Genomic DNA, 72,089 nt, shown 5'->3' with positions numbered 1-72,089 from the left:
TCAAATATCCATATCAAACAATGCTTACAAAAGTAATGTTAGCATAGATTAATTGTACTAGTGACTTTATCTACTTTTCTTCGTGATTTTAGAGACTTTGGTTTTGACGGAAAACATGATTTTTCTTTTCAACAGATTTGTGAGTTCAAAGATGGATTTCTAGTTTAATTTGTTAAGGAATAAAGCATTCAATACAAACTTTGTTGTTTGTCTTAATAAATAATAAGCATTTAATGTATATGAAACAGATTATATATTTCGTTTGATTTACATCGTCTTACACTTTATTTGCTAAGCATTTTCAAAGATATTTTTAAAGATGTTTTTAAAGATATTTTTCTCATAAAAATGATTCATTTATTAGCATTAAAACTCTAAAGCTTGAGGGATCTAAGATTGTCTTTTGATTTAACAATCTCTGCCTTTTATGGTGACAAGCACGTCTTTGTATTTTTGAAATGTCCATTTTTATTTATCTGAGAAAATATTTTTGCCTTGGTAAGATGAAAAGATTTTTGTCTTTTTGCATGTTACTTCCAATTGCATAGGGCATGCATTCAACCTTGTTACTGTTGGAAGCACCAAACTGATGGTACTTGGCATATCTCAAGTAACACACATCTTCCAAGTATGGCCTGATTTTCTTCTTACCCTTGTAGATGGAGTAGAGAGCAGCCTTGGGACGAGTATCAACAATGAAGAATTTGGTCCACAACTGAATCATCTACAACTCGTATACCTCACTAATCATTTGGGGTAGATTATGAGGGGTTCCCTCATAACTTAACTCTAAAGCAACTCGTGAGTGGATAAGATTCTAAACTTCATGGCACTAATGTTGGATAAGCTGAGTGGTTTAGGCATCCAAACATGATGGGTTATTAAGATCAATCAACCCTAGTCTAATTTGCAAGGTAGTCCTTGGTCTGATGGTAATCCTAGGGGCTTCACTATAGCATATGATGATGTACTCTTTCTCGTTAAAGTAAGGAGACCTCTTGGTGGCATCAAGGACTAGAGGTGCCCAATCTTCTTTATTGGTACACTTCACTTGTAGTTATTTTAGTCCTCTGTCCTTCTTAGAGTTTATGCTCTCAAACTCAAAGTCATCAATTGGGGGCAAGAAGGATATATATTTTTCTAGCTCTCAAGGGTTTGGCTCCATCAATGATGTGTCTACTCACAGGGGAATTTCCTTGATTATGACCTTAGTAGAAAAAATTGCAATTTCATCGATAGGACGAGACATTTCCACCACTATGGAGAACATAGTCACAACAGTTTCAATAGACCTTGTTAGTAGATTAAAGAGAGAAACAACAGATGCTTCAACTTGAATTGTTATTGGGGTAGCATATGTTTGAATTGATAGAGTAGGACTAGCTTCTAAAACATCAATATGAGTTAGTTTAAGACTTGTGTCAACATCAGATGATGTATGTGTAGATGAAGACCAGAGTCTTAGACCCACCCAATTAGATGAAATTGTTAGGGTTGATAGATAGACACAATGCTTCTTCAAGCATTCTTACTTCTTCAGCTTCCAACTCTTCATCTTTCTTTCTTTGATCTTTAGCCTCAAATTGAGATAGAGTCTTGCAACCCTTGAAGAGCTTTTACTCCTCCTTCGTGGTTTGAGGCTTAGCAAGACCACGAACCAACCTTCTTTTCTTGGATTTTGGGGAAGATATTTTATTGATGGTTGTGGTGAGATGATGGTGACTTAGGTTTGGGAGCTAGGCGAGAGAGATGAAAGGAGATAGGTTTGTCATCTGAGTCAGATAAAGACTCATTAACATGGATGCATAATGGTTTAGGTACAAGGGCTTTTGTTTTTACTTTTTGCGGTGGAGGAAAGTCTTGTATTTAGGTTAGAAGGAGAGTTGGTGGTTGGGAGAGGTTGTGGTTGAGGGTGGCTTCTAGTAGTTTTATGGCTAGTCATGGCCTTTTTCAAGGGAGGATCCTCAAAAGGCTCTATCTTCACTTCAACTACAAACCTCTTTACTTGAAGAAACAAATAGGATTTCATCATTCACTATAGGGTGGTTGTGGTGACTTTACCACCTTCCTTTCCCTTGCCCAGTGGTGTCCATGTTGACCCTCTAGATGATCTTCATGAAGAGAATCCCATAGGAAATGGGTTCCCTCTTGCTCCATTCCTAATCTCATTGCTCAAGACAAGACTCTTAGTGGTTGTAGGCTGGACAAGTTGATCATCACACCCAGGCATAGATGGTACAAGCAGAACTTGTCCATATTAGAGACATTATCCCTTAAATTAGACCGAGGGATGAATGTGTTGAAGAGGATGTTGGGGAATAACCTGCATAGAGGCTGCAAGTTGTATGCACAAAGGTACTTCTTCAACTCCGTCTTCTCCATGAGGCGAGGAGTGGAGTACAACATCATGTCCACAATTCCTACCATGATGGTCTCCTCCCAATCACCAGAATAGGAGATTCCTTCCTCCTTATAACTCGATATGGTTGCCATGATAAGAGGGTTAACCCTCATGAAAGTCTGGTCCATCTCTCAAACAATAGCATGAGTCTCTTGTGTCGCACTACTATGGTCTTCCCTAGCATAGGTAGAGTGAAACCAATCATACTTCATCTCAGCAAATGAAGTCCATCCAACATTGTCTAGGAATGTTTCACAAGATACCCTTCATCCTGAAGCTTTTTCATTACTATGGTCTTCCCTGTAGACACCCAACTTTGTCTGGGGTACCCAAACATGGATAAAGGTCTACTAGAGCGAGACAAACAACCCTCGAGGGGACCAACGCATTGGGCAGCAATTTTGTTATGATATCATCTCTCGTTACAAAACTAATTTTGACGATCCAACCATTGAGATTAAATATCAATGTATTGACAAGATATTATCAAAATTCCAGCATGATCCAACAGTTAACAAGTTCTCTAGAAGCCTCACACTGTAGCTGGAAAAAAGCAATACAAATGGCCCCTAAGAGCCCAATAAAGCAGCTAAATGTGCCAAGATGGCTCTGAAATGCCCAAAAAACTCAAAAAAATTGATCTAAGGTGCAGAACGACCATTCTCAAATTGGAATGGGCCATTCCCAATGTTGGAACTGTTGGATCGAGCGCTTACCACTAGGCCAAAAGCTATAGCTGATAGTCAGGGCGCAACTCTTTTTACTTAAGAGCGCAGTAGCCCAAGCGCCATGATTCGACAGTGACTTGGCCCACCTAGCCTCCGCCACGGGACAATTGATGCAACCTGCAACAATCTCCCCCTCAGCAATTGCCCCGCTAGGTATCGAACTCATGACCTTGGCTCTGATACCAATGTTGGAGAGTTTTTAACGTCGGGGAGCATTCCACACAATGGGTAGTGAGTAAGTCATACAAGTGAACTTGACACCACAACATAACCTAAAACCTTAAGGCATTAGGTAGGTGGGTCTTTCTCACTTATATATTACTCAACATGCCCAACTCTAACCAATGTGGGACTGGGACTTCACTTCACACTTGAACTCCAACACTCCCCCTCAAGTGTGAATCCCTTACACATGGTCACGCTCCTCCTCAAGCGGAAGCTTTTTCTTTCGTCCACGAGTATTCAATGGTGGCCTTACTTGCACTACCGTTGCACTTCAACAATACACGTCCTCCACACCTCTAGGGAGACTTTCAGTACAATGGATGATCCTACTCTTGGATCTCTTGCCAATTCCATTTAGGATCCCACTCTTGGATCCAACTAATACTCGTCTGAGCCGATCATCAGTCACTTGGTCGAACCCTTTAAAAAGAATGGCACAATCCAAGAGGGGGGGTGAATTGGATTCTATGACCCTTTAAAAATTATCAGAGTATTTAGGATCTTTATTTCACTTAAACTTTTCTAAGACTGAATTTTTCAAATGAAGCTCTCTCAAAGACTTGTTATGAAAGTATGAATGCAATATGCTTTCTTGATTACAAAATTGTGAGGTTCAAATATAATGTTCTAATTCAGATTTAAACCAACAATTTTCACATACACATGTTAATCAAGAATTATCTTCTTTAATGTTCAATCAAGGAATTACTCAAAGTAAAAGATAAGGTAGAAGAAGATTGCACAAGTCTTTTATACTGGTTCAGCCACTCCACATGTGACCTACATCCAGTCCTTAATCAACACCTGATTAAGATTTGTTCCACTATCTTAAGCAAGAAGGTTTACAAGCACACACACATGCATATACTTCAACACAAAAGATAACCACTTTCTTGACTCCAAGAAAGCACCCCTTGTAGAACCCACTACAAGAAACCTTACCACTTGAGAAACCCTTCTCAAGATTTTAACAAAGATTCACAAAGAATAAAGGAACGAATTCACCTGGAATTCTTGAACAAATCTTTATCTTCCCCTTTCAAGAATATGATGATGATTATCTTCTCACAAGCTTTTCACAAACGTTTTCACTCTTGGATTTCACAAAGAAAACTCTCCAAGATGTCACAAAGACTCCACAAAACGTTTTTCACAAATTGATTATCAGTTCTAACTCTTATCTGAAGTTTTTCAAAGTTCAAACTATTTATAAAAGTTTCAGACTCAGATAATCGATTATTTTAAAGAATAATCGATTATTTTGTTCTTCAGGTTTTCTGGAAACCAACCAAGAACAATATAATCGATTATTGCTGGATAATCGATTATTCCAGAGAGTTACTCTTGGGATAATCGATTATTTTGGCAAATAATCGATTATTACAGCAAGGCATTCTACTCAGCCTATTTGCTGAAATAATCGATTATATTTAACAATAATCGATTATTTTGAGTTAGTACTTAAAATTTCATTTTAAGTCTCAAAATAACTTTTCAATGTTTTAACTCATCATCATATACTCTCTACTTAGTTTAGATATAGATTTGATCATGCACAAAGCATACACAACATAAAAACTCAATCTAAACAATTTATAAACTCTATACTTTATTACATAGCACTATTACATAACATTCTCTTGACTCTTCTTTGACTTTGTCTTTGTGCTTCCAAGTTGTTGTTGTACACTTGTGTAAGTTGTTGTTGTACACTTGTGTTGTGATCATCAAAACTCACTAAGCTCAACAATCTCCTCCTTTTTGATGATGACAACCCATGATTCATATTATATCAATCCAATGCTAATGATATTGTGCTTCAAGGCTTCTTAGCCATTGTGCCTTTTAATTCCAACATACAAAACCTGTATAAAACCTGCACAATACACACACACAGGCACAATACCTGCAAAAACAACAACTATAACAACTATACACACAACCTTTTAACCTTTTCTCCCCCTTTGGCATTATCAAAAACAAAGTAAGCCAAGTTTGACAATTATAAGCCATGTACAGAGTATGTCCAGTAATAACCAAGTAAAAAAAACTTTGGCTCAGCAATCCAAATTGAATCATTTGTACACCAATTCAGAACAAGTCAAGCCAAGAAACACATTACCACAATATAAACAAACAGAGCATTCCAATCAGCAAAATCAAAACTAAAATATCACCACACATGCTCACAAAAACAGAGCATTTCAGCACCAGCATTCCAAATCACACTTTGAAATCACAATCAAGCCATCATAACAGCAAAATAAACTCCACATTCATCAGAATTTAATTGTTAAAAAAAACCATTAAAATTGTTCAGAAATTAAAAACCTTACAACCAAATTGAAATTAATTGTTCCAAACCAGAATTTAAAATCCTAATTAAAACTAATCAAAACAAAGATCAATCTTCATCCTCCGGTATCCCAAGTTGAGCCTTGATCAGCCTCACTTCATGGTCCAGATCATCAAATCTGTCAAGAATACCGGAAAACAAAGACTCATGTCTTCTCGACATTTCCATCACTGCATCCATCTTGTTGATCATTATTTGCTCAAACGATGAAAATGGTTTTGGTTCCGCTTCAGACTCCCTGCTTGGTTCAGCTTCCACCTGTGGTGGCTGATCCTCATCTTGTGACGGAACACCGTCTTCATCGGTTGCCTGCTCCGGAGTAGGGGGTACATCGCCTTTAAACACCCATTTGTCTTCTTGTTTAAGCATCCCCATGTGATGCAATGAAGACTTCGCTATTTTGTTTGAGGCATGCAAAATTATTTTTCTTTCCCCAAATAAATCTACACCGGCAACTTCAAAAATCTTAGACAACAAAAGAGCATAAGGAATTGGGCCGTCTTCCTTCCGTCTAACCTTCCACATACAATCGTTCACGACCGATACCCAATCGATCTTTATTTTCTTTTTAATCACATGCATCAACAGAATGTCATCTCTTGACATCTGAGCATGGTTGTGCAACCTGGGTTTCAACATCCAAGCAATAATAAAAGAAATTAAACGAGAGTTCTTTTTCATACCTCCCGCCAAGAATTTCTCGTAGTTGGTGTTCAACGGGTTCCTTTGACAGTCCCGGAATGTAATCATTTCTTCAAAATCCCCAAAATTGAAGGGTTGGGGTTTCTCTTGTCCAGTACCGATCAGACCCGCAGCCGCCTTCAAAGTTGGCCCGTCCAACCGAATCAGCTTTCCTTTCACCACCGATTGCATGATTCCTTCATTACTCGAGGCGAAACAGAGAAATAACCTAATTAACTCAGGATAATAGGGACCTTCCATTTCCAAAAACCCCTTCAGCTCCTGGTGCTCCAGAAGGGTTGGAAAACTGAAACCCTCATTTTTAAACCAATCAAGTTTAAGGGTCTTCGGAGGAATGATTCTCCGTCCGACATACCACTCAAAATAGTACTCTTGAGCCTTCTCATCAGCAAACCATTTCGTAATCAGCTGCCCAGAGGGTAGAGGACGCTTGCTCCCCCTCACTTCAAGCTTCTTTGGTCTTTTGGATGAAGATGCCATGAGTGGGTGTTGAAGAAGATGAAGAAAATGAGAGATTTGAGAGGGTTTGAGAGAGAATGAGAGAAAATGAGAGAAGTTGGGAGAAGTGTTTTATGCCCTAGCACATTCTGGGTATAAGAGTAATGGGTGGTTTTAAAAGTTGGGGCGGAGATAACCATTTAAAAATGCTTCGGGATTTTTTAAGAGCAGTCCAGATAATCGATTATTTATGCAAATAATCGATTATTTGCATTAGTAGAATCCCTTAAAAACACAATCTGATATGGATAATCGATTATTCTAAGGATAATCGATTATAACAGTGGGTATTTTCTCCTAACACAACCCAGATAATCAATTATTTATAGAATAATCGATTATTCCAGTGGCCTTTCAAATTCCACTACTCAGATAATCGATTATTTCCCAAGACAATCGATTATTACAGTGACTCTTGAGTTTCTTCTCACCAGATAATCGATTATTGCCCAAATAATCGATTATTTCAGAGACTCTTGGAACTCTTCATGTTCCAGATAATCGATTATTACCCAAATAATCGATTATTTCCATGAGTTTAATTAAGATAATCGATTATATCTTAAGATAATCGATTATTCCAGAGAAGTTTTACTTCTCAGAAATTTTAACTTCTCAAATTTCACCAAGTCTTATTAGTCACTTTTAAATACTCTCTTCCAAGCATCTCTAACTATCACTCTCAAAGCATAATCAATTCAAACATGATTCTTTGATTATTCCCAATTCAATTCTCAAATGGTTGAATCTTTCCCTTGGTAGAGGTTTTGTAAAAATATCAGCTAGTTGTTTGCTAGTTTCTACAAACTCTACAACACAATCATTCCTTTGCACATGATCTCTTAAAAAGTGGTGTCTTATCTCAATATGTTTTGTCCTAGAGTGCAAAATTGGATTCTTGGTCAGATTTATTGCACTAGTATTGTCACACCTCAAAGGAATTTTATTCAACTCAACTCCATAATCTCTTAATTATTGTTTCATCCAAAGAATTTGAGCACAACAACTTCCAGCAGCTATATACTCAGCCTCAGCTATACTCAAAGCAACACAAGCTTGCTTTTTGCTATGCCATGAAATAAGTGCACTCCCTAGTAAGTGACAAGTTCCACTTGTGCTCTTTCTATCTAGTCTACACCCAGCATAGTCTGAATCTGAGTAGCCTATCAGACTTAGTGAGACTCCCTTTGGATACCACAACCCCACATTGGTTGTACCTTTCAAATACTTAAGGATTCTCTTCACACTCTTCATATGAGATTCTTTAGGATTAGCTTGGAATCTTGCACATAGGCACACAACAAACATTATATCAGGCCTACTTGCTGTCAAGTACAAGAGTGATCCAATAATGCCTCTATACTTTGAACTATCAACAGCAATTCCTTTCTCATGTAAGTCAAGATTGCAATTGTTTGATATAGGTGTGGCAGCCTCCTTACACCCTTCCATACCAAACTTTTTCAGAAGTTCATTGCAATACTTGCTTTGACTTATGAATATTCCATCATGCATTTGTTTGATTTTCAATCCTAAAAAGAATGTAAGCTCACCCATCATTGACATTTCAAATTCTCCTTGCATGGTTTTAGCAAATTCTTTACAAAGAGAGGTATTTTTGGATCCAAACACAATATCATCCACATATATTTGTACATACATTGTATCATTTTTAAATTTCTTGACAAACAATGTATTATCCACCTTTCCTCTTTCATAGTCATTCTCAATCAAAAATTTGCTCAACCTGTCATACCATGATCTAGGAGCTTGCTTCAAGCCATAGAGTGCCTTTTTGAGCTTGAACACATGATTAGGATTCTTAAAGTCCACAAAGCCTAGTGGTTGTTCAACATACACTTCCTCTTGTATCAACCCATTGAGGAAAGCACTTTTCACATCCATTTGATAAAGCTTGAAATTCTTTATAGAGGAATAAGCAAGAAGTAATCTAATGGTTTCAATTCTTGCTACAGGGGCAAAAGTCTCATCATAGTCAATCCCCTCTTCTTAGTTATACCCCTTATCCACTAGTCTTGCCTTATTTCTTAGTATTATCCCAGATTCATCAAGCTTATTTCTGAAAATCCATTTGGTTCCAATAATTGGATAATCTTTTGGTAATGACACTAAATCCCACACTTCATTTTTTTCAAACTGATTTAGTTCCTCTTGCATTGCCATTAACCAATGTTCATCTTTTAGTGCTTCATCAATGCTTTTAGGTTCAACTTGTGACACAAATGCCATAGTGTTGCAAATATTTTTAATAGCACTCCTAGTTGAAACTCCCTTACCAATATTTCCAATTATGTTATCCATTGATAAGTCTCTAGAAGTTCTCCATTCCTTAGGCAGTTGTTCACTTGTTTCCCTAGCTTTTTCATGTGACTTACTCTCCTTAGGTTCTTCATTTGGTTCATTCTCCAATAGGGATTGATCAAGCAACTCAGTTAAATCTTCAATTTTAGTTTGCCTAGTCTCTTGCTTATTTGACTCATCAAATACTACATGGATAGATTCTTCTACAACTAGAGTTCTCTTATTATAGATTCTATAAGCCTTACTATTTGTAGAGTATCCTAGAAAGATTTCCTCATCAGCCTTTGCATCAAAATTTCCAAGTTGTTCTTTCCCATTATTCAGCACATAGCATTTACACCCAAACACTCTAAAATATGAAATGTTAGGCTTCTTTCCTTTGTAAATTTCATAGGGTGTTTTCTTTAATATAGGCCGAATCAGAACTTTGTTTAACACATGACAAGCAGTGTTGATAGCATCAGCCCAAAATATTTTGGCAAGTTTGTTTCGTTTAACATTGTTCTAGCAAGTTCTTCTAAGGACCTATTTTTCCTCTCAACAACCCCATTTTGTTGAGGTGTTCTAGGTGCTGAGATATTATGGTTTATACCATGTTCCTCACAGAATTTTTGAAACATTATGTTTTGAAACTCACCTCCATGATCACTTCTTATAGAGGTGATGTTTGAACACTTCTCATTTTGAACAAGTTTTGCAAATTTTCTAAAGACATTAAAAGCATCATTTTTGTTTGCAAGAAACATAACCCATGTATATCTTGAGTAGTCATCAACAATCACTAAACCATAGTAGTTTCCGCCTAGGCTCATGGTTCTTGAAGGACCAAACAAATCCATGTGAATTAATTGCAAAGGTCTAATTGTGGAAATCTGATTTTTGCTTTTAAAGCTAGCCTTCACTTGCTTTCCCTTTTGACAAGAATCACATAGTTTGTCCTTTCCAAACTTGAGTTTAGGTAGACCAACCACTAATTCTTTCCTACACAGCTTATTCAAATGATCCATATGAATATGTGCAACTCTCCTATGCCAAAGCCATATATTTTCTTCTTGAGTTATTAGACACTTAGTACTTGAAATTGCTATTGAGTGTTCTAAGTCAAGCATGTATATATTGTCAATTCTTTTTCCTATGAATCTGATTTCTTTGTCTTTTTATCACAAATCAAGCAACATGTATCATCAAATTCAATTTTAAAGCCTTTATCACTTAGTTGACTTATACTCAGCAAATTATGTTTCAAACCATCAACAAGCAAAACATTTTCAATCAATGTTTGAGAGGAGGGATTACCAACATTGCCATGGCCAAGAATTTTCCCCTTATTGTTGTCACCATAGGTAACATACCCTTCATTCTTCAATTTCAGACTTGAGAATTTTGAAGGATCCAGTCATATGCCTTGAGCAGCCACTATCAAGATACCAAAGTAGATTTTTGGCCCTCAAGCATTCCTACAACACAAATTCAGAGGAAAAATTTAGGTACCCATGTGAAAGGTCCTTGTTTGTTAGTTCTCAGCCTTTGACTCTTTTCAACCCAAACCATCTCTCCATTTGGAACATATTTTCTAGAATAGCAGTTCCTAATTGTATGGCCTCTTTTACAGCAATAAAAACAAGTTGTTTGTCTAGAAAAGTTGCTTTTAAATTTTCTAAAATTCTGGTTTTTCACAAAAGCTACTTTCTTTGACTTAAATGGCATGCTCATGCTTTGGTTAAAACCAAGTCCACTCCTATCAAAAGTGTTTCTTTGTTTTCCCAAAAGAATGTTTAAGTTTGAATTTCCATTTGTGAACTTTGCAAGAGTTGATCTCAAATCATCATTTTCTTTTTCAAAAACTTTGCAATGTTCACAACCATCTTTTGAGGAAGTGGAGTTTTCACAATGAGCTTCATTAAAGTTAAACATAGTTTGAAGATTTTCATGCTCATGCTTTAAATCCTCAAGCTCTTGTTCAACTTTAATTAAGGCATTTTCATACCATTTCAGCTTTTTTCTCAGCTTTGAATTTAAGGCTCCTAATTTGACAGCTTCTTCATGGATTTGTATAAAAGCTTCTTGGAGTTGATCATAATCCGGATTTGATTCAAGGTCAGAGTCACTTACAATTGTGTCTTGTTCAGTTCCAGCCATCAAGCAAGTTGTTCTCCTCACATTCGGATTCATCACTTGATGTGCTTGAGTCATTATCTTCCCAAGCAATGTAGGCTCTCTTCCCTTTTCCATTATTCTTAAATTTCTTCTCCTCTTGTTGCTTCTTCAATAGATTTGGACACTCAGCTTTCATGTGTCCCGGTTTTCCACATTCAAAGCAATTGAAGGAGGATGTGCTTGCTTCCTCTTTCTTGTTTGTCTTTTTATTGAATTTGTAGGGGGAATTCTTCTTTCTTCTCATGAACTTTCTGAACTTCTTCACCAGCAGATTGAAGTTCTCGGTTTCGGAATCATCGGAGCTTGTTTCTTCACACACCTCTTTACCATTGGCAGATTTCAAGGCTTTCAATGACACTCCTTTGCCTTTCTTATCTTGTTGCTCATGTTCATCAAATATGTGAAGCTTTTGCTCATGCTCTCTCAGCTTCCCAAAGAGAGTGGCTAATGTCAAGGAGGTCAAATCCTTTGATTCTTCAATGGCTGTCACCTTTGCTTGCCAAGATCTGTCCAAGCATTGCAGCACTTTTAAATTTAGCTCTTCCTTCTCAAATTTCCTACCAAGGTCAAGAAGGTGATTTATCAAGTGTGTAAATCTCTTTTGAAAGTCAGAAATAGATTCACCATTTTGCATTCTAAACAGATCATATTCTCTAATGAGAGTATGCTTTCTTGATCTCTTCACATCACTTATTCCTTCATGAGTGACTTGCAAAGTGTCCCACATTTCTTTAGCAGATATGCATTGTGAGATTCTAAAAAATTCATCAATAGACAATGCAGATGTTATGATGTTTTTAGCTCTCTTATCATGTTGGGCTCTTTTCCTTTCCTCATCACTCCATTCACTCCAATGTTTTTCCTTAAGCTCACCATCATCATCTTTTTTTTCATAGGGATATAGGGTCCATTTTCTATAGCATCCCATACAGCAATATCAATAGCTTTTATGAAAATTCTCATCCTAATTTTCCAATAGACATAGTTTTCACCATTGAAAACAGGAGGTCTATGAATAGACACACCCTCACCATAGGCTAGGTTGTTGTTGCCCATTTTTGAAATCTTGAATAACTCTGAAGAACCTTGCTCTAGATACCAATTGTTGGATCGAGCGCTTACCACTAGACCAAAAGCTATAGCTGATAGTCAGGGCGCAACTCTTTTTACTTAAGAGCGCAGTAGCCCAAGCGCCATGATTCGACAGTGACTTGACCCACCTAGCATCCGCCACGGGACAATTGATGCAACCTGCAACAGGAACAACCCGTTCTACTTTCCAGAAAATTTTGCGTTGGGCAACATTTTTGTTCTGATAATATCTCCCTCTAAAGACAGAATTTTCACGATCCGACCGTTGAAGTTAATGACCAATGTCTTAAAAATATATCATCCAATTTTTAGCATGATCGAACGGTTAATAATTTCTATCAAGCCTCGCATTGCAGCTGGAAAATATGAATCCTATACGAGACAACGTTTTTGTTATGATAGTATCTCTCACTACAAAAATAATTTCAACGATCCAACCGTTGTTGATTAAAGACCTAGTCGGCAAGCGCCGAGGAAGACGAAGTAATAACTTTAGATCCGTTCGCTCTTCAGTCGTCAGCATTTTCTTCGGCACTACGTCGTAAGGCCGAGGGGCACGAGTCCAGTACAGTGGAAATAAAGGCTTTTCGTCCTTATCAAAGAAAAAACGTCGTCCATTTGGCCTGATAGTTACTCGGAAAAATCCGGCCTTGAAGTTTTTGTATGAAGAAGTGAAGCTATCCAATAGTAGTCGATCGCTCACTCGGTTAAGGAGTGCCACTTCGCCAATATAGAAGGTCGGCACGAGTAGAAATATAAAAAGAGGAGTGGAGAGGGCTTAATGTGAAGACACTTACACAGGTGTTTGAAACCTTGCAACTGTGCCCAGCTATTCGGGTGCAGTTGGGTAGGGGCAACATTCAACACCCTCAACACCCCCATAGTAAACTCATCAAACGGCAGCTTTACCTTGAGATCCCGAAGGAGGCAATCGTACATGTAGAACGACTCCATCTTCGCACCACTTTGATCAAGACAGACCATGTCGGGATTAGGAAAAGCATTGTTTCGGCATGACCGAACTCCAACCAGATAAGGATTCTCAGTAGCGTCAAAGTTCAGGCAGTTGGTGTAGTCCAGTAGGTTAGTGATCATATCCGTATCTCGGTATCGAGAATAGTAGGAGGTTACCTCCCCATTCGCCCACTCGTATCCAGGCACCTCGGATGGACCGTATCGTTGACGATTCGATACACGCTTTGTCTTTTCCTGAACCTCTTCACTCCCACTAGTAGAAGTCTCTTCTGGAGAAGAAACACCATCATCTGGCCTTTCGGCATCAACAGGGGACCAAATCGTGCTGGGACGACTTGAGTCACTGGACGAGGACCCCTCAGACAACGACGACCGAGAGCCGCTGGCCGAAGAACTTAAAGAAGTATTAACCATAGCGATAAAAACTTACCAGTTTCTTCGCAGAACCACAATCGTTAGTCGGATCGGCTTCTAAGACCTTCGGCTACCACAATTCGGTTGAGAGCAGTTCGTGCGAATGGCCCACCACTCAACGTATTTATAAGCTCAAAAAGAGGCGGGAAAATTCAAGTTTTGAAAAAATGTAACCGTTTGATCCCCGAGATCCAACGGTTACAAGTGCGCACCCGTTCACCTTACCCTAACAACCGTCGCCATTTTACCTTTAAAGAAAGCTTCATCTTCCTTCAAGGCTGGGGGGCAGTGTACAGGTAGGGGCGTTCGGCCACCACTCTGTCGGCCGCCAAATGGCAGAACCAAGTGGTCGAACGCTAGTCGGCCACCAGGATCGGCCCATCATTACTCATTGCCATTAATCCATGATTAGGGGTTAATTAGCTGATTAAGGTGTATTACCTAATACGGTAAATACGTTGCAGGGCCCATGGGGTTCAGGGCCCATAAATGTCAGTATAAATGACTCAGGTCAAAAGGTAACGTCACTGTTCATTAATTATCCTAAATATTCGTGTTTGTCTTGACTTGAGCGTTGGAGTGCCTTTTGCAAGTACCAACCCTTTCACCAGCATATCGGATCGGAACTCTCATTCGACCCTCAGACTACGAGAAGATCACTGGTGTACCCCTTTTGACAGGTACACAATGTTAAAAGATTCTAGGGTTGAACAGTTACAACACAATACTAATATTTTAACAGAAAAAATTACTAGCGCAAACGTTTTTTCTCCGCAACAAAATGTGTAGATTCTATTTGTATACGACATAACGCACATAAAATTTCTTAAAATCAAACTTCAAGAATTTATGTTCAGTAGAAAGTGAACGACGCATGTTTGATTGAGTTGAGAGGTTACAACATCACTTCAAAAAGTACAATTAAAAAATGAAAATATTTTGATTCATTTTCTTTTATGAACAATTATAAGCATAGTTGTCTAAATTGACTTAAAAATATAGTTTAAGAAAGGAAAAAAAAGGTAGAGTTACTACTGGAGACTCAGCTAGCAAATAAAATTGATTCACGCTTAGTTTACAAGCTGTAATCCACACTTGCACTTCATAATACTAGCCACGGCAAAACCCAACTCCCAAGTTAATTTAATCGCTCAATATAGTACTCAAATAAATAACCAACCATATTCCATAGCAACATGATCCCTTCCCAAGAGAAGTTATTACGATATTTCTTTAGAGTGGACTTGCTTAAGTAATTTATCCGATTTAAACTACATCAAAACCAGGAATGGAAAGATTCCTTCATGAATATAGCCGCCACAATAAAAGTTCTATAGTGCATTTAAGAGACAAAATTCAACAGATAAAATCTCGAGAAAAATAAATTAGAAACAAAAACCATTGAACAAAAACTACCAAGCACTCAAGTCTATTCATATCCTAAAAAGGTTTAAGCAGCAGTTGCTTGTTGGGCAGCAATCCTTTTCCTAGCTTCCTCAATGATTGATAGCTTAATACCTTTACCCTTGGGAAGAGATATCCATGGTTTCGTGCCCTTGCCAATAGTGAACACATTGCCCATACGAGTTGTAAATTCATGCCCAGTGGCATCCTGAACATGGATAGTCTCAAAGCTACCCTTATGCTTCTCCCTGTTTTTTATCACTCCAACACGCCCTCTGTTCCTTCCACCGGTCACCATGACTACATTACCCACATCAAATTTGATGAAATCAACAATCTTGTTTTCCTCCAAATCTAGCTTAATGGTATCATTGGCCCTGATGAGAGGATCTGGGTAGCGGATAGTTCGACCATCATAGGTGTTCAGGTATGGGATACCTTTCTGCCCGAACTGCACTGAGCGAACCTTACAGAGCTTGAACTGTCATCATACAAGGAAAACCCATGAATCATAACAATCCAAAAACTGATGCTACAAAGGTTCCCTGGCATCAGCATTCAATACCAAGTTGATAGCATATACATGACCCCTTGAACACAATGAATCCAGTCTGCTATTCAATATATAATAATAGTGCAATTGCATCTAGGGGGAGGATGAAAAATATTCAGTGCAACCAAACAAAAGTACCTTAGCCTCCTCATCCCTGACTGAGTGGAGACGGAATCGACCTTTTGTGTCATACAGCAGGCGAAAGTTCTCATTTGTTTTAGGGATAGATACAACATCTGTAAAGAAATATAATTTTTTTCAGAAGAAAAATATGCCTCCAAGCAAATCAATAAAAATGTAGAAACATAAAGTATTGCAATGAACAAATTCTCTCTGGTACTCAGGTAGCTGGGTGTTGTACTTAATTAAATAAAGGGGAATACATCAGAATTCAGAACTCATGAAGCAAATAAAAACAATAGAAACAATAACAAAGAAATACCATAACATATTATGTACACTCCCACCCCCAACACGCAAAAAATTGCAAATTGGCATAACAACATGAATGCAGCAGTAATTCTTAAAATTGACAAGCTATATACCCATGAAACCAGAAGGATATGTCTTGTCTGTCCTGACTTTGCCATCAACAAGGACATGTCGCTGCATCAGAATAGCAATGACTTCACGGTATGTCAGAGCATACTTCAGACGGTTTCGCAATATGAGTATAAGTGGCAAACATTCCCTAGATTTGTGGGGACCAGATGAGGGCTTAGGAGCCTAAACAGGAGAAAAAATGTTCCACATCAGTCTATGAAATGCACAAAAATGTTCCACATCAGTCTATGAAATGCACCCTTGAAAAGTCGTCAAAAGATGATAAAACTTTCACTTACAAATGCACCACCCAGTTTGTCAAGCATCCAATGCTTTGGGGCATTGAGCCTCTTCAAATGCTTCTTCAATCCTCTTGCCTGTTACAATCACATGCAACGATGTTCAAAGCTTAAACACAATTAATAAAAAAATGGAGATTTCAATCCATGTCTAACATTAAACAAAATAAAACTTAGGGTTACATTATATAGACTCCTAAGCTGCAAAAATATTTTAATAGCATACACAGAAAACAGATCGTACTCAAAAACCCAACTTTCTTCCAGTTTCATGCGCAAAGCGAAATCTAAAGAACCCGTTACACTCTTCAAAGGCATGAATCCGTTATAAAATGGATAACAACGCCACGAATTGAAATACGGATCTAAATTCCAAACAAATAGCAAAACTATGATACCAAAGAACTAAACTGAGTTCAAAGATAACAGAAAGTGGATTAAAAACAAATCATTTCATCTAAATCAAAAATTTAATCTGAGTAAAATGCGAAAGCAAAAAGATCAAAGCTATTATGAACACGAGATTCAAAACACTTGAAAACTAAAAAGTAGAATGAAAAGGTAAGAATAGCATGCTCACCATCTTCGAGTCGGGAACTAAGCTCCGAGCTTCGCTGCTACGACACCACCGAAACTGAAAACAAATAGCGAGAGTGCGTCTCTTTAAACCCTAATCGTTAGTGATGAAACTCTCTTTCTCTTTTTTATGACCATGACACAATTCCACCAAACTAACTGAAGAAAGCCCAACAAGAGGCCCATACAATAATCAAGCAATGGCCAACCTTGGCCCATATTCCTTAATTTTATTGGCCCTCGTACTTTATTCCTTAAATAAATTGGGCTTATATATCCATTATATGTGAAGTACATTTTTTTTATAAAAAAAATCTTAAAATATATTTAATTTTTTATTTTTTATTTTTTATTTTTTATTTTTTTACATATATCTTTTTCTTTCTTTGTTTGACCTATGATATATATATTAAGTACATTTTTTTTTAATAAAAATAAATTTCAAGTAAATATCATGAACGTTAAAAAGAAATAAAAAGAAAATTATAAACTAAACAATAAAAGAGTAAAATTAAAAAAAAATACAGGATAAAAAATTAAAAATATTTTTAAATATAAATAAATAAATTTAAATAAAAAAAGCGTACTTATAATAAAAAAGTAGTGTATATATCATCAACCAATAAATTGTCTTTCACTGAAATACGACTATAATGAGTCTTAGAATTGTTTGGCCTGTATTATATTAAGACTAGGTCTATTTTTTAATTTTTAAAAAAAAAAAATTGGATAGTCCATTGAACCAATTTAAGGTTCAATCATTAAAATGTAATTAAATTTAAAATTAATATTAATAAAATAATAATAATTAATAATATATAAAATAATATTAATTAAATATAATATCATAATTTTATAACAGTAAAATTTAAAATAAAATATATTATTAAAATTTGATATAAATGTAAATGTTCAAACTAAATATAATATAATATTTAAGTCTAAGAATTAATAAATTATAATAATATCTAATTATAATCACAAATTTATATTTAGAATAAAAAATGTCAAATTAATATAATATAAATTATAAAATAAATTAAATATAAAAAATTACAAAACTAATATAAATTATATTTTTATAAAAAAAAGTATTATAAATAATTTATTTTAATTTGTAATTCTTTTAAATACGTTTTTTATAAATATATTTAAAATTAAATTTTAAAATTTTCAAAAATAAATATTTTTTTTGAGCGTGACTGGTTTTCTACGCCAATTGGTTCCGGTTTTGAACTGTCCAAATTTTGTTAACAAATTGGACAACTATGAGTCGACTTAATCAGTCTAGTTTGATTTTAAAATTGAACTATTTCTTGAGATATTCATAGAGAAAGAAGTACACTCCCTTGTTGCATACCAAGTAATTGTATTCATGTTATGGACGGATATGTGTGTAAATGATAATATAATTAAATTTTAAATATATTTTTAATGTTTACAAAATAAGTGAGTTTTAATTTTAATTTTTTAAATTTTTTATTTTTATTTTCTTTTAAAATTTGTAAATTTTATTTTTTTTATTTTTTGTAATATAATTAATTTTTAAACATATTTTTAGTCTCTATAAAATAAGTGAGTTTTAATTTTGTTTCCCAAAATTTTTTACTTTATTTTTATTTTTCTAAAATTAGTAAACATTATTTTTAGTCTTTCCGATATATTTTTGGTCCTATAATATGTTTTGAATCAATATACTTTTTGGTAAAAATTTTAAATTAGCTGTATTTTAAAATTCTCTATTATATGAACTTTTAAAAATTATTTTTATTAATTAAATTACTTGTTTTTTAAAATTATTCATAATATTGTTTTCAATAAAAGAAATTTCTGTCAAATATTAGTAATTAGTATAAATGTTTTCCATAAAGTTTAACACAATAATTGATTTTAGTTAAATTAGGTGGGTTTTTTTCATTTACAATTACTTTAAAACTGTAGTAATATGTTTTAAATTAATTTTTTTTTTTTTTGTAAAATTTTTAAGTTTTATTTTTAAATGAATATTATTTATTTTATTCACAAATTAAATTACTTATATTATAAAATTGTCCAGTGAATTTTTCAGTCAAATATTTACAATATAAATATTTTATATTAATTTTTAAAATATTTTTTAAAAATATACTGTAAAAGAATAATTTAATTTAAAATATATATTTTAAGAAACTAATTTGATTAATTTTATAAATTTTAATTATTTTAATTTAATTATTTCTGTGGGAAATTTTTTAAAAAATAGTTAAATTGTTTATTTGTTGGCATAAACCTATAATTTTTTGTATTCAATTTTATTTATTTATTTTTTCCAATTTATCATTTTCATTATAATTTTTTTATTAATTATTTTCATTATCAAATTACTTATATTTTAAAATTTTCCATAACATTATTTTCAATATAAAAAATCTATCACATATTAATAATAATTAGTATAAATATTTACATGAAGTTTAACACAAATACACAATAATTGATTTTAATCAAATTATATGATTTTTTTATATATAATTAATTTAAAACTATAATAATTGATGAAATTAGTCTTTTTATGATACCGTTATAATTTTCTATATTAATGCGTTATTATTATATAATAATAATTTTAATTTTAATTTTAATTCTACATAATATATTAAATCGTTTGGTGAGAGATTTTAGGAGAAAAAAATGCTCTAAAAGATTTACGTTTTATATACATAAAAGTATTTTTATTTTTTTAACCTAAATTTTGAAGGAAATATGTTTTAAATTAGTATTTTTTATTTTTATAAATTTTTTAAATTAAATTTATTTTTAAATTAATATTTTATATTTTATTCACAAATTAAATTATTTATATTATAAAATTGTCTATAATGTGAATTTTTCAGTCACATATTTACTATTAATACAATTTTTAACATTAATTTTTTTAAAATATTTTAAAAATATACTTTAAGAGAATAATTTGATTTAACAAATATATTTTAAGAAATTAATTTTTTTTGGTAAAGGTTTTTAAGAAATTAATTTAATTAATGTAATAGATTTTGATTAATTTATTTTAGTTGTTTTTGTGTAATTTAAAAAAAAAGCTAATTATTTTATTTATTAACTTAAAATCTATAGTTATTTTTATTTAATTTTTTCATTTATTTTGTCCAATTTATCATTTACATTATAAATTTGTTATTAATTATAGAGGTGAAACTTATAACGTTTTTATTAATTATTATGGTATTAATTATGTTGATATATTTATTTGACTTTAATTATTTTTAATGTCATTTTATTTATACTATAATTTATATATAACTATTGTACTGGGGAAGGCTCTACTATTAAGATTATCCTATTTTAATCAAGGTTAAATGATAAGAGTCCTAACTAGAACATAAAACTTGGATTATTAGGTTGTGGAGGCAAAAGGTCCATCAAGCCTAAGTATGTCACTATAAATATGGTATTGATGGAACAGGATAAAGGGGTATAATTATTTAATGTTACAGTGTTTATTGCTCTACGCTGAGTATTGACTTGAGCATTGAGTGTTTTTGCATGTACCTTCCCCTTTTCGGGACAAGGATTCAACAAGTTATCACCTTAATTTGGAAGAAGATCAAGTGTTGGAGGGCATTAACGTAAGAGTGTTTCCTAGCCGGAACAACTATTTATATAAAAAATGTAGAAGGAGATTTTGAGGGAAGGAAGATAGAGATTTAAGATACGTATAATACACACTTAGGCACAAGATAACAAGAGTTGCATAGGAAAAAAGCTTAAGTTATTAGACAATTTTTATTTTTTTATACAAAACAAATTTGTTTACCTTGTCTAGTGGATCATGATTTTTAATGAATCAAATGGACTCTTAAGAGCAACTCTAATGAGAGTTGCTTGTCCCATGAAACAACTAAAGCTCCGGTTTCTTGTCATTGGAGGACCTGACATGACAACATGAGTTGCTTGAAGAAGAGAGAAAGTTGCTTCCTCAAGCAATTGTTCCTTACTAGATTTCAAGCAGATCTTATTGAACATATTTGGGGACGTTTCAAAAATAATAATAATGAAAATTAATTTCATATAATATCTATGTATTTATTATTATTTTATTTTATTTTTAATACCTACTCATTATAGTGTAATTATCCTTTTTAATAAAAAATTTAAAATTAGTTCATAAATGATTAGAAAAAAATTCTAAAAGTTGAATTTCTTAAAGTTTCTTACCATTGGAGTAAATTTGTGTTTGTATTGCTTAATACTGATATGACACACTGGGGGACCACTTTTTTTATTTTTCAATGCATGAAACAACTCAAATGAGTTGTAGAAGCAAAATTTTTTCATACCTAGGAATTATAACTTTTTAAAATCATAAATCTTGAAAATTATGACTCCCAAGAATGATTAAATATGCTTGATTAATCATAAATATTATTTGAAATGTTTATAAATATTACTTGAAAATTGTAGGGTTTTACCACATTAACCAAACAAATTGGTGTAAAAAAAGTTAATTAAATTAAGGTAACATAATATTTTTACCACAATAAAACATTTTTTAACTCAATGTTAGATTCATGATAAAAAGCATGATAAAATTTAATTTTAAACTTTACCTGATGTTTGATGCATATCATCAATTTATGATAAATTAAGTTGATTAACTTAATCATTATAAATCAATAAGATAACATTATTATATTATAAATTTTGTATTTAATATAAGACCAATAAAATATGACATAAATTATGTTTAGATAAAAAAAATTATTTCATTAAAATTATTTTTTTAAAATAATTTTAATATAACTATTAAAAATTTTCTAATTTTAACTATATTGTATACAAAAACTATTTATGTAGCTACTTGTCTTAAAATGTCACAATAATTTTAAAATTATAATTATTATTCTTTTTATCTAAATATTTTAACTAATAATATATGTTAAATTTACTTATTAAAATTATTATAGTTATTGTAATACTCTCTTTTTCGCATACCATAATACATAAATAATATGAAATGGGAATACCTCATGTGAAATAAATGAACTTAAAATTTATATAAAATTTATATAAGTAGAGAGAATCACATTGTTAACATAAACTAAATTTAATGGAATTAACAAAATTACAGAGGAGTTAAAACCAAAGCTTTCAATTTTAATAACATGAAACAAACTCCTAATCTAGTCATAACTACATCCCGATATCATATGTCTTATCAAAGCAACCCCTCATGAAGCCTAAGGCTCATCCCTAACATCTTCAGCAAAATATTGATGATCTCCTACATAAACCACAAGAGCAACAGGAAACAAACAAGAGAGTGAGAAACATCTCACTCTGGTTCACGATGTAGGAACACCACCAGATAACCGAGTACAAACAAGCATAGAACAAGACATAGTACACATAGATAAATGTCATCATCACACTTGGTTCATTCATAGCATAATAAACAATACCAAATAACATTATAATGCATAATGCAATGAATACGAATTACATATTATCATTCATGTGATGCCAATAAAAATATCACACATCATATTTGTGCATTGTCACTAACAATACACGTAGAGTAGCCTAGGAGTACATGTTAGGTTACACTCTCAACACACTTTCACTAGGAGGACATACTACCAAGGTTTATTTAGGATAGTTGAGCCGCACAATATACATCTCATGCACACAAAGGGCGAGATTGGGACTTCCAAACCAAGTTATCCCCACAGATTGATCTCTCAAGCTTTTATACATAGGGGTTTTCTTAGCAGTGTATTCTATATCGTACCCTTAAAAACACTTTTATGCATATGATGCATGTCAAATAGACTCTATACATTACATTTCACATGATCTCATTAATTCACATATCACATGTCTTGTCATATTATATCATGGCTAAGCCTCACTTAGATTTCTCATCATATAATCTTCACAAGATCTATACACATCAATTGTGTCAATGTCAAAGCATATCAATCAATTCATAAATAGCTCACAATATATCATATCAATAACTTAATCACACACCACAATCAATTATCAACATAAGTAGTACAATGATTATACATGTTCATAGTTCAAACACAATAATTACATAACATCATCCAATACACCTTAAGATATAATCATTACGAGATCGTCTAACCATATGTTAACCAATACACCTTAAATACGACAGTTTGACTTTTGCTAACTAATTTAATCATAACTTGAGTTATGAACCTCCTTTTTAGGTGATTCCAATGACATTTGAAAGCTAACATCCAATGCTACAATTCTTATCAAGATCAAAAAACTTGATTATAACAATACCACGCCTAGTGCGACATTTATTGCACCCAACATGAAAAGGACAACACTCTTTCAGGAGTACCTACAGCCGATGTGATTGAGGCCATGCACAACACAAACATTTGTAGGAACAATGTCAAATGGGGCCCAACATGATCCATTTGATACCTGACACGATATAAGTTTCATGAAAGACTTGTATGATGTACAAAAATTGCACATTACAAACCCTAAACTCTAAAACTTCAATCCAATCGATAAAAAATATAATTAAAGCTTAATATTACTATATTATATCACCAATTACTCAAATTCAATAACAATTTCACATTCTAATTACATACACATATTAACTACTCACACAATAACCATTTAGGGTTCCCACAGCAACCTATAGGTAATCCAAATTTTAATATTACATATTCAATCACAAAATTGGAGACATAAAATTACATAGCATTAAATATAATAATAAGAAATTATATAGAATACCAAAAACACATAATGCAATCAATTTAAAAAACACTTTATGCACAAGACATATAACAGAGACAACAGAGAAAGATTGGATGTCAATCTCATTATCCAACATACATTATTACACTCAGAGTGAGATTTCTCACTCCTCACTTTAATTGGTAAGCCAAAGAAGATGGATGCATGATCTTGGGGTGGTTTCCTTCTTGCTCTTGTTCTCCAAGCTTTGAGCATAAAATGAAGTGTGTTTGTGCAAAATGAAAAATGAAGGAGCGTAAAATAAAATTGTTTCTTTTATAATATTAACTTATCTATAACCTTTTACCAAAACATATTAACCATATTTACAAATTCCTTCCCTCTTATTTAGTAAAATAAATAAATCATTTTAATTATAAAATCTTATAATATATTCATATACATATAAAATAATTAAATAATTATTAAAATCAACCTAAATATTTATAATAAAATACAATAATTAATAATTAGCAAGTATATAATATATAAAATAAATATATTTCTTCCAACATAATTATAGTTAAAATAAAATATATAAACAATTATAATATAAAAACATATTTTTCTCCAAATACTTATTATAACAAAATATCATAAAAATACATATTTCTCTAATAAATATTATACAAAACAATTTTTGCAAAGATTTATTATTTAATAAAAATACTCATAATTATTAAAAGCCTCTAAAATTTATAAAACTCTTTTAATTAATTGAAAACAATTATAAGAAAATAACCTCATTTAATATAAATATAAATAATAATTAAAAAATCATATTAGTAGAAAATTCAGAGCGTTACGATTATATATAAAATACAATGTTAAAAGAATTTTTTTTTACTTTTACAAGCATAATTCTAGAAAGATTAGGAAGATACTTAGCTTTGATTTTAATGGACTTGGGCCAATTTGTTCACCAAATGTGTAAGACTCATGATATACACACCTCCATTTTTTTTATAAACACACTCCCTTTTTTTTAAAAGAAATATTAAATTCCTAAATTACCTTTAATATTTTTTCTAACTTTTAATTTTTCAAATTTACACCTCCATTTTTCTTTCTTTTTTGTACACTCTCTTTCTTCTCCGTCACTTTCTTCTCCATATCTCCTTACCTCTCCTTCTATCCTTTTCAATTTTTGCATTATCCTCTTCCCTTTTTGGTTTTATTACAAGTTGTAAGCGGGTTCTGTAATATCCATTTTTATTATTATTGATTAATGGCATTTTTTGTAATTTTTTATAAAGGTATAGGGTGTTTTGGTAATTTGGAACGGACTGTTCCAAATGCGGAACGGGCCGTTCCAAGTACCAAAAATGAACTAGGTTTAACTTTGAGAACAGGCCGTTCTGGAAGGAGAACAGGCCGTTCCGGAAGGAAAATGGGTCGTTCTGGATGAGTCCCAGAACAAGCCGTTCTGGTTTTGGAACGGGTCGTTCCAGTTCTAAATCTCACGTAGATTTTTCAGGCCCAGAACGGGCGTTCCGCTTTCAGAGGAGATCTTAGAGAGAGAAAGAGGAGAGAGAAGAAAGAAAGAGAGAGGAGGGGAAAGAAAAGAGGAGAGAGAGGAAGAGAAATTCAGAGAAGGAGGTTCTGCCCTAGTTTCGATTCCTGTTTATCCAAGTAAGGGTAGTACTTATAAGACTTCATCTAGTATGTATGAGCATGATAGGGGTAGTATAACTTTTAATATACTATTTTGTTTATATGAAGATTGTCATTTGTTTAAGTTGATGGTTGTTTTAGGTGTTTAATTATTTATGTTATTATATTGAATGATTTGGCATGGTTATGGAAAAGTTTGTATGTAATTATGGAATATGCTATGTGTGTGTGGTTTGGAAAGCTAATATGACTTAGAGGAGTAAGGTTATGGTATGGATTAGATCTCTTGGTGAGATCAGGATATAATCTTTGGAAAATATGAAATTTGGGAATCCCATGGTGAGGATTCCAATATGGAACTTTTCCAAAGGTTATATAATAAACCACTTCAGATGTTAGGTGGATTCTGAAGTACTCCTCTAAGTATTCTATTTGCTACCGATATGGGGGCAAGGCCGAGTCATACCGATGGATGAAGTAGCCACGATCACTAGGGTTACGTGACGACGTAATCCAACTGTATATTTTCCATGAGAGGTTAGGTGTGTGACATGGGTTGATGACATGTTTCACCGAATCAACACTTGGTTTGGATGTGTTGAGGCCAACATTTGGTTTGGATGTGTGATGGAGGACCATCCTTGAAGCATCATATAGGACCTATCACAAGGCTAAATAAAAATACAAAATAAAATCCTAATATCTAATGTACCCCAAAATACAAGGGCAAAATGGGAAAAGGAAGCAACAAATTAAGGAGATGGCTAAAATTCCACACATAAAGATGAAATTTTATGTGATATAGTGCCATTGGATGCTAGTCACATTTTACTTGGAAGGCCTTGGCAATTTGACAAGAAAACTATTCATGAAGACCTTTCTAATAAAATAAGTTTCCACCACTTGGGCAAGAAAATTGTGTTATGTCCTCTATCACCTTCCCAAGTGAGTGAGGACCAACTCAAAATGAAAGCCAAAAGAGAAGAGGATGAAAAAAAAAAATAAGAAAACAAAAGAAAGAAAAATAAGGTCTCCCCTTAAAAGCTAAAGAAGAGGAAGAGAAGGTAAGCCTTAGCCCTTGTGCCGTTCCCGTTCTTTTGGTGCCTAAGAAAGATGGCAAGTGGAGGATGTGCACGGATTGTAGAGCCATCAATAACATCACCATAAAATATAGGCACCCAATCCCTAGGCTAGATGATATGTTGGATGAACTACATGGGGCAATCATATTCTCCAAAATTGATCTTAAGAGTGGTGGTACATTTACTTGTTGGTTGACCACAATACCTCCCTCCTCATTTATCCATTGTAACTTGTAAGGTTTAGGGTGAGGTAGAGTAGTCAAGGCTAACTTGTTAACCAATCTAGTACTACAACAATTACAACTAGACCCACTATCCATAATGAGAGAACAAGTATTTTCTAAAACCGGTATGGAAGTGGAGGATTTGGTGTTTGGGAAGGTGAAGGGTGACGCACAAAATGAAAGAGAGAAATGGATGGTGTTTGGTGGTGTAGCTCCTTTAGGCTAGCTCACTTCACTTAGGATGATGAAGGCCAACCGGGTGTTGACTACCCTCACTTTCACTTCTAGGGATGCTTACCCTTGGGTTGGATCCCCCAACTCCCCCTCCCATGACTAGTTTTGCTAACATCTCTTTTATTTTCTTATTGTTTTTCTCATTTTCTCTCTCTTTTCTCTTATATTCTTCCTCTCTTTTTGCATCCATTTCTCTCCTTCATTTTGTGCGTCACCCTTCACCTTCCCAAACACCAAATCCTCCACTTCCATACCCTTGAAGAGATCATCCTTCACATCATATCAACCTTGGAGAAGAGAAGGAATCAACCACTAACTCTCATGGAGAAGTTGGTTCCATCAATGTGTTGGTTACATCATGGGATTATACAGTGGTGTGACTTTGTTTTGGATGTGGAATATGTATACATATGGTATGGATTGTATACATTAATTATGGATTCTTTATTATCATAAAATATGTATGCATTGGCATGGATGTGTATACATTAGATTCTGGATTGGTTTATATTTGACATGGAAATAACTGTTTATAATGTTGTCATTTATTTGGTATGGATATATATTGTTAATGAAATATCTATTTTAATGATATTTTATTATACTATGGTTAGTTTTATACGTGCTAACCCTTATATTTCCATGATGTGGACTGTGATGATCTCACTATGTGGGGGAGCAGATCAGGTGTGATGCTTTGAGATAGCAAGGAGTCTTTTGATAGCTGCTTTGAGAAGTGGTTGGGCTTAGAGCTTGACCAGCACCTAGGGTGTCTATCTTATATTTTCATGATGTTAGCTTTTTGGGTTACTTTATAATCTTACTGAGGATAATGGCTCTGCTATAAAAATATGTTATATATTTTTTTGGAACAATTTATATGTTATTGTATATTTACACTCTAGTGTAGCTGTCCTTTGCTCTCTTTTCCAAATTATATATTATTTTATTTTAGTTGTCATATTAGTTGTTTCTGGATGTGACGGCCTAGGGTGGGTCGTTACATTTTTTGTATCAGAGCTGGTCGAGTCTCTTTAGGGTTTGTGGGAAATGGTCTTGTTATGTTTCTGTTGTGTGGAAATGGATTTTGGAAAGGAATTACTTATGTGTTTTAGTGTAAACTCATGGGTTCCTTGATCTTTTATCTTGATTAGGATGGTTGGTAGGGGAAACCATTCTAATCCTTCTTCAGGTGTGGATGAGCGGCAGATTTCTCAGGCTATGGAGCTAATTGCTGCTGCTATTGGACAACAGAATACTTTGTTGACTCAAATGGGGACCAACCGAGCTGCAGCTAAAGAAGCTAGGGCTGAGGTACCTGATGAGTATAAGGGCTTGTCAGAGTTCAGAAAAGGGAATCCCCCTCAATTTACAGGTGTTGATAGACTTGAAGTTGCTGACCAGTGGATTGAGGAGATGGAGAAAATCTTCATGGTGATGCAATGCCTCGAGGAGAGGAAGCTAGTTTATGCTATTTATATGTTGGTGGGCGAGGCTAGCTTGTGGTGGAAAGGTGCTCAGGCTATGATGGAAGCTAGAGGGGAAGTGGTGAATTTGGAGAACTTCAAAAAGGTATTCCTAGAGAAATATTTTCCAGATAGCACCAGAAATGCTAAGGAAGTTGAATTTTTGAGACTGCAACAAGGAAATATGTCAGTACAAGAGTATGTGGTCAAGTTTGAACACTTGGCTAGGTACTATTCTCAAGCTATCTCTGAAGCATGGAGATGCAGGAAGTTTAGTGAAAGTTTAAGGTATGAGCTAAAAAAGACTATTGTTCCTATGGGGATTGTGGAGTTTCTAGTTCTAGTTGAAAAGGCAAAAATAGTTGAGAGATTTGAAGGAGAAAATAAAGTGGCAAAGGGTTCAGAGGGATCATCTGGATTTGGGAGGGGGAAACATCCTCAAAAGAGACCATCTCAGTTTCAGAAGAGGAATGCTAATAAGAAACTAATGGGGACTACTACTACAGGAGCTGTTCAGAGTTTTAGATGTTACAGATGTGGAGGCCCACATATGATGAGGGATTGTCCTACAAAGGACTATGTGTGTTTTAAATGTGGCAAGGTGGGTCACATGGCTAAAGATTGTAATGTCAGAAATACTCCAACTAGAGAGAACCAGAAAGTGGATCGGCCTACTGCAGCAGGTCGTGTTTTTGCTTTAACAGGTGCTGAAGTTGAAACGTCATCTGAGCTGGTAAAGGGAAAAGGAAAAGCTGATGGTAATGATATTTCTATTCTATTTGATTCTAGTGCTTCACATTCTTTTATTTCTTATGAATGTGTGGCAAGGTTAAATTTGGTTGTGAGTTCCTGGTGTGTGGATCTAATTGTTTCTACTCCAGCTTTAGGTTCTGTTTTGACTTCTGAGGTTTGTTTAAGATGTCCAGTGGAGGTGGAAGGGCATTGTTATAAAGTGAACTTGTTTTGTTTACCTTTATCTAATTTGGATGTGATTTTAGGGATGGATTGGCTTTCTGCCAACAGGATTTTGATAGATTGTTCAAAGAAGAGATTAATCTTTCCTACTGTTGAACAGGAGTGATTTATTTCTAGTGGACAGGTGGATGGGTTGTTAAAGGGTGGAGCTCTTGGGTTTATGATCATATCTTTTATCAGTGTAGAGAATGAAAAGTTGTTAAATAGTATCGATGTTGTCAGAGATTTCCTAGAGGTTTTTTCGGATGATGTTCCGGGGTTACCACCAAAGCGAGAGTTGGAGTTTAGTATTGATCTTATACCAGGGGCGAGACCAATGTCTATTTCTCCTTATAGAATGGCACCAGCAGAGTTGTCTGAATTGAAGAAGCAGGTTGAAGAGCTTTTGGAGAAGCAAATGATCAGACCTAGTGTATCTCCGTGGGGAGTACCAGTGTTATTGGTAAAGAAGAAGGACGGTGGTGTGAGGTTATGTGTAGATTACAGGCAGTTAAATAAATTGACAATCAAGAATAAGTATCCATTGCCAAGAATAGATGATTTAATGGATCAGTTGAGGGGAGCTTCTATTTTTTCCAAGATTGATTTGAGGTATGGGTATCACCAGATTCGGGTAAAGGAGGAGGACATACCAAAGACTGCTTTCAGGACTCGATATGGCCATTATGAGTATGTTGTTATGCCTTTTGGAGTGACGAATGCTCCAGCTATTTTCATGGATTATATGAACAAGATTTTTAGACCCTTTCTGGATAAGTTTGTTGTGGTGTTCATTGATGACATTTTGGTTTATTCTGGATCTATGGAGGAACATAGAGAACATCTGAGGATAGTTTTGCAGGTATTGAAGGAGAAACAGTTATTTGCAAAGTTGTCAAAATGTGAGTTTTGGCTATCTGAAGTTAAGTTCTTGGGTCATGTGATTTCTGCACAAGGAATTGCAGTTGATCCTACTAAGGTGGAAGCGATTTTGAGGTGGGAGCGTCCAAAATCAGTTACTAAAGTTAAAGGTTTTATGGGATTGGCTGGCTATTATAGAAGATTCATAGAAAGATTTTCTAAAATTGTTATGCCTTTGACACAGCTGACCAGGAAGGATCATCCTTTTATATGGACGGAGGAGTGTGAAAGGAGTTTTCAAGAGTTAAAGGAAAAGCTGACTTCGTCTCCAGTTTTGATTCTGCCAGATCCAAATAAATCTTTTGACGCAAGATAGACAGGTTGTGGCCTATGCATCTAGGCAGTTAAAGACTCATGAACGGAATTATCCTACGCATGATCTAGAGTTAGTTGTGGTGGTTTTTGCTTTGAAGATTTGGAGGCATTATCTCTATGGAGCAAAGTTTTAGGTGTTCAGTGATCATAAGAGTCTGAAATACTTGTTTGATCAGAAAGAGTTAAATATGAGGCAAAGGAGGTGGATTGAGTTTTTGAAAGATTATGACTTTCAGTTAATGTACCATCCAGGTAAAGCGAATGTGGTGGCAGATGCTTTGAGTAGAAAATCTCTTCATATGTCTTACATGATGGTTAAAGAGATGGAGTTGGTAGAGAAATTTAGGGATATGAATCTTAATGTTGTGATTGCCCCAGATTTTATTAGTTGTGGTACGACTACCATTACTAGTGATTTCTTGGAGATGGTGAAAGAAAAACAAGTTCAGGATAAGGGATTGAATAAGGTTAGAGAATTGTTGGGTTCTGAGAAAGCTGAAGGATTTGAACAAGATATGGATGGAGTTTTGAGGTACAAGGGTAGAGTTTGTATTCCACAAGATAAAGAGTTGAAGAAATTGATACTTGAGGAAGGTCATAAGAGCAAGTTGAGTGTACATCGTATGACAAAAATGTATCAAGATTTGAAGAAAATGTTTTGGTGGAATGGTATGAAGAGGGAGATAGCCGAGTATGTTTCATCTTGCATTATGTGTCAGAAAGCTAAAGTAGAACATCAAAAACCAGGAGGTTTGTTACAAATGATGGAAGTGCCAGAATGGAAATGGGATAGTATAACCATGGATTTTTTTGTTGGATTACCAAGGTCTGCTAAGAATTGTGATTCTATTTGGGTGATTGTGGATAGATTAACTAAGTGTGCTCATTTTCTTCTAGTGAATATAAAATTGTCCTTAGAAAAGTTAACTCAGTTGTATGTTAAGGAGATAGTTAGATTACATGGCGTGCCCTCCAGTATCATTTCTGATAGGGATCCTCGTTTTACATCCCGATTTTGGCAGAGTTTGCACCAGGCGTTAGAGACTAAGTTGAGACTCAGTTCTGCTTATCACCCACAAACTGATGGGCAGTCTGAGAGGATTATCCAATCTTTGGAGGACTTGTTGAGGGCTTGTATTTTGGATCATCTAGGGAGTTAGGAAGAAATGTTACCTTTGGTCGAGTTCACTTATAATAACAGTTTTCATGCAAGTATAGGAATGGCACCATTTGAGGCTCTGTATGGGAGGAAGTGTCGAACACCTTTGTGTTGGTTTAAAGAGGGAGAATCACTGATGGTGGGGCCAGAGATCATCTTACAGACTACTGAAAAGGTTAAACAAATTCAGGAAAGAATGAGAGCTGCTCAGAGTCGGCAAAAGTCTTATGTAGACAAGAGAGGAAACCTTTGGAGTTTTCAGAGGAAGAACATGTGTTTTTGAAGGTAACTCCTACCACAGGTGTGGGAAGAGCTATCAAAGTTAAGAAGTTGAATCCTAAGTTTATTGGGCCGTATCAAATTCTCAAGAGGATTAGACCAGTGACATATTAGATTGCATTACCTCCATTCCTGTCTAATCTACATGATGTGTTCCATGTTTCACAACTGGGGAAGTATATTCACGATCCGAGTCATGTCTTGGAATCAGAGGCAGTGCAAATTAAAGAGAATCTAACTTTAGAGAAACAGCCAGTTTCAGTGGCAGATAAGAAAGTTAAACAGTTACGAGGTAAATCTATCAATTTGGTGAAGGTTATTTGGGATGAGGTTACTAATGAAGCCACTTGGGAGTTGGAAGATAGGATGAAGGATCAATACCCATATCTCTTTTTGAGTAAGTGAATTTTCGAGGACGAAAATTTTTGTTGTTAGGGAGAATTGTAATATCCATTTTTTTTATAATTGATTAATGGCATTTTTGTAATTTTTTATAAAGGTATAGGGTGTTTTGGTAATTTGGAACGGGCTATTCCAAATGCGGAACGGGTCGTTCCAAGCACCAAAAATGAACTAGGTTTAACTTTGAGAACAGGCCGAGAACGGGCCATTCCAAAAGGAGAACGGGCCTTTCTGGTTTTGGAACGGGCCGTTCTAGAAGGAGAACGGGCCGTTCCGGAAGGAAAATGGGCCGTTCTGGATGAGTCCCGGAACAGGCCGTTCTGGTTTTGGAACGGGCCGTTCCAGTTCTAAAACTCACGTGGATATTTCAGGCCCAGAACGGGCATTCCGCTTTCAGAACGGGTCGTTCCGGGTTAGGTAAGAAAAATTCTATAAATAGGGGGCTAGGGGTTGGAAAATGGAGAGTTGGAGAAGAGGAGATCTTAGAGAGAGAAAGAGGAGAGAGAGAGAAAGAAAGAGAGAGGAGGGGAAAGAAAAGAGGAGAGAGAGGAAGAGAAATTCAGAGAAGGAGGTTCTACCCTAGTTTCGGTTCCTGTTTAAGAAAGTGAGGAGGAGGTTCTGCCCTAGTTTCGATTCCTGTTTATCCAAGTAAGGGTAGTACTTATAAGACTTCATCTAGTATGTATGAGCATGATAGGGGTAGTATAACTTTTAATATACTATTTTGTTTATATGAAGATTGTCATTTGTTTAAGTTGATGGTTGTTTTAGGTGTTTAATTATTTATGTTATTATATTGAATGATTTGGCATGGTTATGGAAAAGTTTGTATGTAATTATGGAATATGCTATGTGTGTGTGGTTTGGAAAGCTAATAGAACTTAGAGGAGTAAGGTTATGGTATGGATTAGATCTCTTGGTGAGATCAGAATATAATCTTTGGAAAATATGAAATTTGGGAATCCCATGGTGAGGATTCCAATATGGAACTTTTTCAAAGGTTATATAATAAACCACTTCAGATGTTAGGTGGATTCTAAAGTACTCCTCTAAGTATTCTATTTGCTACCGGTATGGGGGCAAGGCCGAGTCATACCGATGGATGAAGTGGCCACGATCACCAGGGTTACGTGACGACGTAATCCAACTGTATATTTTCCATGAGAGGTTAGGTGTGTGACATGGGTTGATGACATGTTTCACCAAATCAACACTTGGTTTGGATGTGTTGAGGCCAACATTTGGTTTGGATGTGTTGGTTACATCATGGGATTATACAGTGGTGTGACTTTGTTTTGGATGTGGAATATGTATACATATGGTATGGATTGTATACATTGATTATGGATTCTTTATTATCATAAAATATGTATGCATTGGCATGGATGTGTATACATTAGATTCTGGATTGGTTTATATTTTGCATGGAAATAACTGTTTATAATGTTGTCATTTCTTTGGTATGGATACATACTGTTAATAAAATATCTATTTTAATGATATTTTATTATACTATGGTTGGTTTTATACGTGCTAACCCTTATATTTCCATGATGTGGACTGTGATGATCTCACTATATGGGGGAGCAGATCAGGTGTGATGCTTTGAGATAGCAAGGAGTCTTTTGATAGCTGCTTTGAGAAGTGGCTGGGCTTAGAGCTTGACCAGCACCTAGGGTGTCTATCTTATATTTTCATGATGTTAGCCTTTTGGGTTACTGTATAATCTTATTGAGGATAATGGCTCTGCTATAAAAATATGTTATATATTTTTTTGGAACAATTTATATGTTATTGTATGTTTACACTCTAGTGTAGCTGGCCTTTGCTCTCTTTTCTAAATTATATATTATTTTATTTTAGTTGTCATATTGGTTGTTTCTGGATGTGACAACCTAGGGTGGGTCGTTACATGTTTAGTGTCAAAGGGAAAGGTGTCGACCATATGCATTTTTTCCTCCAAGTAATTCTTCTCACTATCTCTACCTTCTTCTACATTCTTTTGTTCTTGTTGTTTCTAGCTTACTATCGTCTTCAGCTCACTCTTTCTTTATTTTGTTGACATCTCTCTCTCATCTCTACATTTCTTTTTAGGATTCTTGTTAGAGTTTGTGTGTTTGAAATTGATTGATCAACTATCTTTGTATTTTGAAATTCATTGATCATCTATCGTTATGTGAAGTTTTGGTACAGACAAGAGGTGGTAGCGTTGCATGAAAGTGTCAACGACTACAAAAGATATGCAACATGTGAATGCCCAAGTACCTATAGTCAATGATCACGAGGAGCCTTAATAGGTCATGGTAGATGGTGTTGTGAACCCTCAAGTAGTGAGGTCCTTTCCAAGAGGCCCTGAGGATTTGTCAGTCCTTAGGAATTTTCTAGACCATGTTGCAACCGCTTATGGAGTGGTGAGGTAATTAATATATTGGATTTTTTAAAATTTAATGTTTAATAAACTTTTATAATGACAAGATCATAAAACATCAGGATTGTGGTGAGCTTAAGATTGTCAATCATGGAAGAAAAGTAAAAAAATTTGTCATCAAGCAGCACCAAATACAAAAAATGATAGATAAGTCCAGCTTGGCATCATTTCTACTTTGCAACTACCAGATGGTGGATAAAGGTCTTATGTCTGCATTTGTTGAGCAATGACAACCAGAGACAAGCTCATTCCACTTGCCAACCGGAGAGATGACCATCACTCTCAATGATGTGTCATGCTTATTCCACCTACCAATTAGAGGTGCATTTTTCAGTAGTCGATCATGGACCATGACATTGCACGTGTATACTTAAAAGATTTGTTAGGAGTCTCACACAAGGATGCAATCCTTGAGATAAGGGCTATGAGAGGTGCTCATGTTCATATGAGTTGGTTGAAAGATGTCTATGATGTGAGGTGCCAAGAGAAGTGTTGGGAATTTGCTACAAGGGTTTTTCTTCTATTCTTGGTTGGTTGCATGATTTTTGCTAACAAGAGTGCAACATATGTGGATGTAGCATTCTTGGACCTATTTCTTGACCTTTTAGCTTGTAGTGATTATGCATGGGGTGTACCTGCCTTGACATTCTTGTATGAGCACTTGGGTGATGCTTGTGTCCATAACATTAAGCAAATATGTGGCTACATGACCCTTTTACAGGTGAAAACTTTTCATACTATTTTATGCTTAACAAAAACATTTTGTATTGCTTTAGACTTTATCTAATCTAATTTGGGTTATTAATTTTGAAATAGACATAGATATTTGAGCACTTTCCTTGGATTGGTTCCCGTCAGTTGTCCATGGAATACTTGGAGCAAAATCCTTATTCTTTTCGCTGGTCACATAACAAGAGTATAGGCCCAATGCTTCCGTATAGGAGGGAATTGGATGCAATCATCGTTAATGAAGTTTGTTGGATGCCTTATAGTCATCATAGAGATTATCAACCATTTGAAGATATAACATTGTATTCATGGTGGCTTAGGTGGGGTACCTACAAGCAAGCACACTTGGCTGAGCAGGTATTATGACAATATGGACATGTTAAACACATCCTAAGGTCACCTCAACATGTTACTAGTATGGTGATTTCTCTTGAGGAGATTGATGATAAATGGTTGCACTACGTAAATAATTATGTGGTGGATGTTGCCACTAGAGGCCATCAACTAAAGCATTCAACATATTATGGATATGGATATATGCAATGGTTCTCTCGAATTTCTCACCCATTGGTCATTCCACCACAGGAGAGAGAGACTTCTAAGGTGCCTCAAATGCAACTTACTACAATTTCTCACCATCCAAGTATTAGTGGCCCTCATTTTGTGGGGGTAAGATTATGTCATTCATTTAAATAGCTTTGTATATTTGCATTTCAAAATGCACTAGATAATTCTAACTTTATTGTTATGTGTACGAGACGCGCATGAGTTGTAGGAAGAGTTATGATATTTTGTAAATGATATTTGATAGAAGATTGGTAGTAGAAGGCACTCAAATTTGGGATATAACTAGACAAGCATTGATCATAGAATGTGTTGGGAGTAGGGAGAAATTCACACATCAAAAGGGGAGAAAGTGTTGAATTTACCTTATAGTGGTGATAGTTTGTTTTGGTCCCTTTTTTTATTTTTTTTAACATGTTTTGGTATTTTACTGTAAGAGACTTTTTTCCTTTATGAGATATCTAGTTTAGTTAATGCTAATAAAGAAACAACTCATATTATTCATATATTAGGAGAAGAATGGTTCATTGGAGGTTCATTGGCAAATCAATTGTTTGTCTAGCTGCTACTGTAATTAACATTTTTGTTAACTCCTTTTTCTAAATCCTAATTGGAGATAACTCAATGAATGGAATAACATGATTTCTATTTGGAATACTGATAAAATCTTATTGTTAAGTTTTGTTAATTGTAACTAGTTCTCCACTTAAAAAGCTCATTCTTTAGAGCATTGAATTGTTGCATTACATATATGCTTCTACTTTAGTTTGATTATCAAAAGGCCTTTAAGTATTACTCACTTATGACCTTTGCTCTTGTGACCAACATGAATATTACTCAAGTAATACTCTCTCTTGTAGTTAATCTATATTGGCCATTAAGGTTGTTTGATGTGAAGAATGTTTTTCTACATGACGATCCACCTCTCTTAATTGTGGTATACATTAGATATCTAGGTTGAAATAGGTAACTAAGCTTGCCAACATGTTGATACACTTGTTGAGAGGTGAATCATGGCACAAGTATTTTTCCAGATTACGTTCCAACAAGAGATATCATAGGTGGGTCAAAAGTTGATTTATCTAACTTACACTAGACCCAATATATCATATGTTATTGGTGTCGTGTGTCAAATTATGCACAATTATAGTAAGCAACACAATGTGTAGTGAATTGGCTTATCTTATGTTCTCATTGGGAAAAGGCATATTGTTCTCAAGACATGGACATAAACATTATTGGTTATTCAAATTTTTTTGGGAAGAAAATCTACATCAAGTTAATTGTCATTGGTTGGAGGCAATTCAGTAACTTGGAAAAGTAAGAAATAGAACGTAATGCAGAAGTTGAATATTGTGCTCTCATCATGTAACTACATATATGATACAACAAGATTAGAGATGTAACTACCAACTTGTATCATGAAACTCGCTCGATTAAGATCTGATATATGTATTTCTTAGGAGTTTCATAACCCTTTCAAATGTTATGATGCTTTGAACAGGGTTTAGGATACTAAGGTATATTTACTTTTTTTTGAGGGAATGATAATCTTTTATTAACATTTCTCTTTTGGGTTGAAAATTAAGTCAATAGAAAGCATAATCATATTTTAAGTTAATTTTGGCATTATAAAAACTATTTTTTAAGCTATTTTTTCTCTAAACTATTTGATTTAGTACTTGAATTCCATACTATAGACATCCATGTAGTGCTACAACAATGTAATTGAAATCGTAAAAAGCAATTCCCACTCTTGCATATTGATGCCACAGGATTTTGTGACAATATCTTGAGTATCTTGGTTTCCAATTTTCTTGTAATGCCTGTTTAATTTCATAAAAAATTCCACATGAACTTCTATCACAAAGCACATCTTTGACATGTTTGAAAGGAGCATTGACTTACCAGTGTTTCATCTCTAGCTTTGTAGTCTAAGATAGCCTCGTGACCTTCATAAATAGGATTTCACATGATTCATCATGAATTGCTGGTGTTGCATGATCATAAAAATATTCCATGACACAGACTACATGATACTTTTCACCATTAATGATATAGATTAAAGGACCAAAACAATTTTTTCATATTTAATAAATAGTAATCTTCAGTTATTTTTTGTTTTTCACAAACTTTCAGTGCTTTCCTTTAAGATAAAGAAGTAATGAAGTGATATTCTATCAAAAAGTTCACTTAATTGCCTTCTATAGAGTTGGCTAAGCCTTTAAGCTTTGATATGGTGTTGTTGTGAAGATCTTCACCTGACCAGTTTGGAAATACCAATAGGCTCATCACAAAACATGGGCCACAACCTATGGTAATGATGGCTCTAGGATCTCTTGCAATGTTCTAGACACTATCAATGTGGTAGCTTGATACAATTATCAAATTAAAAGTCTGGAGAAAGATCATAACACCATAGTCATAATTATTCTTGATATAAGGGATGAACTTAACATAAGTATTTATTGCTCCTGCCAACTAAAAGTGAAAAACAATGTAGACATGTGACTCTAAAAGCATGTACTTTTTATGATTTTTTGCATATCAATTTTCTCTTAAAATTTTAATAGAATGATACTTATTTGATAAGTGATTCTAAATGAGGCAACAGGACAAAGAGAAACAACAAAGAGGTTAGGTTTCTTTCATGACATAATAGTAAATGCTTACATAACATAAAAAATTGCAACACCAATAAAAATTGCTCTAAAAATCCGACCAGGTGCATCTATAATATACTCAATAAGAAAAACCAATGATCCTACTAATAGAGTCCCCAATCTTAGTCCTTTGCATAAAGTTACACTTACAATCAATGACAAAAGCAAAAGGGTCAAAACAAAAGAATTGATCCTTCAATACCTATTAATCTCAGAACATAACAATGCCACTTTAATAACCTTATTACCTACAATGAACTCCATGACCACAACAACAATCATGATAGCCCACACAACATTTTTTCCTATCCTATTGAACAATGGCTCCGTTAGATACAACAAAGAAACTAGTGTTAAAGCAATGCCAACTTTCAAAGCATGGACCACCCTTCTTGGATCCTCTTTGTCGACCTTCCATGTTGCCCTCCCTGTAAACCAGGAAATCTTTTTACCTTATCAGCAAAGCTATAAATGGTTTCAGCCATTGAAACCTTTAAAGCCTGAATCAACTTTAATTTATAAGCAAAATAATTTCAATGTTTTAGTTATGATATATCAATGAAGGTGGTGACCAAAAGCATATATATTATATATATATATATATAATAAAATTTGTTTTGTTTTTCACTATAGCAATGACATAGGGCTTCTTATAAGTGATAACTCACCCTGAATTTGTTGTTTCTCATTTTACCATGTGCTTTCTTGTTGAATGTTTGTGGTTATTTGTTAATTAGAATTGTCTAGTGCTAACATGCCACAATAGGTTTGGTAATATTTGTTGCAAATACACTTAAATATTTTTAGGAGAGTGGTCAAATTAGGGTAGAAAGAGTGTGATTCATTTTTGAGAGAAAACAATAGCAAAATACAAAGAGAAAAGAAGAGAGAAAGTTTCATTGTTCATGTTGCATATCCACTAGGCAACATTTGTTAAATTGCAACAGAAGATTCGTTTATCGTTGGATCAAACTGATTTTTGGACATCATGTTCATATGATGTGGAGTTTCATATTCAACGGTTGGATCGTTGAAAGGAAGTTCGGAGTGAGAAAAGGGCATATTGCGGTAACAACTTTGTTTTGGAGGTTTTCATCTTCTTATTTCTTAATTGTAAGTAATTGTGTCAGATTTTGTTTTGCCTGATTGTAAGCATTGTTTGGTGCGTTTTTTGGAGACTCTCCTATTAAACTATTTTCTTATTTAGTGAACTATAATTGTAATAGTTCAAACTATACTATAATTTAAATTAATTTAACTAAGCTACATTGTAAAAAAATATTTTTTTATTTCAAATTAACTTTTTTTCTCAAACTTATACTAATAAACTAAATTGTGTCCAATACAATTTAATTTGAAAAAACAAAAATCTTCTAAGTGGTAAGTCAACCAAAATTGTTTACCAAAAAACACTTACAAAAAATTAAGACAAAATAGTTCAAGCTCCCATAAGAACTACGGAACCACTAGTCGATATTTCATGTACTTGAATTACACTTTTTTTTATCGTATTAAACTAATTTCGTATTCGTAATCAAACTTTTTCTTGAATTAGCTTGAAATAATTTTGAATAGTCCTATATGGTAAAAGAATTTGTTTTAACTTAATCAATCTTCTCGAGTTTGAGTTATATATAAATATGTAATTATGTTTAATATTTAGAGGTGACTCATTTTTTTCCTTTACATTTAAATAAAAATAGTAAAGACGATAGTAAAAACAAATTATACATAAACAAAGTAAATTAAAACACAAAACATAATTTAATATTAGTGTAAGAATTTTATCAAGTGTTAAATAATTTGATTTATAGTTAGTGTATTTTAAAAGAAAGTTTAACATTACTTATATAATCAAATCAATTAAAAATCATTGTAAATATAATTTATCAAATAAATATTAAAGGATAATATTTTAATTATTCATATTATGTATAATTAGATAATAACATTTAAAAAACTTTAAAATATATAATTTTATTTATAATAAAAATCATTACTTGTATATATTATATACACCAATTATGTAAAAGTTATTATAAGGTTATATATATATATATATATATATATATATTTTTATTTATATATATAAAATTATAGTACACTAAATTATATTTTATAACAGTTTAGTTTTTCAAACTAAACTTAAAATATAATTTAGTTTAATTTTTATAAAATTGATTTTAACATTTTTAGTAGTGAGATCATCATAAATAAAATAATAATTAAATAATACATAGTATGTAAGAGTAAAAGCACAAAGTTAATAATGTTCCAAATCCTTAATAATGTCTACATAATATATATTCTTTTAGTAAATAGATCTAAACTCTTGCATACAACTAACATACGAAGTTTGTCAAAAACGAGATTCAACTTTGCAATATTTTGACCATATCATACCTGTACAAAATAACAATTACTTACAAACCCAATAATAATAAGTCGGTGACTTCACTTGGATAACTTATAATTAGATTAAATATTTAATTTAAATTAATATGCATCATATCATACCTGTACAAAATAACAATTATTTACAAACCCAATAATAATAAGTCGGTGACTTCACTTGGATAATGGAGGACATCCTCTAAGAGAAAAGAATGTCATACTTTATTGTAAGGATAAAGTGACGATGACCACTTTATATCTTGAGGCAATTACATAACCCATATTTGGTAAGGTTATCCACTTATCAACATATGCATGTGTATCAACATACAAAGATTGTCTCAATACATCCACTCGACTAATGCTACCAAAGAGTTCGATGTAATCATCCTTCCACTATTGAAGTTCTTTAATAAAATCTTGATGAACTAGAGACCATGATTCCTTACCCATACCAAGTTGTGTTACAACTACATTTTAACCATAATTTCCATCTGCTTCACATCAATAATGTCTTCAATAAATGGATGAAGCTCAACCAAAAAATAGTCCATAAATGATAAAACTCTCCTACGTTTAGAATCATGGGATGATTTATGAGATGAAGGGTGAGTTGATATGCTATCATTGATAGAAAGTAGTGCATCAACATGCTCTCAATAAGAAGGATCACGCTTAGTTAATCTATCTTTTTTTGACCCTGAACCCTTTCGCGCACCCTTTGTTTTTACCTTTTCAGGAGGTGGACACAACGAAGTTGTATCAAGAAATGCTAGCTCACACAATTTTTCAAGTATAATTACTTTTCCAACATTATCAAGTTCAATAAATCACTTTAGCAAAACATCTATATAAGTTTGCAACAATAACACATTACCTTCATGGTTTTTCCCTTGGTCACCAAAATTTAACCTCCTCCAATGAATATGAATTGTATGTAAAGGAATTGGCTGACACATTGTACTGTATCTATCTATCAAGCTCATATGCATAAGGTAAACCATGTGTAGTTCAAATTGTGCAACCACATATAGAACTATCAATACCAATGGTTTTAACCCAATCATATTGGTAAGCTATATGACTTAATGCGTTCCTCGATACAAATTCACGCAACTCAATGTAAAATGAATTATTATGTCTGTGCTCCACTTCATTTATACTTTTCTTGAATGATGCTTTAATATCTCTGTGTTGTAGTGTAATCATGTTATTCATAGCATCCCAACAATTACACATATCTCTTCTGTTATCTTAAAGAAACCTCTTCAACCTCCAATGTCCAGCCTCAACCATATTAAGTAACACATAATAACTAAGATAATAATTATAATTATTATTATATAAATAATTAGCATGATAATAATAATAATAATATTGACATAATATTTTTGACATAATTATTATAATAACAAAAAAATAGGATAATAATTATGATATATTTTCATGATAAATTATTTAAATAGAGTAATATTTATAATAATAAAGTAATAATAATAACAAAAGGAATTATTAGCGTAATAATAATTGTATTTAAATTATTAATTATCATACTAATAATTATAATATATTTTTATGATAAGTTATAGAAATATAAATTTAAGCTTAGCAATTGGTTGTTGTGTTATCCAAATGCATCACCTTATTTGTCCATATGGTGACAAAATTTTCCTTATGCAGAATTAACCATGAATCTCTCACATAATCATTGAAAATAGGAAAATTTGAGCAAACCTTCTCAAATAATGTCAAACGTTGCACATATTGATCCTCATTAGAAGAATTCATAACATCATTCCATGCATCCATTACTAAGTCTCATTTCTCCTTCAGATAAACTATCATCTTGCATTTAGCCTTCACATTCTTGTTGATGTGAAAATGACATAACAAATTAGTAGAGCAAGGAAATATCATTTGTAAGGCCTTCATCATACCAAGGTCTCTATCTATTACAATCACTTGGGGTGTGTCATTGTCATTAATAATCAATCCTTTTAACTTTTGTAGTGTCCAAGTGAAGTTATCAACTCGCTCCGACATCACATAAGCAAATGCCACAAAGAATGTTAACTTCGTTGAAGTGACACCAACAATCTCAAGTAATGGAAACCCATATCTGTTGGTTTTATAAGTACTATCTATGAGCAAAATAGTGTGAAAAGTACCAAAAAGTTTAATGGAGTCTGGATGTGACCAAAATATATCTTTGATAACATTATAATTGTCCGCCTTTCTATATCAATACACATACTTATCTCGTTCTAATAATTTTAACAGATGTTTCATTTTTGTTCTAGAACCTTTCAAAGAGGATCGATATGCTTGTCGATAATTGTAAACATGTCTAATAATACTGATATTATGCATATTATGATCTTTTAATGTAAGTAGTATGTTTCTTAACTTTACCATGTTCTTTGTCATTTCACCAACTAAAGACTTCTCTTTAACACTCAATTGACCAACATATGAATGACCCACTAATGTTTCCACTAAATCATGGTTGTGATAACCACACATTATCTTAAGGGTACATCCTCCAACCTTTTCTGAAGTTGTTCCCTTTAGTTTGAAAGGGCATTCACATTTTTTTGGGTACTAGTCACCCTATTAGATAATGCATTTTTGTTTGATCTTCTAAATTTTCTACTTCTTTTACAACTCAAAATTACAAATGTCTTCCTTTTATCACGTCCTGTATTTGTATCTGACCTAAAAATAATAAGGACAAATCCACTTTCTTTCACAACATGTTGTGCCCAATCCAACATAGCATTTCGAGATGAAAAAAGCTAAACATATAAATAGAAACAATTATTATTATTATTATTATTATTATTATTATTATTATATATTAATAACTTAACAAAATTAATTAATTGTTCAATTACCTTTTTAGTGATAAATACACCACAATAATCAATAGTCTTATTTTTTGTGCCATTGGTTGATATAGTCTTCACTTCAAACATTTTTCTAACATGTATTTCATGTGCACATATAAATAAAAATAAAGTTACAAAATAAATAAACCTATAACGAGAGATAAAAATATAATAATAGTATTGAAAAGAAAAATATAGTATTTTAGAAAATAATATATAAGTATGTTTGTGGATATGATCAAAAAAGGACAATAATAAGTTATAGAAAATGAAATAATTTTTTTTACTATTTCGGAAAGTACTTTCTGAAATAGTAAAGTTTTTGTTTTGGAAATTACTTTCCAGAATAATAAATTTTTGGTTAAAATATTAATTTGGTCCCTTATAATATTTGTTTGTTTCAATTTAGTCTCACTTTAATTTTTGGTTTCAATTTGGTCCCTAATAATTTAAATTATTGCAATATCGGACTTCCATCCAAATTATTTAAACGGAGTTAACGATTGGCCACGTGGGTGCCACGTAGATGCATAGGTGGATGCCAAATTTCTTGAATACACCTAGAACAAGAATGACCCGTTTTGAAACCAGAATGGCTCGTTCTGAAACCAGAACGACCTGTTCTGGTTGCACATGTTGTGTGTTAATTTTGCATCTGGAACGGGCTGTTCCAGATGCAAATTTAACACACCACGAGAACAAGTTGTTATTGTTGGGGTACATCGTCAATGACTTCAAGGGGAAGCACCATGTCGTTTCATCCTTGACTGTATAATGTCAATTTGGTAGTAAGTAGTTCACTCCAATTTGACTAACAATGAAATAAAACCTGCTACTATTGTCCTTAGTGATACACTGCATTGTCCTTAATGATACACTATATAGCCCAAATGTTTAGCAATTGAAGTTATCAATCCCCATTGACAATATTACCAAATCTAGTGTTTGAAATGCTTTGTACCTTGGGTCTTTTTCCTTACACGATTCACAACCGTGAACTATAATCATCGACTATTTGTGTTTGGCATTCTAGAACCAGAACGGCCCGTTCTGGTTCCAGGTTTATTCAAGAAATTTGGTATCCACCTATGCATCTACGTGGCCAACAATTAACTTCGTTTAAATAATTTGGACGGAAGTCCGACATTGCAATGTTTTAAATTATTAGGGACCAAATTAAAACAAAAAATTAAAGTGGGACTAAATTGAAACAAACAAATATTATAAGGGACCAAATTAGTAGCATCCACGTGACCAACAGTTAACTCCGTTTAAATATGCATCTCCATTTATATATATATGAGAGATGTTATAATAACACTGGTGTAACTTTTACTAAGTATTACACCGCTCAATAACTTTATATTAAATGTGAATTTTGTAAATCCAACCATTAGATTGAAAGTTCATATCACTTTATACGTGTATATCAAATTTTGTTAAAATTGAACAATAATTTGAAGGTAATAAAAGTGTTCATATTTTAGTGTATTTTAAAATGAATATATTACGTCAATTTTGTTTTATAAAAATGAAGTATCAAATCATCTTGGATTAATATAAAATTTTGTATATATGATTTAAGAAATATGAACTTTCAATCTAACGGTTAGATTTACAAAATTCACAATTAATATAAAATTATTGAGCGATGTAATACTTAGTAAAAGTTACACCGGTATAATTATAACATATATATATATATATATATATATATATATATATGATCAGCCAATGTCTAACGCGTAGTAACTAATGGGCCAAATGTTAAGGGCCATTGAGATCCGGAATCAAAAGTCCAATTGATAAAAGGCTCATGTTATATACACTTTTTTTTTTATAAGTACACCCCTCCTTTATTTTTTTTTAAAAAATTATAAAATATTGTAATTTTTTTTTTAATTTTTTAATTTTACATTTTTAACTTTCAATTTGGTATTTTTTCCTTTTTTTCACATATTTTTTTTTCTCTTTTAATTTTCACATGCTACCAAAATAGGTATGGGAAAAGAAAGGTAAGGAGATATATATAAAAATTAAAAAAAGGAAGAAAGATGTGTGAAAAAAAAGTATTAAATTAAATATTGCAAATGTAAAGTTAAAAATTAAATACAAAAAAATAAAAAAAATTAAAAATATTTTAAAAATTTAATTATTTTTTAAAAAGAAGGTGTAATTATAGAAAAAAAAATGATATATATATCATAAACCTTGATAAAAAATACGAAGATAACGCATAAAGGGTAATAAAGGAAATTAACCGTTAAATTAACAGTAAAAACTCTTCAAAGTTCAAACTCATCTTCCAATCTAGAGTATCCATAACCCTCTAACCCTAAAACTCATCGGCTGCCACTCCACCGCCTCCCATCCCTCTCAGAAGAAGACAGGTCTACAGGAGAACCGCCGGAAAATACAGGGCCGTGCCCGCTGGAGAAGAAGACAGGTCTGCGGAGATCCGCCGGAAGAAAAAGAAGTAAGAGAAAACCAACCGCCCAACCCGCGATCGCGCCGCTTCGCTTGTGGTGGCACTGAGCCGCTCCGCCGCTATCGCGGCCGCTATTGATAAAGCGTGGGTGTTGGTTTGTGGATTGTATACTTATCCTATTGATTGCGTTAGTGAAGTGGCAATAGCTATCATATCAATTAACATCTAGAGGTAAGAATTGGGTATCTCTTTTGTCTTTGGGGCAAAGCTCGACATGTGAAACCCTCTAACTGATAGATTCTACTGCGCCTTTGTCTTTGTTCCAATCTGTTGCGTATTTTGTTTTAGGGAGATACGAAATGCTTCAGCACCAAATAGTGCAGTCCCCAGCTAGGTTAGGACTTGCTAACCCTAATTCCCCTTCAATTCCAAACCCTACCCCTCCAAAGCTTCCTTCAACGCAGACCCATCAGCCTCAAGATCGCAACTCTTCAGCCCTCTTGTCTCTCCTCCCACCCCTCCCCAGAGCCCAAGCACTTCTTCTCCAAATGGCTTCTTTAGCTTCCAAACTCTTTGAAGTTTCCCCCAACCGGTCCCTTTGGGTCACTGCCTTCCGCGGAACCCTCCCAACTTTCCTCTCTTCCCATTCGTCTACCCCGCCAGACACTTCTCCAGCCACCGCAAAAGAAATCATTTCCCTCTTTACGATTCTCCAAACCCAAATCATTGAAGCTGTTGCTGAGCTCCAAGAGATTCTTGACCTCCAAGATGCCAAGCAGAAGATTGACCGTGAAATTCGCTCCCAGGACTCCACACTTCTTGCATTTGCCAACAAACTCAAAGATGCTGAGTGCTGCCTTGACATCCTTGTCGATGATTACTCTGACTATCGCCGCTCCAAGCGGTTGAAATCTGGGGATGATGATTCAATGACTTCATCAACTGTCTCCTCTCAGCTGAAGCTGTCGGATATACTATCTTATGCCCACCGGATAAGTTACACCACCTTTGCTCCGCCGGATTTCGGAGCCGGTCAAGCTCCTCTCCGTGGCGCACTGCCACCTGCACCACAAGAAGAGCAAATGAGAGCTTCACAGTTGTATAATTTTGCAGACCTTGATGTTGGGTTGCCTAAAGAAGTCGAAACCAAGGAGAAAATTGTTGAAGCTATTGTTGAGCCTCCACCACCGATGGATGCTAATGCAGTTGCGAATTTGTCTGCATTTCAAGGGATGTTACCTCCTATGCCACCAGGTTGGAAGCCGGGAATGCCTGTGCAATTACCGGATTCGGCAATTAAGCCCCCGCCTGGGTGGAAACCAGGGGATCCCGTGTCGTTGCCTCCCATGGACACGATTCAAATACCGAGATTTGCTGAGCAGCAAATGCAACATCACATTCCTCAGCCTAAGCAACCAGAAGTTATTCAAGTGCAGCCTGTTAATTTGGACCTTGGAGGAAGTGATACTAGTGATTATAGTAGTGATGATGCCAGCTCTGATGATGAAGATTGACAGGTTTGTGAAACTGATCAATCGCAAATTGATTACTGTATAGCTGAGGGGGATTTTTTTATAGTTATTTTTATGTCAGTGCTATGTTATATATGTGTCCTGTGAATTTGTTTCCTAAGCATTAAGTTTTAATATCATGTTTTCAGCATTGATAAGTTGAGTTGATTGGAGTAATAACATAACTTTTCATCACCTTGTTGCCTTTTTTGGTATCGTGTAATGGGACATAATCCTCTGCCTCTCGGGGCTCTTAGTGTTCTGTTGTAGGCTCTAAAAAGTTCAAAGCATATCTGTGCTTTATAAGCATGAAAATTTCTACCGAGGCACCTTCTGTATAAACATATATTTTTTTTTTGTTAAGTCATGAAAGTGCAATTTAAAAAGAAAACTTCACTTTTTAAATACTCACCCTTCTTGCACGGCTAATGTTCTTCATCTTGCTTTATTTCAAACATCTTTTCACTGCAAAATTTCCTTCTTTTTTTATTTTTATTATTTTTATTTTTTTTGCTTTTTAAAGTTTTTGCCTTTCTGTTTGGGACACAAAATGTCAATTGAATGGTGGGAAAAGCCAGCGTATCATTTGTTGTAAATCTCTTTTTGCAGGAAGAAACTACTAAGAAAAAGTATGGAGTGATGTTGCCAACTCACGCAGCGGTGTGTGGCGGAGGAGGTGATTGGAGAGGACGTGGGTTTGCACTCTTCCATTGCTATGGGTTATATCATGAACATAAGAAAGTTCTCTCTTTTGATGAAGTTGATGACAGAATTTATGGGCGCATATTATGAAAGAGAACTGTGATCCGAGAAGACATATTATGTTTTTCTAATGTGTTCTCAAACAAACCAAGAGTTTAATTTGTATATCAGTTAATATAATAAATGACTCTGATTCAAAACTTGTCCAACTTTGAACGAACTCTCACCCTAAGGTAAATAGTGTGATTCATGTTTAAATGGCTCTGCCCTGTCAAATGATGCATAATTCTTTAGGTATGATTCCCCGCGTGACAATGTTGTGTACTTCTGTTGCTGCATGCAACATGCCCGAACGGGACTAGACTACATGTGTTAAAAGGATATAAATGTACTTTTATTTAGTTATATTTCTTTATTCTTGTTTATCTTTTCAAACACATAAAGAAAAAGAAAATTCATAATTGTTTTCTCTTTAGTTCTGTCTTCTCTTTGTTTTCATTTTCCTTATTTTCCTTTTCTCATTTTCCTCTCTATCAAACAAAGGCTTTTATCAAACAAAGGCTTAAACAGCTACAATTGTAATTATACTATTAATATTATTAATGTATTCTAACTTGGATATAGCAAACTTTTAGGCAAGTAGATCTCCCTTTTACGTGCCACTTCTTAAGGCTTAAGGTGGTATAATTAGTAATTTTTTTTAAAAAGATAAACAATAAAATTTGTAATTTAATGTTTTAATTTTTCACAGCATTCTAAAATTCTGTGTTCAATTTTTATTGCTGGTTCATAACAGTATACCACCAAGACCTCTACTCAACAGTTTGACAAATGCGAACTATCACGCTCAAATTCGTTTATGCGCGCAAGGCGCGAGTCCACTAATAAGCTTTTCCAACACGTGCTCCGTAATCGATATTTACATTTTACATCAAATTACGGAGTAGAAACTTCACTTAGTATTACCATGAGATCCACTATTAACATGTACTATTCATTATTATTATATTATTGTGTGATGCCTTATAATGCAGCATATGCATTACTGTATTTACATTTTACATCAAATTAAGGAGTAGAAACTTCGTTTAGTATTACCATGAGATCCAATACTAACATATGCACTATTCATTATTATTATATTATTGTGAGCCTATAAAAGTTAGCATATGAATTACTGTACCATGTATCAAATTCAACTGAATTTCAAAGTAAAACAAAGTGTGTCAAATTTCTCTTCTATCTATTTTCATACCACTGATAACATGAAGTTACAGATAAAATAGAAAGTATGCAATCAGTTCATTTTCATTTTTCCAACTACATAATTATCAAAAAAAATACCTACATTTAATGAGCAATTTAGTACTTTTTTGTTCACAAGGTTCTAAAGCTTGATATTAACATTGGCATATGGGGTGTGGACCCGACAAATTTGTCCAAATTTTTTTTCTCGTGCAAGGATTTCATTCCTATGACAGAAGAAGCAGCATTAGCGAGTATTCTCTTTTTCCTGCTGTTGATTTTTCACTCTGGTAAGTGCTTAAATTTCAAGTGCCTGAATGCTTGACATCTAATATAGAATATTAACTAAAGCATATATTAACATACAATTCACTTATAAATATGTCTAGATCAAACTCTTCAATCTGACATTAATTACAACTTGCATCAAATCTAGAAAGAACTACCATAAAGCATTGGAATGGGAATCAAAGCAGTCTATCTAGGCTAAACTAAGCTACTGTTTAAAAATTAGAACATTACATATAGCTCCTATTCATGGAAGTACAATAGTTTCAAATATAAGAATTCATTAGATATACATCATATTGGGATGGGGGTTTTGAGCAGACATCATCTTTCACTTGCAGCATGGTCAAATCAATATCTTTTTAAATTGCTTCAATTGTTCACTCTTAACTTGATTTCCAGATATGTTAGTCACATAGAAAACATTCATGGCTTGGGAATCCCTGGTTGTAACTTCAGCTTGGTTGACTGATAAACCATTTTCTCTAAAGATGCGAGTTACATCAGACAAAAGATCAACCCTGTCTTCCCCACATAGTTCTAGCTTTATGCTCTACAATATCAAATGCAAAATGTTAGTATGACTAATAAATATTGGGCAACAACTTGTGAATTGGCATCCAAATAATGTGTTGTAGTAGTACCTCAGAAGTTCGTCTCCAAATAGTAGCCTCCAATCAATGAATCACTCTTTGCCTTTCTGCTTTAGAACTGATAGGACTTCCATCCACATGCCTACATATTTATATTAGTATTGTTTAATAGTATAGATAGTACCTCAAGTGAGGAATTTTAATAGCAATTAGCAATCACAAACAAGCTGATAGAAAGGGTTTGTACACAAATATGCTTTTGATTTTCTACTTTAGTAACCTGATATACCTCTGGTTCTGCAGCAATGACAACAGTTCCATGGACCATGGTACATAACATATTGCCTGCATGTGAGTTTGCACACGGTATCAAAAAGTAACTTTGGTTTGTCTGGACACCTCAAGTTCACCACAGTGTATCCCTTATGTATGCAATCATCAACTGTTACAACTTACAAGGAGTTTGTTCTTGTCACTTGTTGACCCAGAATTTCCATCTTGTATGTCATAATCACAGTCATTTTCTTCAACTAATGCAGCCTCCTTTCCTGCTCAGTGAACCAACAGAAACAGCAGTGTTGGCACTCTTTTTATCAATGTCTCCTTTGAGCATATACAATAGAAACTGCTTAATCTTGGCAAGGCGATCCAGATTGTTGATGGAAAATCATGTTGCTTCATTCATGATGTGAAAAACAGAAGCCATTCTTGAATTGTGGGTCTGGACTTCTGCTACTACCACATTGCATTTGAGGTCTGTAAGAACAGCAAACACTTATGAGACTGCAACAAGAAAGAAGAATTATCACTGAGTTGAGTAATTCAGATGGATCGATAAAGAATAATGACATGCAAGAGTAAAATTCTTGATTCATGTTTGAAAATGAAAGACAAACTAGTCCTTGTTTTTCAGGTTTTTCAATTTAGTGGTTAATTTAATTTGTTGAAAAGAAATATCATAAACAGTATCATGTCATTATTTCCTTTGTTGGAGTAAAATGCTGATTAAACAATCACTGGTTTTTGCCTTGCATAAAGATTTTCCCATTTTGATCCGGGACATGAAAAACTGGTCAGTGAGCAAAAGCCACGGAAAACAAGATTATAAGAATTGGAAACACAATTCACCAAAGCCATGGCATATAGAAAATTGAGAGATGTATGGTAGATTGAGAAATTCCACATACTTAGTCAATTTCTATGATAACTGTTTAGATTTTAATGCATGCAAGCAATATGGTTAAAGGTGTCAAGGATGGAGAAATATGATAAATTTCTGATAGAATCTACGACATAAAAAAGAGTACCAGCTTCTGTTCCAGGTAGCAATTCTTCTCTGTTTGCATTTTCTTGAAATTTGTTTGACCTCTTGTGCCAACTATAAATACATTAAAAGTTGCTTGCTAACAAAAGTAACATAACTCATTTAAAGTTTTCCATCAAACATTTTGAACCACTTGAGCTATGTTGTATTGATTCTCAAATGGAGGATTAGTACTTTCTTATCTAAACCACTCAACGCTTCCATTTCACCTTTTTCTGTGTTGTTCACATCAGGAGAATCATTGATATTGTTTGCCAAAGAGAGATCTTGACTTTCACAGTTAAGAGTTAGTTCTTTTAGTTTCATAAATATGTTGTCATTCTCGTCCTCTTTTACTTACTCAACTTCATTTGTATCTAATGACCAGATGTGTTTGTCTAGAGAAAAATCAGTTTTTGTCAAATATGATATAGTACTTGGAGTAGAATGCTCTGTCTCTAATTCAAGCATTTTAGAAGTTTCACCTTCCTTCAGAGTTTCATGTCATGCAAGGGATCAAGATACAGTTTTCCACCTCTATGTATTCTGTGGGACATAAACACCAGAGGCAATTGTTCTAGATGATAGGAAACAAGCTTACTTGTTTGCACATGGTCTAGCTAGAACTAGAAATGGTTATGAGTGTAGTAGTTGTCTGCAATTACTAGTTTAAATCTGTCTTCAGACAATGGCTGGATTGAAGTCGGACACACATTTGCCCCTTAAATATTAACAAAAGGTACGAGCATAAAGGTCTTTTCATGAATCATGACCACAATTGTCTTGAATATAACCATATCAATTATAGTCTGCATGTAAGAGATATACCTGAGTTGGATATTGTGTTCTCTTTGAGCCATCAATAGTCCATTCATATGGGTCTATGTACATTCTCCCCTTTTCTAGCTACCTAAAAAATTCCATGAAGTTTCCTGTCAATATGATTAAACAGAAACAGAGGCAACCCCTAGATTAATATTCCTCACGTAAGAGAATTGTTGAGCTAGTAAACTTGTTCAAAACAAATAAAAGTTCCCATGAGCTAAAGATTACAATCCCCATCTTCATTGGCAGTACTGCTTATCATACATAAAATAAAATGATAAGCAATACAACTAGTGAAGATCAGGATCGTAATCTCTAGCTCATGGGAACTTTTATTTGTTTTGAATAGGCTTACTTACTGGCTCAACAATTCTCTTATGTGAAGCATATTAATCTAGGGTTGTCTTTGTTTTTGTTTAATTATACTGACAATAAACTTCATTTTTGAGGTAGTTAGAAACGGGAGAATTTATATAGACCCTTATGAATGGACTACTATGGTTCTAAGAGAACACAATATCTAGCTTAGGTATATCACTCACTCGTAGACTATAATTGATATGGTTCTATTCAAGACAATTGCAGTCATGATTCATGAAAAGGCCTTTATGCTCATTCCTTTTATTAATATTTAAGGTGCAAATTTGTATCTGACTTCAGTGCCAACCACTATCTAAAGATAAATTTAAACCAGTAATTGTAGACAACTATTATACTTAACCATTTTTGGCTTGAACTTGACCATGCGTAAACAAGCCAACTTGTTTCCTTACTATCATCTGGAGCAATTGCCTTTGGCGTTTCTGTCCCATAGAACTGAGGTGAACAACTGTATCTTGATCCCTTGCATCACATAAAACTTTGAAGGAAGATTAAACTTCTAAAATGTTTGAATTAGAGACACAGAATTCTACTCACTCGAGTACAATATCAAATTTGACAAAAAATGATTTTTCTCTAAACGAACACATGTGGCTATTAGATACTAATGAGGTTGAGGGAGAAGTAAAAGAGGAGGAGAAGTAAAAACGAACGACAATAACAACATATTATGAAACTAAAAGAATTAACTGTTAAAGTCAAGATCTCTCTTTGGCAAACAATATCAATGATACTCCTGATGTGAATAACACAAAATGGTGAAATGGAGGCGTTGAGTGATTTAGATAAGAAAGTACTAATCCTTGATTTGAGAATCAATACAACATAGCTCGGGTGATTCAGGATGTTTGATGGAAAACATTAAATGAGATATGTTAATTTTGTTTGCAAGCAACTAACTTTTAATGCATTTATGGTTGGTACAAGAGGTCAAACAATTGACAAATTTCAAGAAAATACAAACAAAGAATTGCTACCTGGAACAAAAGTTGGTACTCTTTTTTATGTTGTAGATTGTATCAAAAATTTATCGTATTCCTCAACTGTTTCTCTATCCTTAATATCTTTGAGCATATTGCTTGCATGCATTAAAATGTAAACAGTTATTGTAGATATTGCTTAAGAACATGATTGAAATTTTCGGTTTGGCCATCTGTTTCATGGTGGTATGATGTGCTCATTTTGAGTTTAGTGCTACATAATTTGAATAATTCACCCCAAAATTTGCTAATGAAGATAAGGTCACAACCAGAGACTAAGCAGCGTGGCATACCATGGTACATATAGACAATGTCCATAAAGAGTAGAGCCAATTTGTAAGCAACAGAAGCAGGGGGTAGAGCACCCAAATGAGCTCCCTTAGAGAATCGATTAACCATAACTAGGGTGACATTGTAACCTTTAGAGTAGGTTAGCCCCATAATGAAATCAAGCGATAAATCTTCCCAAATGGCAAAATGAATAGGAAAGGGCTTTAAAAGGCTTGTAGTGTGCTTTGTCTCATGCTTTATTTGTTGACAAGTGGAAATTGAGTGACAAAGGTTTTAACATCACTATGCATTCCTTCAAAATTAGCTTAGAGTCGAGCTAGGGTCTTGTTAACCCCATGTGACCACTAGGAGGGAAAAATTGAATTATGCTAGGAGGGACATGCAAAAAGGGTTAGCAAAATCAAGCCAATTTCAGCCTTTGTATTGAATATCCCTGGTGGAGCTTATAATCAAGATAAGTTGATGGTTGTTGTTGTATTTGGTGAAACATGGTAGTGAAAATAGTGCTTGAAGGGATTGTCGCAATTGATCCATAATGATGAAATGAAGCATAATTAGAGTAAAGAATGCACCAGGTAAGCCATCAAAGGTACGAGACATGGCATCAACAACGACACTACTCTTCCCGAATTTGTATTGAATGGTGTAATCGTATCCCATAAGCTTAGTAAGGTATATTTGTTGCTTAGGAGTTTGAATCACTTGGAAAGAAAGCTTAAAAAATCATAAACTTGTGGAATAAGACATATCGGCGTCACTTTTTATATATATATATAGAGAGAGAGAAGAGAAACATTGAAAGTAAGTTAAATAATTTTAATAAAAAAAATTTAACATTTTTTAAATATAGTGAAATAGTATAAAAATCTTAAGAGTGAAGATAAATAGTCAAGAGCAAAGTTTACATAGTACTTTTATATTGGTTCGACTTAATTATTGACCATGTCTAATTCTTAATTAATTTAATCAAGTTTCACTATCATTTTTTTATAAAGATACAAATATTTTTTTACAAATCACTTATAGTTTAACTTAAGTATTATTTGCTTTTTCAAGCAACTATCTAAGTATTTTATGAACAACAAAGTCTCTCGAAGCTTCAATAACCTAATATTCTTTCAAAACAAAGTCTCTCTAGACTTCAATTATCAAGTATTTTTTACAACAAAACCTTTTCAGACTTCAAGTGATAATTCAAAGTTAAAGCTGATAAATCATTTGTTGTTACATCTTACTATCAAGACGTGATATAATCCAATTAAGTATAAAACTTTTTACAAAAAGAATAATTTTTTTTATAAGATAAATATTTTTTCTTTCTTTTTGTATCTTCAAGCTTATTTATATAGGTGTTTCCTCAAAATAATCGTTACAAATCCTTGAGCATTTCTCACAAACTTACTTCTTCTATCTTCTTCATCTTCCCTCCTTGTAGAGAGAAATATCCATTTATGCATTAAATGTGTTTAACCAAATTGATATTAAAGAAGTTATATATCACCTTCATGATACAAAATGGAGGGAATTATTGCATGTGTATTTTAGGAATGACTTTTTGTTTAGACTTATCATACTTCGAGGGATTTTTTTTTATTTTTTTTATGCAAGGCACATCTTTGTTTTTTTTTTTTAAGTATATGTACCAAAGAAATTTTTTATTCCTTTCAATCTATTAAGGAATAATATATAAAAAATATGATTTGGTTATTAGACATCAAAATGATATATATTAAATGCATTCGTCTTACAGATAAAGTGGTTCATTTGAAAGACTATTGTCTTAATCTAATTTGTCTTATAGTATAATTTGAAAAGCTTTTCTTTGAAAAACATTTAAGTTTGTTATCATTAAAACTGATGCCTTGAAGGAAGTAAAACCGTCTTTTGATCTAACATCTTTTCTCACGGAGGGTATTGGTGTGGATTTTGTTGATGCAACTTGAAGAGCATAATATCCTTGGGAAAATGGCTTGTTAAAGAAAGCAATAGAGTTATCATTTTGCATTAAAATGACACTCATCACCAACCTAGAAGCGTCTATTTCCAACCTAAAAAGAATGGAGAAATTAGGTAGGACTAAAGTTGGAGCTTTTGTCGTCTTTAGAAAGTTTATGTTATGTCTTAACAATTTAGGTCTAGTTCATATAATTTGCTACAACAGGTTTAACATATTACATTTATGATGAGAACCTAATATTTTCTTTCTTTCTTTAAAGACTTTTAACCTTTTGAAATACATAGGGGAATATTGTGTTTTTTAAGAGAATTTCAAAAGGTTTTAGTCTCACATTTTTTGTTATGTGTAATTTGAAATGTTTATATACTAACACGTTTTAAGAGCTTTCAAACAAGTAGTAGTATGGACTCGTGTGCTATAGATTTGGTCAAGTAGGTCATGTAATGCAAATCCTCTAATCATGTATTCAATAATTGTAGAATCTAAGGATTTGCACTTTTTAGTTTCACCTTGTTTAACCTCAATTAATTATTTATTGAAATTAAATTGAATTTTAGTTTGAGCTTATATGAAAACTTGTTTTTGTGTGATCTTTATTTACTTGGTTAGATATATGAAATAAAAGTTTGTGTTTTTATTATTCTTTAGTGTTTTTAATTCCAACATTCATGTTTTTATTATCTATTTAATGTTTTTAAATTTTGAATTCACTTAAACATATGACAAATCATTCTATTGTTAACCTTAATTTTCTATTGTTGTCCTTATTTTTTCTTCTATTGAATTTTTGAGTTCTTGAGTGTTAGTTTTCTCTTGCTACTTTTGTTAGCTTGATTTGCATCAAGAAAAACCTGTTACATCATAGGATATGTGCATTACATGGAGTCATTGAGAACAACATGATAATTCATGTTAGGTTTTGATTGTCATTTGTGATCTTCAATTATAAAAGTTACATTATTAAGGGTTGGTGGATAAAAAAGATATGAATGTCAAATCCTACATTCTCTAACTTATTTAGCTCATGAGTCAAGTTGAGCTAAATTACCTTGCAAGCTTGCGCTCACTTTAACATCTATAAGGTTGAGAATTTTATACATAACCTACTCTGATTACAATAACATAAAAAATGATATTTAATTACTCTCAATATTAGATTTATTTATTTATGTTTTGACCTTAAGTTGACTAATATTATTAGGGTCATCGTATCCGAAATATTATTTGTTTTGATGTTTGTTAGATCATAATGATTTTGTCCTTGCAAAAGAGCCTTAGTAAGTTATGAAGAAAAAATATTTATAAAGGACTTTTAAATTTTATTTCTAAGCGATGTGAAACTTTTAAACATACTAAAATAATTTGTATATTATCTTTTAGATTAATTTCTTTAACAAAATATCTATTTTCACTGTTTACAATTTTTATTTTCTCTCTTTTTCCCTTTTAAATTTTATTTGTTCATTTAAAATGTTTATCTTAATGATTATAATTAATTATTATTTAATTAGATTGAGATAAGTTAACGTTTTTAAAAGAAAAACATTAAACTCATTCAACTCAATTAATATAATTGAGTTGATCTAATTTTTATTTATTTCTTTTATACAAAAATAATTTCGAGAATCAAATTTAACTATTTATCTCGATTTTTATTAATAGACCAACCTTAAAAATTCTCTTTTATAATCTTAGATTCAATTTGATCCATAAAGTAAACAAATATTTCAAATTTCAAACTTAATAAAAAAAAACAGGATTTTTATTAAAGGACCGAAGTGCAATACTTAAGAAATAAATGACTATTGCTAATTTTCTAAAAAAAAAAATAAAAATTGCAACGACTGGAAACGAAGCGTTTAGATTTAGAACAGAAGATGCAGGTTCGTCGATCTTGCTTCTTCTATCATCATCCCGCATCCCGTTAGGGTTTGCAGATATTCAATTTCCCTTCATTTCGTTACCCTCCACGCGCGTACCATCTCTCAATTCCTCAGTTGTTCCGTTTCCGTAACTCATCAATTCGAAAGATATCGGTATCGGCCATCAAGGTACACAATTTCATTCTCTGAGCTACAATTTGATGATGTTCCTTGTGTTACATCGATGCTTCTCCATCAATTTCAATGAATTCAAATAAATTTTTCTTGCATCATTTGAATGTTTACAAAAATATCTGCGTGAAAAACAAATTGGAGTCTGAATTAATTTTTCTGTGCCTTTAACCTACATTGTGCATTGTGACACGCACCTGTATTCAACAATTGTGATCCCTGGTCGTCATAACTTATGATCCTGTGTTGCAGCTGATGCGTTATTTTTGGGACTCTAATCGTATATTAATTTTTTGATGTTTTCAGGGAACTGAATATTAGGTGCATTTGAATTTGAATTTGAATAGGACGAGTATGTAATAAAGAGATAAAAATGGAGGTCGAGGCACAAATCACACATGATTCAGATACTCAACTCCAGCCAGAGACTGTTGTTTCAGTTCAAAATGGGAATCCTGGTGTTTCCTCAGCTGTTGCAAATGCTGTTAACCCACAGCAGCCAGGTCAGTTTTTGCTCTTTATTCCTATTTCTTATTTAACATCTTTGACGCGTGTCATCGTTGTTGAGATGAGATGTAAAAGGTTTAATTGCTTGTTGTCATATATAGCTACAAAAAAACCGACCAGGCAGTGGGCTGCGTGGACTCGACAAGAGGAGGAAAGTTTCTTCACCGCTTTACGACAAGTTGGGAAGGTAGTGTACATTTATATCTGTTATTACCTTTCTATGTTTGTTTCTTATGGTATTATAATTATTGCTGATTGAGATATCCTTGATTGTAGAATTTTGAGAAAATTACTTCCCGTGTACAAAGTAAAAACAAGGATCAGGTATCCGTTATGACTCCACGTGGCTTTTTAACCCTTTCAATTTTTTCCCATTTCCCCTCCCAAAATGGTTACTTTTTTTAATGCATGGGATTCGAACTCGGTACCAAGGGTTTACCATAACTCACGCACCCTGCTGAACCGAGCTTGACCCTGCCAATAATTTCATGATTTGTTTTTGTTTTCTCACCCTTTTTTTTGTGGGCGCTGACTTGCAGGTCAGACATTATTACTACCGGCTTGTGAGACGAATGAACAAACTTCTTGGTCCAGGATTATGTTTGGATGCCAAAAACTCCAAAGATACTAATGCTGCAATGCTTCGCTGGTAACAATTTATTCGGTGGTTATTTGTTAAATGGTTCATGTTTGTGCGTGCGTATGCGTGTGTAAGATGTAGTTTAACTTTTTATCCACCAAGTTAAAAAGTTATTCTTGTTCTTGTTAAATAAATCAAGGGCTTATGAAGGAGAGCATCGGTGCATAACTGAAATTTAATTGATTTTGTGGCATACATGTAAGGAAAATAATGGAAGAACTGGTTGATATTGGGAGAACATGTTCTTGGATAGAAATATGACACTTCAGATATCTAGCCTAGACCATAAGGGGGTGTTTGGATTGGAAAGGGGATTCTTTAAGTTTCTCACGAATCCTAGGTTGGGAATGTTAAATTCCTATGTTTGGTATGATAATTTTAAAAATTATTCCCTGGAATCTAACTTTCCCAGGAATCATTTTTTAATTAAGTTTCCCACAAACTTTCCCATTGGAGGGGGTGGAAATTCAAGATTCCCATGAAAGGGAGAAGTTTTATTTATTTATTTATTTATAATTATGTCTTCATTCCGAATAATATTTTTAGACATACTAAACATTTTTGTGACATTCAGCAAACATGTTACCCTGGAAATATAATTCCCAGGAAACATGATTTCTAGAGATGAAAAAAGATTCTGTCTGCCAAATGCCCCATAAGTGTAAACATCTTTTTGTTGTAAGACAATATTAAGGGGTGAAATGCTCGACTAATTTGCTTTAAAGTACATAACATCCCCTGTTTAAAGACCCTTTTTTAATCTGAGAATAGACTGGACCATTTAGTGACTCAGTTAATGACATTTAATTTTGAGACTGAAATTGTCAGGATCCCTTATCAAGTCATTTTCCCTAGTTTATTCATGACTTTTAAGTGTCTCCTGTAATTTCAGAAACTCTTAATTGATGAGAAACTATTACATTTCTACATACATTTCATTTGCTTGGGTTCATGTCTTTTCAAATGACTGGAAAGTATATTAGGACTTTAACCAGTTTGTCCGCATCGGAGTCCCTATTATGTTGTGGAAATGTTTTAAAAGGTATATGCCTTGAAAGATAACTGATTGTGTTTCTGATTTGAGTTTATTTTGATACATTATTAGTGAAAATAGTTTTACACCATTATTCAATGAAGTATTGCCACATAATTTATGCTGTCAACAACTACATGAGATGTTAAACTTATTAATTGTTGTGGCAATCAATAGAAATTTGGAATTGACAGTAGAAATATAGGAGACTATGCTCTATGCCGGAGGAGGTATCCATCCGCTGAAAAGACTAAAATAGTAGAAAAATGAAGAAAAACAGAAATAACAAGGGGAATTAGAATCTCCTGCCATCATGTGGGCAGCAGGCTACAGTTCAAATCCCCTTGTTGACTCATAATTCCCTCACTTTTTGAGTTAGTGACTAGTGTGAGCCAATTACTCTCCTACTATGCACCCTAATAATGAATGAGTTTCTATCAGCATCAAGCAAGACATCATTGGATTATTGTGCAAAACATTTTTACATTGTCAGTGCATTTTATGGTTTGATCATCTTACAGTAATTTCCTGAATAAGAATAGGGGTATAGTGCTGTTGTTATGGGAGTTTTTTGCATTGAATGTGTAACACTTTTTCCTTTGACACAGGTGGTCGTTATTAGAAAAGTATAGCTGCAAAGCCTCAAAGCTTCATCTGAAGCCACGCAGATTTAAAATTTTTTTAGAAGCCTTGGTTAGTAAAGGCTGTTTACATTGTCTGGGAATTTTATGTTATTTATTTATTATTTTATATCTTCTGTATGTGCTGGAGCTGATGTATATATTTTGTTGAAAAGGAGCACCAACTTTTGAAGGACCGGAAAAAGAATGTAAGGAAGCGATCCTTACAGGGGGGGAATTGTCTTTCTCCTGTTCCTACTCCAGTCTCAAATCAAAGTAGAGCATCAGGAAATGATGCTCGTGCAGTTAAACTGGTTCTTGTTGACAGTCAAAATATTTTAAAATTGGGGCCTTCTAAACCATCAATGAAGCGCAGTATAAACATGGGTGTTAACCGTAGTAACACTAAGGGAGATTCAAATGCCATGAAACCAACAAGGCAACGAAAGAAATCTGGTGATTCTTTTCAATTCCATTCAAGATCTCTTTTACTAGTTTTCTGCTTGGAACTAGTTTTTCCTTCATAATAGATGGATAAATATTTAAAGTAAATTTTCATAAGTCTCTCTCTCTCTCTCGCTCAGGTGTGATTTCAACAGCTGCATATAAAAAATGGGAAAAGGCTGCAATTGCTGGTGTTTCTTTAGTTGCAGATGCTGCTGAGCATTTGGAGCGAGCTGCAACTGTTAGAGAAATTGAACAAGACCAGGAGAATCCAGGTAGCTATCATGCTTTTAGTTTTATTCTATCCTTGCTTCCATAAGGGCTAATTCCTTTAAATAAGGGTTATCTCTGATCTTCTGTAAATTGACACTGATTTTCCTATGTTAATTTCAGGAGAAAAATGTTCTGACCCTGTTGATTATGTCCTGCCCTCTGTACCCACATGTCCACAAAATCAATTTGTTGATAACTATGTGAATATTAACATGAAACTGAAGCTCCAGTTATTCCCAATTGATGAACCTACTCGAAAAGCATTGGAAATGGTGAGCATAAAAGAAAAATAACATACATCTTATTGTAGAAATGTAAAAGTGATTTTGGAAACTATTTTATATTTATCTTTATTTTTTTTCTCTCCTAGGATAAGCATAATCCACACTTGGAGCTTACACTTAGTACTCGAAAGAAGATATCATCAATTTTAGAACATCTAAACCGTAAATGGGGTAATTCAAGTATAGCAGTTGGAGAATTAATGCTTTTTCCTTATGGTACTCAAAGGGAAAACTTGGTTAATTATCAGAGATGGACCCAGGAATCTACTCTTAGTGCAGCAGATATATATGCAATGATTGGAACTCCACCCATATTCCGTTTAAGGTACCTGTTTTATCTTGCCCTCTTGGCTTATTGTTATATTTGAAGTAACTAAACAGTGACATGTAAGATAGTTGATTTAATTGTAATTTTCATTTGACAATTTCTTAGATAAAAGAACATGTGAAAATCCATTCTCTTCACTGATTAATTGGTTAATTTATAATCATGCATTCTGTTGAAATGTTGAATTTATGACGAAAAGTAAATAAGATGCTTTTTAGATTCCGAGTTATATAAACCAGCAAAATGTTTCTGGGATCCTGTGCATACAAGAAATGCTATAAATTGAAAGCCATGTGGGCTGCTTTACCTTCTTTATTGAAGATATTTTTTAGTATTTATCGAGTGTTTCTAGCCCTTAATTGCCTGTTATGTAAAGATGGAATTTGGAGAACATGCCCAACAAAAGAAATCAGCATGAACAGCTTGTGTGTGTAGAATAGGGTGGTCTATTTAATTAAAATACAAGGGATAGGTTAAAAAAAAAAAAGAAATATGGGATAGCATTTGAACATATTCCAATTCCTAGCTTTTATTTTATTGGTTTCAATATAGATGAAATTTAGATCACATTTTCATTTGCATTTAAATGAGATACTTGTACAAATGTAAATGTTGACTAATGTCAAAATACCTATAGGAGAAATTTCCCTTTTTCTTCACTTGGAGAAACCCATAACCTATACTCTAGTTTAATTATTAGGAGAAACTTATGCCGAAACATGAACCGACATAGATATGTTAAATATGATCAGCAAAGGAAATAATTTAAATTGATAATCAAGATTTGTTTTTTCACCTTCCAATGATAATGAACCTGACAAAAATAACTAAGGCATATTTTTTAATGTTGTTTATTCTCCTTCCTTTGATAAAGAACCTCAAAAAGAAAAAACAAGGGACATTATTCTTTTTTTTATATTATATTTTAATTTGACTTTTCTAAATGTTTAAAACACCTAATGAGCAATGTCTGACCTGTGTTGTACAAGTGTTTGGGACGTGTTCATGTTGGACAGCGTACCTAACATTCCTGGCATCTCAATCAGGACAACTCTGTGTGCATGTCTTACTATATTTATGTTGTAATGACTAATGATCATATTTGCGTATCTCTGTGAAGGTATGGTTGGTTCTCCAATACTGAGCTTGGGTTATTAAATATGCAAGTGCCTGTGGCATCCAGCTGCATGCTCAGACAGTCCAAAATTAGTGTGGACAATACTGAGGATCAGATTGTGAATTCTGTTTCAGCTCCTATGCTATCAACTAATACTCATTCCATGGAGCTATCTGAAGATTGCAGAACATCCATGAACAAAAACCATACTTTTATCAATGCTTCAACTGATTTGCCTAATACCAGAGACAACAGTGTTTACCTGAATACAAGCATTGAGGAATGTCGTGATCCTACAGCCAATACATTGTGGCATGGAAAAGATGTTACAGATGGAGCTGTTACTTCACAGTTGGAAGAAATGGTAATTGTAATTCTCTCATTTTTTGTTCTTGCTTTTATTTGCACTATAATGTTAATGTAGATTTTCATCTTGTGATAGGATCTTGAAGTGTCACCTTATTGTACTTCATTGGCTCTTGTGATATAAATTTCACTTAAAATGTTTTTAATCTCTCAAATTTGGAATGAATTTGTTTTTGATTCCTCAAGTTTAAAATTGATCTTTTTAGTCCTTGCAATTTCAAAAAATCTAATGTTAGTCTCTTATGACTATCAATTGCATCACTTACAATGTAGATCGAGTCAATTGTTCTGTATCAGTGGAATTTTATATGATGTTTTCATCAAGAAGAGCACTAGTAGGAGAATTTTGTGCAACATATTCAGTGACATAAATTTTTTTTTTTTTTTGGGATAGATTCATTAATGACATTTGAGTTCAAATCCCAAGGATTAAAAATATAAAATTTAAATTTGAGGGACAAAAAAATAAATTATCTTGTATTTAAAGGTCTAAAAATATATTTAAACTTATAAGGTTGTGAACATGGGCTTATCGCTCCTTTTTTAGATTGTTATGTTCCAATTACGCACAGCAAGGTTGAGGGGTTAACATTAACCAGACTGGTGTTGTTTGGTTAGTTAATTTGCGTGTCATTATCAGCATCTATAACTTTATGTTCTTTGTATGTGTATTCAGGATGAGTTGAAATTAAGCAGTGGAACAGGACTGTCAGCTGGAGAGTGGGCTGACAGCCTTACCAACATTAGTGTGGGGGATCTACTTTCAGGAGCGTCCCAGGATCTCGAAGATAACTGCATCAATCCTCCTAGTGCTGAGAATTGTCACGATGTTCAGCAAATTCCTTTTAGTAGTGATTCTTTCGATGCTGCAATTGCTGCTCACATATCTAGACACCAAGACAAGATGGGACAACCATCAATGGCATCCCATATGTCTTCCATTTGGGATGCTGAAGAAACTTGTGATGCCTTTTTATTTAAAAAGGATCCTATTCTTCACAAAGATGGTCCTTGTTTATCTTCAGTTGCTTCTTTAGTGTCCGAGAAAAAGGTTCCTGAAAGTAGCTTTGAAAAATTGGATGAGGTAGTATATCTTAATTGTTGTTACTACCTTGCTTGCAAAGTGAAATATGGTTTAATTTTCATAATATTTATTGCAGTTGTCACCTGATGAAGAGAGGCTTGTGGATGATTTTGTTCAAACAGACCCTATGCCTATCGACAGTTGTGAGTCTGATTCAGATATCCAGGACCATTTAGGAAAGGGTATTAGTGCGCTAGCAGACATGTATTGGGTATTTTTCTTTCTATAATCTAGTTTTCTCTCTGTCGAAGTCCATTACTTCTTCATTAGTGTTTAGGTTCAAAACAATTTGGAGAAAGCTTATCTCGGGGAGTCGTTACAAACATGTTTTTAATCCTTAGGACATTCTGTCACTCTAAACTATGAAGTTGAAAAAAATTTGAAGTGTTACATTCATTGGAAATATTGAACTACTGCTTTTTCTTTTGAAAGTATTTTATTAGTATTGTGTTATTGATAGAAGTGCATCTGACTTTATTTCCCACTTTGTCTTTTGATTCTATCATATTGCAGCCTGATTCCTTGGGACCGTTGGATTTGGATATACCATCAACTAAGTATCACAGCGAAGATCTAATTTTTAGTGATAGTCTTAGTGGACTGAATCGCTTGATAGCCAGCAGCCTGGATGCATTCCAGAATTGCTCCTTTTTTGGATTTGACAAGAAGGAAGCACCATCAACAGTTGAGGCTCGAGAATCTGCAGCTCTTTCAGATTTTAAAATTGGAAGTGGCATCTGAGACTCATCATCGGATCTTGGTAATGTTTTCCATTTCTGGCATGAACTCAGTTGAAGTTTGTTAAAAATAGCATTTTTCCCTAAACTGACTAGAGGTGTGCATGCTGAAGAATTGGTTGGAGCCACTTCAACTGTTCCTGTATATGTTTCTCTAATCTGTCTCGTTCCTTTTTGTACAAAAGAAAAAAGAAAATTGATCATGTAAGGAGTTCACTTATCAGTCTCCTGTATAAACACTCCTTTTTTAGGTAAACATATCTTTTTTTTATTCTCTGCTTCTGGACGTTGTATGTTAAGAAGACTGTCTTAAAATTGCAACTCCGTGGCATCGACTTGTTTTTAAGCCAATGGACTTTTTATTTTATTTTATTTTATTTTTAATCCAAGCTCATTAAACTCGGTTATTTAATTGTCGGATTTATCTCATTGTTTCTTTTAGAGTGATAACTTGGGCCAGATACATAATCTCAATGCATTCATCTGATTTAAGTGATATAATAGCAATCAATTCTTTGGAACAAAATGTGTTTCATTCAGATTTTGTCCAAGTTTTTACAAGATGAGGGAATGAATGACCTTATGTGATGCTGCATGTTCGGTTCATATAAAATTCCGGATATTTGATAGCAAAAGTAGTTTATATACACTAATTTCCGTCTTCCCCCACACCCACAACTTGTTTTTATATACGATTGAGGGCAAATATAATGAACACAATTTAGATGAAGTTTCATATGAATTTTTGCTACTATTTTCTAATTAGACTGAAATTTTATTTGATTAATTTGTATAATAGAAGCAGAGTATAAAGTAAGTTACATTTTGTCTAAAACAAAATACTCTTACAGATTATAGTCCAAAATCGTGTTTGTGATTAATTAAAACTTCAAAACTAGATGGTCTTAATTCATCATTTGAACTAACACTTAGCTTCAATCAAGTGTGATATATTAAGGACAAGTATGTTTGCTTATCCGAAGAGACTCAAGCCAATGGATTTCTTATACCCGAGTTCGTGTTTAAGAGTTTTGGGACCTAAGGCAAAAAATTTAAAGTACCTAATTTAATATTAATAATTAATTTTTATACCAATCTTCTAGCTTTTGGGCCTACATAATCATTTGAGTGTTTTATAATAATTTTAATATTTCACGTTCAATAGATAAGATAGTCAATTCATTCAATATTGTAACATTGCTGATTTTATATATGATTTAAGCGATTTCAATTTTGAAAAGCTTGTTTCAGTGATAGCAATTGAAAGAGGTATTGTTAAAAAAAAATATACCTAATCCTTTTATGTAGTTTAATATTTCTATGGGATTATTAATTTTTTTTAACACTTTTCTCAATACTTTTAATTCTAAAAATAAATCAAGACTATTAATATTGGAATGTTAATTCAATCTTAAAAAAATCAAGATAAATATACTTTTAATTCTAAAAATAAATCAAGACTATTAATATCGGAATGTTAATTCAATCTTAAAAAAATCAAGATAAATACAATTGTTTTTCATTTCATTTTCACCTAAAGTTTTAAATTTTTTTTGAATTCAAAAATAGTTTCATACTGTAAAAAATAATTGAGTTGAGTTTCAATAGAAGAAACAAAGTTATCTACAATATATATATAAATAAATAAATAAATTCAACACAGAAATTTCAGTTGAATGTCTAATTTGATCACTTTTATTTTCATCAAAATATAATTTTCTATGAGTTAAACATTTTTCACGAAACAAACCCCAAACGTGTGGTTCAGCGGTAGGGGTTGATCCATGCTTAAGTAAGGTTAGGAGTTCGGATCTTGCCTTGTCTATGCAGCCGCGTTAAATCTTGGGGCCAGCTATCCCACCTTTTGAGGTGCCTCCAACGTAGCGAGGAGATTAGTCACTGCTATTGGCCCTGGATACTCCAAGGACGAAAAAAAAATATTTTTCACAAAACTAAACTTTATTTTTATTTTAATAACTAATTTATTTTTTATGTGAAATTCAAAGCCAATGAAAACCATTTTCCACACAGACGTGTAAGCAATAAGATTTCTTAAATTATCTATAGCAACATGTATATACATATATTTAAATTGTATAATTATACAAATATTCATTTTTAACAAAAATTCAAAATTTCCCATCTTATAAGTTATTAGGCACATGACTTCACTTTTCAATTTAGGATCTTAACAACATTTTGATAATTGAAGCAAATTATCTCTTTAGTGCTTGAAATTTTATTCTTCTAACACTTCCTATTCTACTTTCTCATCAAGTTTGAGATAATAGTTTAATAAAAAATTTTATATATTATCCTCTAAAACTTTCTGTTGTTTGGTGGATGAAGCAAATAAAGAATAAATGTGTTTCATAACTAAAAAAAAGAACTCTTAGAGATAAATTAATCATATCATATAAACCTAAATTTAATTTATGGCATTCACTTGATGTAAAAAGTGCTCTTGAATTTATATCCAATATTTTTTTCACTCCTTGATCTTTACCCTGTAAGATTTATTATTATCATGACCTTGTCCCTTTGTATCATCTATATTAAACTCATTTTTTTCTCCAAAACATTAATAAACTCATTGAAAAAGACATGTTCTAGATGTATCATAAACTTTTAAAAATTCTAAAAAAAATACTCTTCTTTTTTATTGGAGAATTCAAAGTATATAAACATATCAAAACAAGAACCATTTGTTCTTGATGACTTATATCAAAAGTACAATCAAGAACAATAGAAAAATATTTTGCATATTTAACTTTATTATTGCTTTTTATTTTATAAGGCTAACAATTCTATAATTTCGTTTTATATAGTATTGCTCCTGTAATGAACATGAATTTCACCATTCTTCATGCGTCTAACATGGTTTGTTGGCCATATCACTTCTTTCATTATGCAACAACTTTTGTTTGGCTACCAACGTTGAACCTTCTATGTTTTAAGGCTTAAGCATAACATTCCTTCTACTTTTTTCTACTTGAATCATAGAGATAACTTCTTCTAAGGAAGGTGGGTCCTTATTAAGAATCTGAATCCTAACTTGGTCAAATTCAAGATTCAATCCAACCAAAAAATCATATACGCGATCTTTTGCAATGAAATTTTTCAGAAGGACATCATCTTTCGTTCATTTCATGTCATATACACGATAATGATCCAACTCTTGCCACAAATTCTGCAGGATGTTGGCATAATCTGTTACTAACTTGTTCCTTTGCTTAGTTGTTGTAGTTTTCACTTTTATCTCATACACTTAGGCAACATCATTTGGCTTTGAATATGTATGACTGATAAAGTCCCAAATGTCCTTGGTTGATTTCAAGAACATGCAAGTGTCACTGATTGCGAGTTCCATGGAGTCACATAACTAGGACATTATCATAGAGCCCTCTTCATCTTAGGAGTCAAATTTTGGATCATTCTTGTTTGGACCAGAAGCTAAAAGATGAGAAAGATGTCCTCTGCCCTTGAGATAGGTCCTAGAAAATTGAGACTATTTGAGGTAGTTCTTTTCATTAAGATGATAAAAAGCTCAAATACTTTGTAATTCTCCAGTTTTTTGAACTAAGTTGGATTCATTATTGTGGCTACAAGTCACCGTAGTTTCTATTTCTACTTTAGGCATGGTGATGGGTGGAATACCTTGAAATCAATTGGATAACAGAGAAGGTTGTGCAGATATAAACTATACAGCAATTAAGGTTGTCTTAGTGCAAGAACATAGGTGCAACAATTAACATTGTCCTAGCGTGCGAAAAAGTGGTGATTGCAGCAATAAAGGCTGCATAAGTGAGAGCTGAAATCAAAGACCCAAGTGATAAACCTAGGACTATGATACCATGTGAAAAAAGATAGAATCATAAATTATTTCTTTTATTCCTTCAATTAGATAGTACTTCATATAAAATAATCCTAATAAAAGGAAACAAAATCAATCCAAATAAAAAAGGAATAAGAAATGGACCTATTTATTTATTTTTTTTAAATAAATCTCCTTATTTAAGGGATTTGTGTTGACATTCTTAATAATTTATATATAGAAGAATAATTTCATTTTTATAACTTGACAGTACATAATCAAAATCAAATCCTAATTGATTTGAGCTATTTTTCAATACAAACGTTAAAAAAGCGAGTGTCTGTGCAATTTCATTAAACTTCAACCAGTGTCGGTGTAATTTACTCTTAATATAATTTTGTCACCTCAAGTGGCTATTTTCTTCTTAAAGGAATTTAAGCTCTTGGTCAAAAGAAAATATGGGGAAAAGAGAACTCAAGCTCACAATATATACAATCCACATTTGATGGTTCACATTTCAGACCAAATGGACGAGGTGTTATGAGAAGGAGCATTGACAGCACAACAGGATTAATTTTTTTTTATTCAATTTGTTTAAGCCTACCCTTTAATTATTCTCCTTAATATGGAGAAACATGCCTGCTATTTCCTAAACTGAAACAAAAATAATCACAATTGTAGTGGGAAGCTACAAGGACATTTTTCAAAACGGGGTATAAAGTTATGAGAGGTAGCTCCTTCAAAGAAGTTAGTAATGTTCATGATCATGCAGAACTGGTAATTCAGCTCCATATTGTCATTACGAGAGAAACTTGGATGAGGTGACCAAATGATTCATCCTTTTCTTTTTTTATTAAAATGTCATTTTCGCCCATTATTTTTTCCCAGACTTTGAAGTAGCCCATTTAAAGTAACCGCAGTTTGCTTCAGGATTAGATGCAGGGCCCTGTAAGTGGAAAAACACATATGTATTAACCGCCTAGTGCATGCATAGGTTAGAGATGCACAAATTATGAAATGACAAACAGGAAAAAGACAAGAAGCATGTTTGGAGCTCTATCGAAAAATACCCTTTATTTCCAGTAGAGAAGTTCTGAAGGTGTCAAACAGAAATTGTGGTTATAATACAACTCGTGCAGACACAGCTCATTAAAACCCAATCCTTCCCTTAAAACAAGTTCTTGCAAGACTAAAACCTTATTTTGGTCCTAAAAGATAGACTATAAATTTTGTACCTATAACTACATTGTTGTGTAGATACAAACTCTAACGAGTTTTTGAGTCAAATTTACTCATCCCCCAAATTTATCTAAACTCCTAAGTTTGACAACCTTGCAAATAACTAGAAGATCAATATTGCTCTAATTTTAAAAAGTGGCTACATTCCTTCAATGAGCAGACGAACCGAGTCCTCACATTATTGTAGTCTAGAGCAGAAGAATAATTTTCAGAGTTAGAAGCACAATGCCCAAAATCACTCAATGGAAATGAATTACCTCAGCCCGAGCACAGACATAGAATCTGCGGCCAAAATTAGATCCTTGTTTTTTCACCACCCGAGCAATACAAGGCTCCTTATGGCCTTTGCAAATAGGTATACTGTTCTGCATCAACTGTTGTATTCTTTGCCACTCTAGTGCAGCCATGTTACTCTTTTCTTCCTTTGTGGAACTACCATTTGGTCCAGCTAAATTCTGATCACATGCATCAGTATCCAACTCATATTGCCTAGGACTGGCACTATGATCAAATACTGTAGGAGTTTCGTGTAAATGAGGGCTGGGTTGAGAGGGTTCTGTCTGATTGTTTGAGCAATCAGTACATAGGTCATTGACACCATTGTCGAGATTTGTCCTTTTCTGGAAAAATGACCGAAGCGAGAGCTGGGACCATTGACTATTTCTAGTTCTTTTGTTGGATTTGTTACATTGCCTGAT

General features: G+C 33.4%; 4 protein-coding genes and 1 long non-coding RNA gene across 8 annotated transcripts in view; 2 read left to right on the top strand and 3 right to left on the bottom strand.

Moving 5' to 3' along the window:
- Nucleotides 1–15,181: 15,181 nt before the first annotated feature.
- Nucleotides 15,182–17,406, bottom strand: LOC109790767 (small ribosomal subunit protein eS4z). Its single transcript, XM_020349991.3, has 5 exons — nt 17,250–17,406; nt 16,670–16,747; nt 16,373–16,553; nt 15,966–16,063; nt 15,182–15,755 (listed from the first exon to the last, which is right to left on the bottom strand). Exons 1-5 carry the CDS (start codon nt 17,250–17,252, stop codon nt 15,321–15,323), a joined length of 795 nt encoding a protein of 264 aa, XP_020205580.2. The 5' UTR covers nt 17,253–17,406; the 3' UTR covers nt 15,182–15,320.
- Nucleotides 17,407–46,640: 29,234 nt separating this feature from the next.
- LOC109792343 (hydroxyproline-rich glycoprotein family protein) lies at nt 46,641–49,395 on the top strand. Its single transcript, XM_020351749.3, has 3 exons — nt 46,641–47,006; nt 47,124–48,292; nt 48,896–49,395. The coding sequence occupies exon 2, from the start codon at nt 47,135–47,137 to the stop codon at nt 48,287–48,289; it is 1,155 nt and encodes a 384-aa protein (XP_020207338.1). The 5' UTR covers nt 46,641–47,006; nt 47,124–47,134; the 3' UTR covers nt 48,290–48,292; nt 48,896–49,395.
- Nucleotides 49,396–50,638: 1,243 nt separating this feature from the next.
- Nucleotides 50,639–54,457, bottom strand: LOC109792344 (uncharacterized). Of its 2 annotated transcripts, none has more exons than XR_002239106.3 (4): nt 52,422–54,457; nt 51,404–51,897; nt 51,166–51,256; nt 50,639–51,074 (listed from the first exon to the last, which is right to left on the bottom strand). It is a non-coding gene; the product is annotated as an uncharacterized LOC109792344 (long non-coding RNA). The 2 variants fall into 2 exon arrangements; XR_002239108.3 differs by having other exon boundaries at nt 51,404–51,870.
- Nucleotides 54,458–58,674: 4,217 nt separating this feature from the next.
- TKI1 (TSL-kinase interacting protein 1) lies at nt 58,675–66,722 on the top strand. Its single transcript, XM_020351746.3, has 14 exons — nt 58,675–58,902; nt 59,212–59,408; nt 59,514–59,599; nt 59,689–59,736; nt 59,952–60,061; nt 61,694–61,778; nt 61,882–62,161; nt 62,290–62,424; nt 62,543–62,694; nt 62,793–63,031; nt 64,155–64,515; nt 65,194–65,601; nt 65,678–65,812; nt 66,115–66,722. The coding sequence occupies exons 2-14, from the start codon at nt 59,279–59,281 to the stop codon at nt 66,340–66,342; spliced, it is 2,397 nt and encodes a 798-aa protein (XP_020207335.1). The 5' UTR covers nt 58,675–58,902; nt 59,212–59,278; the 3' UTR covers nt 66,343–66,722.
- A 3,889-nt stretch (nt 66,723–70,611) lies between these two features.
- Nucleotides 70,612–72,089, bottom strand: part of LOC109792342 (endonuclease/exonuclease/phosphatase family protein) — a 5,566-nt gene continuing 4,088 nt past the window's right edge. For all 3 annotated transcript variants that reach the window (XM_083075169.1, XM_020351748.3, XM_083075170.1), the window contains 2 exons: nt 71,649–72,089; nt 70,612–71,098 (listed from right to left, as the gene is read on the bottom strand). The exon at nt 71,649–72,089 is cut by the window's right edge and continues 257 nt beyond it. In XM_083075169.1, coding sequence (XP_082931295.1) covers nt 71,027–71,098; nt 71,649–72,089 — 513 coding nt within the window. In that variant the 3' untranslated portion in view covers nt 70,612–71,026. The remainder of the gene's footprint in view (nt 71,099–71,648) is intronic.

The sequence above is a fragment of the Cajanus cajan genome, chromosome 5 (assembly GCF_000230855.2).
Source record: "Cajanus cajan strain Asha chromosome 5, NIPB_CcT2T_4, whole genome shotgun sequence".
Lineage (NCBI taxonomy): Eukaryota > Viridiplantae > Streptophyta > Magnoliopsida > Fabales > Fabaceae > Cajanus > Cajanus cajan.
Note: the sequence above shows the minus strand (reverse complement) of the source record. Positions and strands in the feature narration are given on the sequence as shown.

Bases quoted from the DNA above. Each gene is read 5' to 3' on its own strand.
- LOC109790767 (XM_020349991.3), bottom strand. The intron at 16,554-16,669 runs GTAAGTGAAAGT...TCTCCTGTTTAG, and splicing joins ACAAACTGGGTGGTGCATTT to GCTCCTAAGCCCTCATCTGG. The intron at 15,756-15,965 runs GTACTTTTGTTT...GTATGATGACAG, and splicing joins TCAGGGATGAGGAGGCTAAG to TTCAAGCTCTGTAAGGTTCG.
- LOC109792343 (XM_020351749.3), top strand. From the start codon at position 47,135: ATGCTTCAGCACCAAATAGTGCAGTCCCCAGCTAGGTTAGGACTTGCT.
- TKI1 (XM_020351746.3), top strand. From the start codon at position 59,279: ATGGAGGTCGAGGCACAAATCACACATGATTCAGATACTCAACTCCAG. The intron at 59,737-59,951 runs GTATCCGTTATG...GCTGACTTGCAG, and splicing joins AAAGTAAAAACAAGGATCAG to GTCAGACATTATTACTACCG. The intron at 63,032-64,154 runs GTACCTGTTTTA...ATCTCTGTGAAG, and splicing joins CCACCCATATTCCGTTTAAG to GTATGGTTGGTTCTCCAATA.